Source organism: Nuphar pumila, chromosome 13 (genome assembly GCF_984573655.1).
Source record: "Nuphar pumila chromosome 13, dmNupPumi1.hap1.1, whole genome shotgun sequence".
In the NCBI taxonomy this organism is placed as follows: Eukaryota; Viridiplantae; Streptophyta; class Magnoliopsida; order Nymphaeales; family Nymphaeaceae; genus Nuphar; species Nuphar pumila.
The window spans coordinates 69,831,017-69,903,105 of record NC_143261.1 but is presented as its reverse complement, the minus strand read 5'-3'; the positions used below and the strand labels follow the sequence as shown (position 1 = coordinate 69,903,105).

The following is a 72,089-nucleotide window of genomic DNA, read 5'->3' as shown; positions in this document are numbered from 1 at the left end:
TTTACAGTACATAGAGCAACCAACGTGCTCATGAACATAATGGCCTAAGCCTGCCTAACTGTGAGACCAACTGGTTGAACAAAGACAACAATTGTCCATAATGATCTGGGAGTCCCATGTGGAAGGACCCTTACTCGGTCACTATCTTCATCTATCTCATGTTCATTAGTTTGTTTATTGTGTTGTGAATCAAGGGTTGAGAAACTATGCAGCATCTTGTTATTGGATGACACATGGCTAAGTCCTATGCTAAAGTAATTCTGCAACCAGAGTAGCAACAAGCTATGAGTGAAGAGGTAAGTGCACTAGAAAAAATGAAAGCTTGGGAATTAATCAAGTTGTCTCAAGACAAAAATGTAGTTGGTTGCAAGTGAGCATATAAGATCAAGGATAGAGCATAGGGGACTATAGAGAGATTCAAAGGATATAGTCAACAATTTGGGATAGATTCTGCAGAGACCATTGCACCATTGGCACACATGAGGACTATTAGGACATTGCTCGTAGTCGCAGCAATTAGATGATAGGATTTATGGCAGCTTGATATCAAAAATGCATTTTTGAATGAAGACTTGGAAGAAGAGGTATACATGGAGTTGTCTCAAGGACTCTCCAATAGTGAAGGAAGGTTGTGTAGATTAAATAGGGCATTGTATGGATTGAAGCAAGCTCCTCAAGTATGGTTCGAACAATTCAACTCCGCAGTTAACAATTGGGTTTAAGCAAAGCTTCAATGATCCTTAGGAATGAATTTGATTGGAAAAAAAATCAATTTTCTATCATTATCAGGTGAGTTGCTATGATTTTCTAAATACGAAAGTGAAAATAACTGAAATAGTGGATCCAAAGGTTAAAGGTAATTAATTACTAGATTTTTATGGAATTTTACAATGGGAGATATGTTTATTTAAACATAAAAAAATCTAATTAATTTAATTAATCTATTAATTATTAAATTAAATTAAACAGTTGATACAAGCTGATTACTCTACTCAATTATAATCAATTAGCAGTACCCTTAGAGTCTACTTCTTCCCCAAGGAGCATATATGATAACTAGGCCCTTGAATTTCGGTTGCGCTTATATCCATCACTGTAGGAATTGGGTTATAAACTTATAGTTTTCCCAAAACCCTTTTAATCAATGGACTTTGAACGTATACAAAGGAGTGCAATTTGTTCAACATTTTTCTAACTCTATATCTATCTTTTATCAGAGATGTTTACATTTTTAAAACTGCAAATTCTATAATTGAATGTTCCAATTCGCTTGCATCCAGCAAGGATTAAACCTACTAATTTGCCAATTATGAATTGGGTGTTTTAACTATTCAACCTTGCTTAATTTTATTATTACTTTTATAAACAACTCCTTCAAATACTCTGCATTTTTATATTGCCCAGATGCATCAACTGCTTTCAAAAATATTGGACTACTAAACAAAGAAGCAATGAAATTAATCAATGAACTTTGAATATTTGTTCACCCATCAGAAACAATGAAAACTCCATTTTGTTCTCATGAAAATTTTTTAATCTCTAGCAATCTCTCAACAATTTCTTTATCTTCTGCAAGAATTGTCGTTCGTAGTTTTTCTGAGCTTGGAGGTAAATAGTCACTCAAGTTACAATTTGTCAGTTAAATCCTTTCAATATGGATTTCTAGCTGCATTAAATAGAAGTGAACTAGAATAAAAATACCTTCTTATTTTTCTATCCATCTCCTTTCTTCTATATGTATTAAATGATGCTTGCATCGTTCCTCTTCTTCTGCCTCCTACATCCACTTTTCTTTTCTTTTTTAGCATCTTCTTGGTGGCTTGAAAAGGATACATTAATTGCATAAGAATCACTCATTGTCTTCCTCTTCTCATATTCATCTTGTATTTTTTTGTACGATCTCTACATTGCCTCATTAACTCTTTTGCATCCTAAAATGCCATATGTTGATATCTTCAACAAATGAGCATTAATTATTGTATAAGACCCAACATAATCTCTCTCGCAAAGCTTGCATCAAAATCTCTTGTTTTCACCACCTCCTTCAGCTTTTTCAAGCTTATCCACATGTGTTCATAGTGGTCCATCATCACATGATGCAGCTGACGAACGAGAACTAACACTACCACTATCACTACCACTACCACTACCAACAACACTAGCACTAGCAGCAGAACTTACATGTGGGGATGAAGATGATGCAATTTCTTTTCCTTTGTTTGCGAATCTTTTCTCTTTATCTGCCATTTTCATCCTTAAAACCCAAAAATTAAATTTTTATTAAAATAAAATCCATATGAGGTTTTGCAAAACCAAATAAAATAAAATTCATGAGGTCTTTATCTATCATTTTCGACCTGGGTTCGGTTCTGCCGAACCCAGCTGAGCCAAACCCAGAAGGGATGGGTTCGGCACTTGCGGCAATGAGGGGAGGAGGAAGGAGGAGAAGGAAGAATAAGAAGGAGAAGAGGAGGAAGAGTCCAAGGAGGAAGAAGTGGAGAGAAAGAGAGGAGGAGGAATAAGAAGAGAGAGAAAAGGAGGAGGACGAGGAGGAAGAATAGGAGAGAGAGCGAGGGGTACCTTGCAGTCGCTACCGTCGGAGGAGGAGATGTCGGGGGAGGAGGGAGATGTATCATGCCCTAAACCACTCCCACCCCCACCCCCTTACTTTTTTTTTGGGTCCAAAATGGACTCGTTCATAGTTGACTGAGTCCATTTTGGACACATAGACAAGCTAATGCACGATCGTTGCAGCTCCAAGTGGTAGTTATCATGAGTTTGTCCTTATCTTAATTAGGGTTGTTACAGTGGGAATCCAATCAATAGGTCTCAAAGTCTAGGGGTGTGGTTGACTGCACCCAGAGTTATGTCAACCGCACCGGGTGCCGCACCCTAACCCACACCCACGTCGTGTCGATGCAGGTGCGACATCCAGTTAGCTGAGTCCCTGTGACATAGCTTGGCAGCAATGCTTAAGATTATAAGGTATGTCAAGGACACTATGCATTATGCATTGTTTTCCTCTACTTCAATACTTTTGGAGTTGGGAACATATTGCGATGCTTATTTTAGAGGGGTATCGTAGGACAAACATTTGACCATGCTCACATATTAATATACAACTTATTGTTTGTCATTCATATAACAGATTGGCTATATATAGCTTACATATCATTAATTTATCAAAAAAAAATCTACAAAAAGAAATGAAGAAAAAAATCAATTCTAAGCACTAAATTAATGCATCCGCTACAATATTCAATTATTATAAAAAAAATCAAATGGCATAGATTAAACACAATTACATGTAACATGTGTAGGAAAATAATGAGAGAGAGAGAGAGATCAGTTGAATGCTTCAGTTTAAGATTTTGTGAAAATAAAAACAAAATTAAGCAAGGTGAAACCTTTGAAAGATTGGTAAACATCAAAAGAAAACAAGCATAAACACCCATATTATTACCTGTGATTTTGTTCATCTCTCTTCTCTCATGTAAAGAAAAGAAAGAAGACAAAGGATGAAGAAAAGAAAAAGCAAGAAATTATGGGGAAAAACCTGTTATAGAAATGGGTGAGAAAATGGAAATCTTAAGGGATTAAATTCTTTTACCTTTCTTAACTGAATCCTAAAAAATCAACTGATTTTGCTTTTCTGTCATTAAAAAGATAAATTTAAAAAAAAAATGGAAAAATATTGGTAAAAAACTCAATATTTAATATAATCTACACTGTGATATATTGTGATACATATACATATTTTTTTGGCTTATCTTTTTGAAATTTCTAGGATTTGGATTGATTGGTGATATATCATGATATATAGGTTATATATAGCCGATATTGTTATAATGCATTTGACCACAGGATTTTGTATATCATTAGGAGACTCCTTAATATCACAGAATCACAGAAGAGCAAGAAGTAGCAGAGTTGCCCTGTCGATTGTCGAAGCTAAGTATAGAACTATGGCCTAGGTCACTACCGAGTTTATATGGCTAAGATGGTTATTAGAAGAAATGGGTGTAATAAAGATAGATAAAGTTCCTCCTCCTCCTCCTCCTCAGGCAAGCCTCCCTCGACGTGTTTTTCATTTTTTTTTACAAAAATAACCCTGAGTGCAGTCACGCACCCAGGGTCGGGTTGACTACACTAGTTGCCGCACCCGCATTGCGTCGTGTCGGTGCGGGTGCGGCACCTGGTTAGCCGAATCCCTGTGACATAGCTGATAATCTAAAACATACATAACAAGCAACAATGTTGTAGGCCTTTATTGCCAAACAACTCTTTACACCATGTGTTTTAGCTGTACTTGGTAAGCAATATAGGTAAAGTACACAAGCTAAAGGGAGGAAGATTAAAGAAGTAAAATAAAATATAAAAACCTACAGGTAAGGTCATGGCCATTTTTGCGTACCTTCAGGCACTTATGGATACATGAGATTATTTTTATGGTTGAAAGTTCAGATCTACTTGGCAACTTGATTACTTTAGACATCAACATTACAAATCTATTCTTTATTTCCTTTTAGAAATAATACATCAGATCTTATTACTTGTTTGTCCCAAGATATACTCTATCCTAAGATAACAAACATGCACTTTTTCAGTCTGTAGTGATAGGATAAATGCAAGTAGTCAACTACTTGCACCTAGATATTTCACTTTTCTTTATCAGGTTCTTTCTTCAGTGGTTTTCAGACTAAAGGCATGTTCATTGTCATACTTCTTACTGATGTTCACTGCCTAGACTGCCATGTTACTTTGTACACACACTTGCCACAGCTGATCAATTGCCAAGTCATTGAGTAACCCATAGGAAATTAATCATTCATACACCAGACTTTTCACACTGTCAGGCACCTCTAACAGCAAACCTCAATATTTTTCTTCCATTATAATTTAAAATCCATTTTCTCCTCAATGTAGAACATTATCACCCTCACTTCACTGTTTTATGCACTGTATAGTCTTCGAGTAGATGTCTGTTAGAAAGTGAGTTGGAATACATTGGGTTCAATAATGAACCCATACTTATGCACGTGAAGTGCAAATATACCCATTAAAGGGAAACAACACAAGCACATAATGTGCTAACCCATAAAACCCATAAAAAGGGAAAAATATGACATAAAGTCATAAGTTGCATATTATTGAAGAAACAATGGACAAGGGGTAAAAACCCCATTACAATGGAGCATAAGCTCCCTCAAGAAGTGAGAAATACAAAGGGGAGAGCCCCTATTTATAACAACAAAAAGGAGCCTTGGAGGGGCTCCACGCATAGACGTTGGAGCCCCTCCAACTGTCACAAATGTGACCGTTGGAAGGGGCCTAACGTCTATTTGAGTGGGCCCCCCAAGGTACCTTTTGGTACTTGAAAAAAAAGAAATAAAAAATAAAAGAAAAAGAAAAATAAAATAAATTACAATCACATTCATAAAGTGAATGTGCGTAAAACAGAGGAAAAGACTAAAATACCCCTACGGCTAAACAAAAGGAAAATATATATTTTATATATATAAATAAGAGGATACATATACATATATACCATATATGTATATGTATCATCTTTTATATATATAAAATATGTCTAATTACAACAATTGATGGGTACATTTTAACACCCCCCCTCAAGCTTTGCAGGGAAACGAAAAGATTGAAAAAAGGGCAAAACTCCACGAGGCTTCGGCGACTCCAAGAGGCTTTGGCAAGGATGCAATGAAACTTGAAATAGCCTTCCTCCAATTGTCTTCAAATGATGAACCCATTTCCCGAACCATCCAGGGTACTTCCCTTTGTCCTATCTCCAAGATCATGAGAAAAGAAAACAACAAAGAACAAGTAAACAATATCTTTGCACTTTACTCAAAAAGGAACATTCCTAACAAGGTGCAAAATTTATGCATAATATGATAGTTACTTTATTATGAAACGAAAAATTTAGAAAACCAAAGTTTCTAAATCATACATTATGTTAAAACAAAATGAGCGGAAGCAAATTATGCAAAAATTGCAAGAATGCATAATGCATTCATAAGGTCCACCATTGGACAAATATAACCCCATAATGGGGAATAACAAAATGATCCACTAAGGGATACCACAAGAAGCCTACGAAGAGACATAACATACATATGCTTTATTGAATGAGAGCCCAAAAAAGGCCATAAAGAGCATATGCATATACGAATCATAATATGAATTGATACTCAAAGAACTAAAACATGCTTCAAACATGTAATGAAGTCCCAAACAAGAGAGACGAAGTCTCCAAGCATACTTTAGGCAAAATAAACCCAAGAGTTCACAAGGTTTTAAAATCATTTATGAAAGACATACTTAATACACATTTTGCATATAAGGGTCGCAAAAACCATAAGCACTTAATATATAGATTAAATGCTAAGAAATCAACTTGATATGCATATCAAAAATATGATTTGCTTGAAAAACACAAGTCATGAATGAAATTTTGCAAATTTCAATAATAGTTTATCCATTACAAACATCTTCCTCATTAGTCCTCCAAAACCCGTAAATCAAGTGTATAAGCTACTAGATCAAGAATATAAAGCCATTAAAGGCCAAAGACACACACAAAGGTGTGTAAAAGAACCTCTTGTCTACATATAATAATACTTGAAATAAGTGCATCTACGACAAGAACAAGAGAATACATGCCAACATGGACTAAAAAGTATCTCTTGTCTACGTAAAAAATACACTTAAAACCAAGTATGTTCAGCTACTAGAACAAGAGTAAGAAGCCAACCATGGGCTAAAACATAATACATCTCTTGTCTACATATGATAGCACTTGAAATGAGTGAAATAAGCCAACCATGGGCATACATCTTAAGCGACTAGAACAAGGACACAAACGCCAACATAGGCTAAAAATCACACACCATGGTGTGAATCAACGTGTCTTGTCTACATATAAGATCACTCAAGACAAGTGTGTTCAGCTACTAGACCAAGAGAGCAAAAGCCAACAAAGGGCTAAAAACACACGAAGGTGTAATAAAATTCTTGTCTACATATGATGACACTTAGATAATGGGCATAAAAGGAAAAGACTTTTGAGGCAATAAACTTGTAATGAAAATAAACCTCGAATAAAACAATACTCCTTTTAAAATGAATTCTCATAACAATAACATGCATGTAAAAAATATCTTCAACAAGATACTATAATCGATAAAATAAAATTCTTGAGAACAAATGTGTGAACATACACACACCAAGAACACTTAGAATACTTGTGCACAACGAGCACAACATACGGAATCACAAATGTGCAAATGCACTCATAAGATTCATAAACAAATAAAAGGTTGGGCTATAATCCGAAAACATCTTGATTTTAAATGTACCTTAAAACATTTAAGGTTTCAAATACCATATGTCCATCACATTTACTTAGAAGCATCCATAATATCAATGGCACAAGAACAAACTAGTGACACACTCATATATCAAATCATTCTAGAGTCCCAAGGTGCCCATAACTCACCTCAACCACCATCTATAATATGGTAAGTGGACAATCTAAAAAGACATAACAACGAGTGTCACACTCATAATTAGAGATCATATACCAAATCATTCTAGAGTCCCAAGGTGCCCATAACTCACCTCAACCACCATCTATAATATGGCAATTTGGACAATCTAAAATGATATAACACGAGGTGCCCATAACTCACCTCAACAAACATCTCTAATAAAACAATAATAAGGCCAAAACAATGATGCATTAAATAACATGTGATGGACAAACATAAATGCCACACATTTTTCAAAAAACTATATTTCACAAGCATTTTAATCTTAACATACCTTTCTTTAAAGACTAAACATTCATATAAAGGTATTTTCATAAACAAGGTTAGGTTTAAAATGTAAATTCAAAGTTCCAACGGTCATAAATTTTTACCGACCCATTAAAGCAAGTTTTGAGCAATCATATATCTAATTTTTCGCCAAACAAGTTATCATTTAAAGTTTTTCAAAGAAAAACATACGAAAACGATTCAATGGAGTAGCAAGAAACTCAAAAAAAAGACATAATGACAAAAATCACACATAAAGAAAAGAACATATTCCATTCTTCATACAATACTCAAAGAAATAGAATGCATACCGAATAACTATAAGACAATAGAGAGAAATGAATACTTCACCATTTTTCTTTAACAAATTCTTGAATACCACGCTTCCCGATGCACCAAAGAGCAACTCGATCTCAACCTTGCTCTGATACCATGTTAGAAAGTGAGTTGGAATACATTGGGTTCAATAATGAACCCATACTTATGCACGTGAAGTGCAAATATACCCATTAAAGGGAAACAACACAAGCACATAATGTGCTAACCCATAAAACCCATAAAAAGGGAAAAATATGACATAAAGTCATAAGTTGCATATTATTGAAGAAACAATGGACAAGGGGTAAAAACCCCATTACAATGGAGCATAAGCTCCCTCAAGAAGTGAGAAATACAAAGGGGAGAGCCCCTATTTATAACAACAAAAAGGAGCCTTGGAGGGGCTCCACGCATAGACGTTGGAGCCCCTCCAACGGTCACAAATGTGACCGTTGGAAGGGGCCTAACGTCTATTTGAGTGGGCCCCCCAAGGTACCTTTTGGTACTTGAAAAAAAAGAAATAAAAAATAAAAGAAAAAGAAAAATAAAATAAATTACAATCACATTCATAAAGTGAATGTGCGTAAAACAGAGGAAAAGACTAAAATACCCCTACGGCTAAACAAAAGGAAAATATATATTTTATATATATAAATAAGAGGATACATATACATATATACCATATATGTATATGTATCATCTTTTATATATATAAAATATGTCTAATTACAACAATTGATGGGTACATTTTAACAATGTCAACATGCCATGGTTAAGAAGTCTGTTGCACTGAAGAACATGACAGAGTTTAGTTCAACTACTTCAGCAAAGGATTATCAGCAATCATTAGTTCTACAGATTTAGAGCTAAAAGAAATTTCAAGCCTGTTTATCACCATTTAGACAGTATTCTAGGAACACAAATGTATGTCATGATTTATTTTGACTACTACAGGTGTGCACAATGTAGAAGAGATCGTGATGCTATTTACTGTTTCACTTATACACTGGATCATCATTAGCAAATGTACTAGAAACCATTAGAATTATTATGTGCAGCTAAAAATGCAGACAATCATAAAGATAGATCAAAATATCATACACATGATTACCAGGAAAATGGTTAATAGGGTATATGAAGGTACCTGTCGAAAAATTTGAAGAACTATAAGTGTAGAGAAGAACTCCTTTTTTGCTTTCATGATTTTGGCATTGTCAAACAAGGTTCCATCTAAATGAACTGGGAACAATAAGTATGATTCATGGTTCCATGTTCCTTGCTGGGATCCCTACAGAATCACAAGAATGTGAATCATAAACTAACTTAAAGGTTTACATGAAACATTTCCTACTGGTAACTTTTTAGTTTGTTCTACCTCTGGAAAAAATATGCAAACATTAGCATCAACAAGAACATTGTACAGATGAAGACATACATCAACATCACAAACTGCAGCTACAGAATTCCAATATTGATAAGCTCCATGACTAGGAATGAGGTAAAGCATCATATGTTTCAAGGATAAACCAATAATATACAGCAAAAAAGACATGTAGAACATGATTAATACCATGAATTCAGAAGATACATGGACAAATGTAGACGTAGTACCTGGTCATATAAAAAACAAAGATGCACGAAAGGTTTGACCCATATGAGAATACAATACATGTTCAAAGCAGGTTATCTCCACACCAACTAATACACATGCAGTGAAAGATAATGAAACATGTTATTGACAACTATATTATAACCAGAACTAGTGGCCTGGCTTTATAGATATATAGCTTTCTCTACAGTGACATCCTATTTGTTTTCCATTTTCGAGTAAATGTTTCCAACTCAAAGGCCCTACACAGTCAAATGACAGATGTGATCACTGAATTGATTTGCAGCATTTTATTGTGCATAGTTCTTTCAGACAACATACATACTATGAATCAACTCACTTTACAGCATGTGAAGGATTTGAATAATGGTATTATAAGATCAAATCAACTGAATAAGATATATAGCTGGAAAAAGAAAATGTTCTCAAGCAGGTACCTTGACTGCAATGGTCGCATGGTCAAGAAGAGGAAGCAAGTTGGGATGACTAAAAAGGGATGAAACTCGTATTTCTTGCTTCACCAACTGTAGTTGCTCTTCTGACTGGATTAGAACTTTCTTCATTGCATAAATACCATCATCTAAAGAGTGTAAATGCAAGGAATGAGTTTAATCTCCCCCATATGGTTGTAAACTATGCAAAATAGTAGCTAGTAATGTGAAAGTAAATGGAAGATCCGTCAAAGAAAAGTAAATTTATATCATATTTGTCACAGAATTACATGGAATAGAAAGTACCCTATTCTTGGAAAATAAAGCAGTTACTGAAATCCTCAAAGCTCCTATATGTTGCTTGTCATCATGTAAACAGCAATGGAAAAGCATTTATACAATTTGACCCATGATTTTTAGTAGAAAATTCCATATTAGAATATCAGTATGGCATAGTTCTCAAAATCATGACACCAAAAGAAAATTCAAACACGTTTTCAACCAACCTGTGTGGTGTACAAATGGAACTTACAAAACCAATAACAGGAAACTGGAAGAGGCTTCCTTTTAACAGATGCTCTATTCCAATCATAACTAACGTAAAGGAGAAGCAACTCTAATCTCTCTTTATTGAGAAAAGCAGTAAACTGAGGAAGAAGCTAGAGCAAAAACAGTTTGTTCACCACTGCCAGGGTTGCAATCCCAAATAAGAACTCATTATGTGCTCAACAATTCAAACAGGAAGATCATAAAAACACCAACACTCGTACAAAGTTGAAGCGAATGTCAATAGCAAATACAAAAAGGATGCATACTCTTAGCAATTATATAAATCAAAAAATCATCAACTAATATATCAATACTACTAAACACAGCAAGAAACAATAATAACCACTAAAAAAATTAGGTAGACTGGATTCGCCATATATACACCATTAAGCAAATAGAGAATTCTTTTTTAAGACGTACTCATATGTGATTTACCAATTAGTAACAATCTAACATATGGAAGCGCATTAAAATGTCATTAGTCAAGCGTCCCATCTACAGAATCCAAATGCCCACAATTCCCACCAAAAGAACAATTACAAACATATCAAGTACTCCAACAAGTGACAGAAAATGTAAAAATAACTTGATTATAATACACCGTCCCCACTTGCAACAGGAAACTCTTTAGTTTCCAAGAAATGAAACACAAAACATTTTAACACACAAACATTCACTGTCACCATCTTACAAGTGGAAAGTATGCTAAAAGAGAATACAATGCAAAACATTCCAGGCAAAAAAAATGTGCACCAAGATCAGAACTCTCACTACATCTCTACCATTTCAAAAAATTGAAAACAAAAGAAATCAAATCAAATCACAAGAGAAACATATAGCAGAACCCAATTCCTCCTATCAGTTCTCCAAACCCACATCCAAAATTCACAATAAAAAACAAATAAGACCCACAGAAAACATTTATGGGTATCAAGAAAAACCCAAATTTACGCTCAGAAAAAACATAATTCCTAAGATTCAGATCATGGATACCTCAGAAAATCATGAATCTTATCAAACTAACCAGAAACATGAGATGGGTCTTTGAATTTCCCCCCAGATCCCTCAGCACTGACGTCCTTCACCAGATATACATAAGCAAAGCCACCTTCTCCGAGCTGCCTGACGATTCTGAACCTGTTCTCATTGATCCAAACGTCCCCACCTCCATTAACGGCGTCATAAAGAGCATTCAATCCGGAAAACGAGCAACCCATCTTCTCCCTAGAGAGTCCAAGAACCTAAATCATCTCAAACCAGTCCAAGATCTAGCCTTGCGATCAACGTAGACCTACCAAATCTCGATGAACGTTCCCCTCGGATCATGAACTCGTTCCTTCATATGCAGTCTCCAATGGCTTTCTTCATAGAGAAATTTTCAAATACACTCCCAACTTTTGGCTCTAATTCATATGTTCACCGAACTTTTAGAGGTTTTCAATTAACTGCAAATGATTTCTCACTATTAATCAAATGCCTCCATTGTTAAACTGCCCGTTAACTTGCCCTTGAGTTTCACTAACTAACTAGTGTTTTAAAGTTACTATTTAGCCCTTAAGCAATTGAACTGCATGTTTGGGCTTTTTTTTCATGATTATGCTAACTCAATCCAACTTAAAAAAAAAAAAGGATTTGGTTACTGAATCAGGTCAAATGTCAGGTTACATCCGACCCATTGGCATGCTTAATACTAAGCATTTTCTTGGCCATTGGATTTGGTTTATAGTTTAGGTAGTTATATTTTATTATGTATTTTTTTTCAAACAAGCGTCTTAAACTGAATTTTAAGTCTTCGTTGATTTTATTTTTGTCATAATCCAGGCAGTTTGAATATAAATTAGGTTTGGGTTGGTAAGAAAAGCCCGAACGTGCAGTTCAATTACTGTAAGGGCAAAATAGTAATTTCAACACAATAGTTAGCCCTAACTCAAGGGCATGCTAAGGGCAGTTTAAGAATGGGGGCATTTGATTAACAGTGTGAAACCTTTGATGTCTAATTGAAAATATTCTAAGTTTGGTGGACATATGAATTAGATCATTGGTGCATATTTAAAAATTTCTCTTTTCTTATTTCGCCAGGTGGGGAGATCTCGATAAAAACGTGATATGTTAAAAAAAAACTAGTTTTTTATCGTGATGCTCGGAGGAATATCTTTAAAAACACTTTTTTTTTGGAAAACTATATGGAACATATTTGCATATATAAAAGTATAGAAAACTAGGGTAATAAATATGTGTAATCAATAAAAAAATGTCGCTAAAGCTATTTTATCGCATTAATGCATTGATAAGAATACGATAGTTTCAAATTAGTAGATATTTTTAAAATATCGAAACTATCACAACAGATATTTGTGACAATAGAGGCGGTCTTTCTTTTTTTCGGGAAAAAAGTCTTTAAAATAATGGTCATTGTAGATCTCTATTTTATTACAATAACAGGCCGATTGAGAGCTTTGACTTTCTAAGTCAAAGGAGTTACTTTTCATGAGGAAAAAAGAATTGCACCGGGTCTTTTGATACAATGATTAGGGAACAGGAGAGCAAATAGATCGACTTTGGTTGGATATTTGATCCGAATCTGCTGGATATGGATCTTTCAAACAAGGTCCTGCAATCAGACTCGGATTTGATTAATCAGCTTATTTTTGGATCAAGTTCAGTATTTTATGTCATATCTATGGTTGGATCCGGAACAAATATGCTCCATTTGTAATTTTTTTCATTTGAAAACTTGTTTTCAAATTTCTTTTAATGGACCCCTGCACACTTTGCACTCAATGGATCTCATTCAAATCCGCACTTGGAATACAATTGCCTACCCCCTACCCGGATTATTAATGCTCTGGCCCATTTGCAAGCTTTTTGTTTTCCTACCATAGTTGCATAGAAACCATATTTTGCCCTATGTATCCCGTTTCAAGCATACCAATACCTGGTACTGATACAAAACTAGTTTTAAAAACATTGAAAATAGTTTCGAAAACACCAAGATACTCGTTTTTAAATGTATATGAAACTCGTCCCTAAGAATATAGAAAATAAGTTTCTTATATAAGTGAAACCAGTACTAAACTTAGTTTTATTTATAAATGCATATGAAACTCGTCCATAAAAATATAGAAAACTTGTTTATTATATAAGTGAAACTAATATAGAACTTTGTTTCATTTATGATGGTGACAATAATTGTATCTATCTCAAACAAGGTAAAGCATGGGATAATAAGACCTTGGCCACCCCCTCTTACATCTTTCTTATATATGTGGATCTAGCTAAATTTCATTGAATACTTTTATATCAATTTCATTATTGGGATTTGAGAAAACATGCCATCTATCATTCTCATTCTTGCATATACTTTTTCATAAATTCCTTCAAGAGGTAACCCTTGCATCATTAGCTTGAGATTGTTCTATACTTTTTCTTTATTTGGTTATTGTCTTAAAATACATTGCTTTCAATCTTTTATTTTTACATGTTTCTTGAAATATTACCCCATTGGTAGCTATACATACTAAAATTAGGTGATATTTTGATTTTTTAGTGCTTTTGTTTTTCTTAGCATTTCTTTTCTCATACATGACGGTACTATTCTTGTAACATATAAATGATAAGATGTAATTTATAAAAACTCGTACCATCGTTAATGAAACCATGTACCAAAATCTCATATCAATTGCTATTAGAAACTTTACCAAAATCTTTATACACGTTTCAATAAAAACATACCTGAAACTTTTGAGGGCCTTGCATGCATACCTGTACCCATATCTCCTGCACCCGTCTCCCTACTACTGCTACAACTAGAGAATCTAAGGCCCCATTTGTTTCATTCTCATGGAAGAGAAGGGAAAGTGCACAGATTTGTAAAAAAAAAAACTCCTGCCAATTCACTCAGCTTTCCCATAAAGGTCCTGCTCTAAGAGAAGTCTTGATCACCGAAGATTGATTTTTTGCTCTTGAAGGTTAAGAGTTTGATTTTGTCAATATGGTTAGTTGATTGCTTCATTCCATATGGTTTTAAGCACATGTAATAACACAATCTGGCCTAACCAAATAACATCAATGGCTTGTGATATGGACTAATTAGAGAAGAGACTAATAAGGGCAATAAGCAATTTGAGTTGCAATTATCCATTATAATCATGGCACAAACATTTTTTTGTTGGGGAACAACCAGAGCTTGTTTTTTCTTTCTTTTCATTGTAAACAAGAACATGTTCTATTATTCAATACATCAAACAATTTTTATTAATGAAATAAAAGAGGTTCATTAGAAAAAAGTGTATCTATGAGATTGTTGTTGCTATCTATATAGTCCAATAATGAATCATTATAGATCATTCTTTTGTCTTAGGTCAACGGATCATTTCAATTGGATTCCCTCAGAGATAATACACGCTCGAGCTGCCAGGCTAGAGCCTTTTAAGGGAAAAAAAGCGTTTTACTGGCGCGTTTTTATTACTGCGTCAGTAAAACAAGAGATACACTGGCACGCCAGTAAAAACACTCATTTACGGGCGCATTTCATGCTTGCGCCAGAGAAAAGTAAGTTTTCCTGAGCAGCAGTGCAAACTGCGCTTAATTTCGGCGCTAACTCCCCCCTTTCTCCCTCCATCACCCAATCTCTCTTGTCTCCTCCTTTCCTACTCCCTCTCTTCCCCACGGTGCAGGACGGACTGCTCCCCTTTCGGATTTTCGAATTGTTGGAAAATCCTGAACATAGGTTGGATGCCAGCGATTGAAACGCGCGATTTTCAGTTGGTCGACCATGCAAATCACACACCTACGAAGTGGGATTTGATCAAAACAGCTTTTGATGTTGAGGCAAACTTCTGATATTGAGCTTTCTGTGTGTGCTGCTTGTGGCGTCGCTCAGGGTAAATAATTGCTGATCGTCTTCTTTTCCGATGAGTTTTTCTGTATTTTCTGGTTTTTGCGGGGCACAGAATTCCTATTTTCATTAATAAACCGTGGTTTTTTGGCGATTTGGATGAGGTTGAGCTTATTTCCTTCAATATCCATGGTTTTCTTCACTTTTTTCTGATACCTAGCTTGTTTCTAAACGACTTTCATTGATTCTCGTTTGGATTCCTTGAAGTCTAGCTGAAGTTCTTGTAATTCTTAGTTTGTTTTTGCTTTTTCAGCAAATTTTTCGTGATTTCTTGAGATATTTCTGCGTCTTGGCGCCTTTTATGAGGTTACAGAATGGTTTTTGGTGACTCTTCTCCTTTTCGTGCGATGATCCTTTCTCTTTTTGGAGTTTTGATTTTTGAACATTTTTCTCCCGATTAGTGCTCGGCCTCAGGGCCTTCGTTGTGGTTTCCAATGTTTTTTTTTTTTTTTTAATTATCTTCTGTGTTTATCGCGATCGTGCAGAGTTCTGTTTGGAATTTAAAATTTTCGAGATTTTCTCTAAAATTTTGGGGGTTTTCATCATTTTCCAAGTTTTCCCAAGGGCACTTGTGTGTTTACATTTCCTTTACCGATTACTTGCTTTCGTTCGGAGAGCTTTCATCGTCCGACCTATTAATATGTGCTCTATGTTTGCTTTTCATGTATTTTGTGCTTGTTCGTGTGATTGTTTTATGTAGTTTGTGTATTTAAGCTATCGTTTTCGATTGATTTATGTAGTACTTTTGAGGCTTTATAAGATGAGCCTATCAGAACCGATAGCCTCAAACGATAATCCTCCAAGTTGATACCTGGAGTTATCACAATTGTTAATTCCTCTAATGAAGTTGGTAATCCCTTGAATATAGCAACCGTCCCCTCCAATGTAGTTGTACGCTATCTTGTAAAGTGATATTTTAGTTATCCTTGTTATTGTGTAATCCTTTGATATTTTCTTTATCCTTGTTATCGTGTAACCCTTTATCAAACCCATGTACATTGGATAACAGAAGATATAATATAAATCATAAAACCCTGCACTCACTTAAGTGTGAGTTTAAGTAGGTTTTCTCTCTTGTCATTATTTTTTCATTGTATCATCGCAACCCAGTGGAATATCGTATCAATCAAGTTGAACAAAGAAAACTACCTTATTTGGAGATCTCAACTAGAGTTAGTCATGATGAGTCAAGATCTTCTTAAATTTGTAGATGGCTCTTCTTCTGAACCCCCGAGTTTGTCCTCTCAGAAAGCGGAAAACAAGAGACAAATCTTGATTTTTACATTTGGTGTAAGTCCAATCAACTTGCCTTAAGCTAGATCAAAGTCATAGTTTTCAAGTCGGTACCTAGCCAAATCATAAGAACCAAAATTTCACGAGAAGCCTGGGTCGTGCTAGAGAAGTATCATGGCTCTCAATCGTCGCTGAGAATTATGCTCCTAAAGAAGGATCTTACCTTCATTAAGAAAGAAAGTATGGACATGGACACCTACCTAAACAAAATCAAATTTTTTTGTTGATTTTCTTGCTATTGCAAATAGTCCAGTAGGCGATATTGATCTCATGCAAATCACTCTCAATGGTCTCCCCATCAAATATAAGAACTTTGTCACCTCAATCACCACTGGAGCCACTTGTCACTCGTTTGCTGACATATATGATCTTCTGATCAATCAGAAAAGGAGGGTTATCATGCTTCATCCTAAGCAAGCAGAAAATCAAGAATCCTCTTAAACTGCTTTTACGGACTCTCGGGGAAGAGGTCGTGGTCATGGCCCTTATAGGGGTCGTTGGAATCAAGGTCGTGGTTAGGGCAGGGGTCCCTCAAGAAATTTTAATCAACCTTCCAACAATCCTCAAAATCAACGAGGCCTTGTCATCTGTCAGTACTGTGGCAAGCGTAGTTACATTACAAAAAACTGTTGGGATATTCCCAAAGCCTTTTTCGCCATGTCATTACACCAATCAACTGATGATCATTGGTATCCTAACACGGGTGCCACCAATCACCTGACTATGGATGACCAACAGTTTGCAAACAAATTCTCCTATCAGGGCAACGATTCCATTATGATCGGGATTGGTAAGATGTTACTCATATCTCATATTGGTGATTTGGTTTTATCTTCTCAAGGCTCTAAGTTTGATTTAAAGAATGTTCTTCGCATGCCTGACATTGCCAAAAAGTTATTGTTTGTAGGCAAATTCATGAAGGATAATGATTGTGTTTTTAAATTCACTTCCTTTGAATTTTTTGTTAATCGGTAGCCAGACAAGATTCTTTTTCAGGGACTAAAAACCAACATGGGACTCTACCCAATTAAGGCAAGTGAAACATCAATGATGGTATCCTATGCAGGACTTTCAGCTATGGTTGATCTTTGGCACCAGCGCCTTGGGCACGCAAATAAGAAGATCGTCTCTTTCCTTAAATCTAATAATGTTATTTCCTTTAATAACAAGAGTACTTCAGTTTATGAACATTGCCCTGTTGGAAAAGCTAGAAAACTTCTATTTGGATGTTCCATGTCATATAGCTCACAACCTCTTGAACTTTTGCATGTTTATGTCTGGGGGCCCACTCTGGTTAGCTCGCGGTAAGGGTTTTGTTTCTCTCTGTTAATCGTGGATGGTTTTAGTCATTTTTCATGGCTCTTTTCATTAACAATCAAATCTTAAGTATTTGACTGTTTCAAAGGTTTCAAATCTATTGTCGAAAGTCAAGTTGGGTTTCACATTAAATCCTTTTGATCCGATAATGGTGGTGAGTTCACAAGTAGGGAGTTTGAAACTTATCTACAAAGCAATGGTATTTTTCATCACTTTTTTTGCCCTCACATGCCTGAACAAAATGGGTTGGTTGAGCGGAAGCACATGCATGTTGTAGAAAGGGGCCTTAGTCTCTTAAGCCTCGCATGTCTACCCTATGACTTTTGGGTTTATGCCTTTCGCATTGCGGTCTACCTTGTCAATTGTTTACCTACTCTAGTACTCAATCGCAAAACTCCCTTCGAACTTCTTCTTAATCGGTCCCCTAAATATCATCATCGTGTTTTTTGATGTGTCTGCTATCCTCTTGTTGCCCCCTACAACTCCACCAAGTTTCAACAGAAAACCAAATCTTGCATCTTTCTTGATTATCCTTCTTGTCATAAGGGTTACATTTGCTTTCATCCTCCTACCTCTTGCACTTACGTATCTCATCATGTGCTCTTTGATGAGTCTCTCTTTGCTTCGCCCAGTCTTTCCCCTCCTGTCTCTACGTCCACCCTCGCACAATGGGGTGTTTCTCCCATGGTAGTGTTAGTCAATCCCTTACCCTGCTCTGATACTCTCCCACTATCATCCGCTTTCGCCTTTGTGCCTGACCTGCCTTATCTTCCTTCCTCCCCAGCGTCTTGTGTGTCAGATTCTTCTGTGTTTGGTTCACTTGATCCTCACTTGACTGATTCCATCTCTTATGTCCCTTTGACCACTTATCCTGCGCCCATCCCTATCTAGCCTATCACCCGTTCTACTTATCACATTCATTCGATGGTAACCCAATCCATGACGGGTTCGCTTAAACCCAAATCTTTCTTTGCGTCTTTGTACCCTATTGCTTACACTGCTTTCACTGCACATCTTCTCAAGCCCGAGCCCACCACCTACAAGCAAGCTCTCAAGCACCAACATTGGTGCTCTGCCATGGAGGATGAATACGCTGCTCTCTTACAAAATCAAACTTGTCATCTCATTCTACCACAACCGCAGTTGAATGTTGTAAGCTCTAAGTGGGTATATCACATCAAATGGCATGTTGATGGTTCTATTACTCGTTATAAGGCCCGTCTTGTCGCAAAAGGTTTTCATCAGGAAGAAGGTGTTGATTTCTTCGAGACCTACAGTCTTGTTGTTAAGCCAACCACCATTCGTGTGGTTTTGTCTATTGCAGTCTCTTTTAAGTGTCAAATTCATCAACTGGATTTCAATAATGTCTTTCTTAATGGTTTTCTGGATGAAAACGTCTATATGAGCCAACCGCCTGGCTTTGAGCATCCCCAGTTTCTTCATCATGTTTGTAAGCTTGATCATGCTATTTATGGTCTCAAGCAGGCTCAGCGGGCCTGGTACCAATGCCTCAACTCCTACTTAGTTTCTCATAGCTTTGTTATTTCTAAATCAGATGCCTCACTTTTTATTTTTCAGCATGGTAGTCTTATTATCTATATCTTAGTTTATATAGACGGCATCATCATCATAGGCAACTCCTCTACAGAGATCTCTCATTTTATTTCGCGTCTTGGTGTGGCCTTCTCTAATAAGGATCTTGGGTGACTAAGTTACTTTCTTGGTATCGAGGTGTTCTATTCCTCTACGGCTACCACTCTTTCTCAGCGGCTCTACACTCTCACTTTACTTCAGCGAGTCTGCATGGCTGATGCCAAATCCGTCTCTACCCCTATGAGCTCCTCCTTCAAGGTATCAAAAATTGACTCATCACTGATCCAGGATCCTACACTCTATCACAATATTGTTGGTGGCCTGCAATATATCTCTCTTACTCATCCCTACATCGCCTTTGTTGTCAACAAGGTCTGCTAGTATATGCATCAATCGAATGATGCTCATTGGACTGTTGTCAAAAGAATCTTACACTACTTAAAGGAGACTTTGCATGGGCTACTTCTTCAATCCTCCTCTTCTCTTCAGCTCAGTGCCTACTAAGATGCGGACTGGGCAGGCTATCCTGATGATCGCAAGTCTACTATATACCGGATTTGTTGTTTTTCTTGGTCCAAATGTAATCTCTTGGTCATCCCAAAAGCAAAAGATCGTGGCTCGTTCCAGTATCGAGGCTGAATATAAATCACTGGCCTACTCCTTTGGTTACACTCTCTCCTATGTGAACTCGAGTTTCCTCCTCACGCACTTCTTGTGCTATGGTGCGATAATATTGGAGCTCTCTACCTAACTTCCAACCCTGTATTTCATGATCGGACCAAGCACGTTGAAATTGACTTTCATTTTGTCTGTGATCACGTTCGCAAGGGCCATCTTTAAGTCCAGTTTATTTCCTCTCATGACCAGCTTGCAGATGGCCTCACTGAACCGGCCCCGCTTGCGCACTTTGTCAATCTTCATCACAAGCTCAACGTGCCCCCCCGTTGAGCTTATAGGGGTGTGATAAGATGAGCCTATCAGAACTGATAGCCTCAAACGATAATCCTCCAAGTTGATACCGGGAGTTATCACAATTGTTAATTCCTCTAATGAAGTTGGTAATCCCTTGAATATAGCAATTGTTCCCTCTACTATAGTGGTATGAAGATTGACTCATCAAGTCCAGCCGATGACTCCTCGAATATAGCAATTGTCCCCTCTAATGTAGTTGTATGCTATCTTGTAAAGTGATATTTTAGTTATCCATGTTATCGTGTAATCCTTTGATATTTTCTTTATCCTTGTTATCATGTTACCCTTCAGAAGATATAATATAAATCATAAAATCCTTCACTCACATATGATACGATCTCGATTAATGATCCTTACCCATAAGCTATGTCGAATGATCAAAATTCATTCCAACGAACATTTAGTGTGTGGTATGAGCTTGTTACAGTTATTCGAGTTCATTTGCAGAGTTTTGCAGAAGAAGATTTTACTAATCGAACTGGATCTATATTGATGATGGTTGGAACTACTCTGTGTTTAATCCTTCTCTCACTCGGCTGATAGTATATACAACTGACGGACATAACTACACCTATTAATGCATTGATCCTCGTTCCAGAAAGTACAGCAGACAATCTTCTTATAGACTGAAGTTGTTTTGGATCTAAGCCTGATTTCTATGCCTCATTTGAAGTGATAGTCCTTTACAGCAACCTGGAGTTATTAACTAGCTAGCATATTCGAAGGTTCTGAGTTACAAAGAGCTATTTGTACAATCGAGCATTTTTACTATACAGGAGCTGACAAAAACATCTATTCCCTAACTCATCATCTTCATTTGCCATAGACTCTTATGAGAATGGTCTGGAATGAAGATCTGGCATCTTCATATCTATAGCTTGTCCTCAGCAAAGCGTAATGTTTCTTGAATTGTTACTGAAGCTTGAACAATTCAATCGATGCTCCTTAGTTCAGCCACTAGATACTACGCAATGTCAATTTGAATTGAAGTGGTGAAGATGATCATTCAGTTCTTCACTTCCATTCCAGAATTTTGCTTATATACAAATTAGGATAAGAGGAAGATAGAAAAAGAAACTGATGAAGAGAGGGGAATAATGGTCATACGTGAATCCTAAAGAGATGGGCTAGCATCTTGCACAACAACCACCGCACGCTTTGGCGCCTTGCGCAGCGCCCGTCGCCCAACCGTCTCACCCTTCGGTGCCTTGCGCAACGCCCGTCTGCACTACACTCGCCACACACTTGTGCTCTTGCGCTCCCGCATGGCTGTCACACTACCATGCACCATGCGCGCCTACACATTGCGCCTCGCGTGTTGTGCGCTTGCGCGCTGCATCGTGTGCCCGCCTATGCTCCACACGCCCATGTGCCTTAATTATGCTCTATACACATCTGAGTAATGCTTTTGCCCACGCTTATGACCCTCTGCCTACACCAGCTCGTCTCACCTGGCTTGTGCACCTCACAGTTTGCCTTTCGCATACAATGCACTCTAAATTGCTGGCAGTTTTAGTGAGTCTTGTATCAATCCACCATGCTCTGCATGATCTTGACCTCAAGACTTTGACACGCTTGTGGGTTATGGCCTTTATCTCCATGCTTTATTTTTGGTTGTCCACTGAGCCAATTTATTTCATGCTACTACTACTTAGCTATTAGTAGTCCAAACTCATTTTTTTCACACCTTCAACCTCCCGGATCAAAGATAAAATTTTGTTTCTTGTCATGTATTGGCATTCCTTTCTGCCAATAGTAGACCTTGCTGTAGAAACGAGGATGGCGTTTATGCCATTCGACCCTTATAGGAAAATGAATTTTTTTCTCATTCAGCCGTATCACCCACCATTGTTGTCCCACACAATGAAGTGTCTTGGTTTGCAGTGGCTTGACCTGTATTTGTAGAAAATGCATTTCTTTTGAACCCTCTTTACCATTAAGTAGCACCTTCTTATCTGTTTGCCCTTTGATGATACTCGACCGTCTTTTATGCTCGGCTGTATTTCGGACAATATCTCTACCATTCTCAATAATTTCTGATTTCCCCTAGCACTTCACCTTGTTAATTGCATAGACATCCAACTTGCTTTCTATGTGTGTAGGCAATACTTTGTCATGCTTATACTGCACTGGTTGTCTTTCCAACTGATTATCGCATATCTGGTGCACCGTTAATTTGCATCCTTCTTGCCCGACAAGAGTCGTTCTGTTTTGGCAAGTTGAGGTACTAACAAGGTTTATACATTCAGGCCTCGCATATGCATTGCATATGGCCCTGCATAGATCACTTGCATCTTGCTTTAGCCGATTTTGTTTAGCAGACTTGTTTTGGTTGACCTTGGTCATTTCATACTCATCTTGCATATTTCCTCCACATTGTACCTGTGCAACTATGGCACGAACTACTGCAGAATGCTCCAAGGGTTCCTAATAAAGTGAGGGCACGGTGCTCTCACGATAACGGTGCCGACGCTGCTGCTTCTCGATGCAACGACAAAAAATGATAACCAAGTAATCGGCCGGACATTGACGCTAATGGATTCGTGCGATGCACAGTCGTACTGCGTAAATAACGTAGAAATATGTGAAAGCAATGAAAAGAGAAGCTTGGAACAAGGAATCGAACTCAATGTATTTAAACAAAGAATCAACTAATAATGCCCACAGATTGATTCTACTAACAGGGAATAAAAAAAAACAATGACTGACAGAACAATAATAAAAGTATTCAGATTGATAGAAGAAATCAAACACAAAATGACAAAGAAAACAGTAAAGGACGTGCGGCTAAAAAAGTAACAGAGAGAGCTTTGTGAATTTCCAATAGTTTTTTTTTTTGCATGCAACCCTAGGTTGGGCTATTTAAAAGGCTTCAGCTGGATCCGGGTCTCGGGTCCAATCCTGAACTCGAGACGAACTCTGCTTGTTGTTGGATTTGGGGCAACCCGGTTGTGCCCTCTATTCTCGCCTGGAGTAGGTACGAAGGGACCTCTTCTTCGCACCTCGGTACAGTGATCTGGATCAGATCCACCACTTGGATCCGATCATCCATCCCATAGTGTAAATCCGGTCCAATGCCTGGGTCAGGCTGTATAGGTATGGGTCCATCCTGCTCTGCATCATTCTCCCCTGGTTGGGAAGAGGTCGTCTTTGATGACTTGTTGTCTCCACAGTAAGCATTTAAATCAGATGTATTGAATATAGGTGAAAGGTGCCAGTTTTCGGGCAGTTCAAGGAGGTAGGCACTCAGAGCCAATCGCCTAAGAATCTTAAAAGGACCATACTCCTTAGGACTCGACTTGCCATAGGTGCCCACTGGAAAACGTTTGGGATGCAAATAAACCCACACTAACTGACTGACTTGAAACTGGACATCATGACGACCTTGGTCTACGAAAGCTTTATAGGCTACATGCATGATTTTCAATAACTTTGGCGTGAGCTTGTCTATGTATTTCGCGCACGTACTCGACAACATCAAACGAGGAAGATCATAAAATAGGCCTGCGAGCCGGGGATACCCAGTCTCCTTGGTGGGAAGAAGAATTATCTTATGACCCTTAAAGATAAATGAGTACGTGTTTCTACGGCCATCATGGATGGTCTTACGGTCAAACTGCTAGGAACGTCCCAAAAGGATGTGACACGCACTCATAGGGACCTCATCACACCACACTTCATCGTGGTAATGCTCTCCCATGAAAAACCGAACTAGACAACGCAGGGTGATAGGGACCTCGTTTCCTTTCTTGAACCATGCCATCTTAAAAAGTTGGGACAATTTTTCCATTTTTAGGTTCAAGGGGGACACGACACTCTCGAACACCATATTCTCGCACACCCCGGTATCAATGATAACATCACACGTGTGCCCCTCACAGTTGCACCAGGTTCTAAAAATATTATTCTGCAACCATTTTGTTGGGGTCGACTCTTAGGATGCGAGCAAAACATGATGGATGGTTAACAAATTTTCAATGATGTCGTCGAACTCTACAACTTTCATCTTTTTATCTCTCTCAACAAGCGACTCACCCTCACTCTCACTATCGGACGCTGACTCAATAATGCCCTCTGTGAGATGGGTGTTCTTACTCACCGTGGGGCACTTGGACGCAACATGACCTAGCTCTTGACACCTAAAACAATGAAGGGTAGACTCACTGGGCTTAGCTTTGGATCTGGTGTGATACACGGGTCCAGACTGGTCGGGTTTGCTAGGGTTGACTCCAGAGGTGGACTTTGAGTTTTCTTTCCAACAAGAGCTTGCTCCTCTGGTTGGAAAACTTGACTTAGGTTGACTGGACTAATCACTACGGGATGTCCTATGTTCCTTCCTCCTTTTCAATTTTTCCTCCACATTCATGGCATAACTACTTGCCTAATCTAATGACTTGACTGTGACACAACTGACACTACAAGAAAATACGTTGTTAGCGATGGACGTTAGCGACAGAATCTTTCTGTCGCTAGTTAGCGACGGATTAGCGAGCGACAAACATCCGTCGCTATAATTAATGAATCTTATGAAAATAGCGACGGAATATAGTCTGTCGCCTAGTTCGTCGCTAATTAGCAATGGATGTTGCGACGTACTGTTTTGTCGTTACGGTCGCACCATTTACCGACGACGTTCGTGACAGAATCTAGTCTGTCGCTAAGTAGCGACGGATGTGGCGACAGAATATCATTCGTCGCTATTTTCGTAAATTTGATTTTACGTTGGCTTAGCGACGGAATTAATCCATCGCTAACTTTCGAATAACCCTAATCCCAGGCAGCTTTTCCTTTTCTTCTTTCGCTGCTCCCGCCGTTCGTCGCTCCCGCCGTTCGCCATTCGTCGCTCCCGCCGTTCGCCGGTCCCACTCCCGTCGTTCGCCGGTCCCACCGTCCGCCGCCCAAAGAAAGGTAAAGGACTCCCCCATGTTGTTTCCGGCAGGGGGTTAACCCCCTCCTGGTTCACGCAAGGGGTTAACCCCCTGCCGAAAAACGCAGGGGATTAACCCCCTCCCGGTTCACGCAGGGGGTTAACCCCCTGCCGGAAAACGCAGGGGATTAACCCTCTGCGTCCCCTGCCGTTTCCGGCAGGGGGTTAACCCCCGCGTTTTCCGACAGGGGGTTAACCCCCGCGTTTTCCGGCAGAGGGTTAACCCCCTGCGTTTCTGGCAGAGGGCTAACCCCCTGCGTTTTCCGGCAGGGGACCCTTGCCCCCTGCCTTTTCGGCAAGGGGTCGACCCGGGCAGGGGGTCGACCCCGGCAAAGGGTTAACCACCAGCCGTAACATGCTGGGGGTCGACCCGCTGCCCGAACAGGGGGTCAGTTAACTCCCTACGTTCCGTAAGTGGGTTAACCCCCTATGTTCCGTAAGGGGGTCGACCCCCTGCCGGAACAGCAGGGGAGTCGACCCCTTGCCAGAACAGTTTTTTTTTCGTGGTGACTTCATTTTAAAACAGTGTTTTTTTGTGCAGATTTTTCAACGGAATCAGCTCGTGCTCAGCCACCTGTGGTAAGTAAGTGTCAAAAACAATGCAAATCGGGTAAATATCCGTGGTGAGTAAGTGATGCAAGCGTATCACATGTTATTTAATTTATTAGATGTAACACTTTATTGTTCACACACTCACTTAGTTATTGATATTTAGGGTTGCTTCGTTGGAGTTCGAAGATCATGCTGAGCATGATTTTAATGTATGAATATTGAAGTGTTCTTATTTTTGGAGTACGGAGTCCATGCTAGGCATGGTAGTAGTTAGTAAGATATTGAAGTGTGTTTGCTGCAGGTACATGTTTGCCATTTGTTTGATCTGAATGATTACGATGTATTGTAATGTTTGATGTAATTATATCCATGCTTGCATGTAACTTTCAATTTGATTATGACTTCCATGTGAAATTGTATAATGAAAGCATGTTTCAAATGATTGTATCGTGTCATGAATAGTTTGCACATGAAAATATTAAGTTATCAATGCATACATCAAAATTCTTGTTATTGTATGACATCATATATTGCATGATAAATTTGATATGTTCTTCATCGTAGCATTCTGATTGTTCTCTTTTAATTCGTTAGGCTATTATTCATAACATCATAAGAAAATGACTGCAAACCGTGAATGGATGTACCGTAGGATAGTGGACAATGAGTTATCGCATGAATATATGGATGGTGTTGACAGTTTTATTAAATTTGCAACGGCAAGTGTCAGTACAGTGGATCCCACAGGTCAGATTAAGTGTCCCTGCAAGATTTGTAAGAATAATCGATTTTTAGAAGCTCATGGCGTTAGACATCACCTATACAGGAAGGGTTTTGTGAGTGATTATCAGAACTAGACGTTTCATGGAGAAGAATTTAGAAACGATTTTGATGCACGGGTGAATGTGGTGCACGATAATCCATATACGAATTTGATATTTGATGCCGCAGGAACAGAACTGGGTTCTGCTATGAGTTCTAGTGATGTAAGAACTGTCGTAGATGAAGAATCACCAAACGATGCAGCTAGTAGATTTTATGATTTACTTAGAGATGTTGATGAGCCACTTTGGAACGGTTGTGAGAGTCACACTATCTTGTCTGCAGTTCTTCAACTAATGAATTTGAAGTCCTAGTATAATTTGAGTCAATCATGTTTTGACCGTTTGTGCATGATTGTGAAGAGTATGTTGCCCAAAGATGAGAAATTGCCACAAAATTTCTATCGTGCGAAAGTTATGGTCAACGCTCTAGGTATGGGTTACAAAAAGATTGATGCTTATCCAAATCACTGCATGTTGTATTTCAAGGAGCAGGAAAACAACATATCATGCCCGTCATGTGGGCATCCTCGGTTCAAGCCAAAGACAAGAGACAATGGTAGCACGAGATCAAAGGAAGTTTCATACAAGTCGCTCTGCTACTTTCCTATCACTCTTAGATTGCAGCGATTGTATATGTCTTCAAGGACAGCTAAACACATGAGATGGCATGCAAATAAAGTTCGACACGATGAAAACAAGATCACGCATCCTGTTGACGTTGAAGCTTGAAAGCACTTTGATCGTACTCATCAGAACTTCGCAATGGAAGTGCGAAATGTTAGACTCGGTCTATGTACAGATAGATTTAATCCATTTGGGGGTAGATCAACTCCATACTCATGCTGGTCAGTATTTGTAACTCCATACAACCTTCCACCAAGCTTGTGTATGAAACGTCTAAATCTTTTCTTGTCTCTGTTGATCCCTGGTCCGACCTCACCTGGCCAAAATCTTGATGTATATCTAAGGTCATTGATTGATGAACTAAAAGTACTGTGGGATGACGGTGTTACCACATATGATGCCCACAAAAAACAAAATTTCAACATGAAGGCCTCTGTTCTATGGACAATCAGTGATTTCCCTGCATATGGTATGCTATCTGGTTGGAGCACACATGGGAGGTTGGCTTGTCTGTACTGCATGGAGGATTCCAAAGCTTTTAGATTGAGGCATGGAAGGAAGCCTTGTTGGTTTGAGTGCCATCGTCGATTTCTACCCAGCGATCATCCATTCCGACGACAAAAAAATGCGTTTAAAGCAGGCACAACTGAAACAGAAGGTCCATCCTCAAGATTGTCTGGCATAGAGATTCTAAGAAGATTGCGATACTTTCCAGATGTATTAACAGATGCCCGCAGTCCTACACCCTTCCGTGGATTTGGGAAGGATCACAATTGGACGAAGAAATCTATTTTTTGGGAACTACCGTATTGGCCGACCCTATTCATACGACATAATTTGGATGTGATGCATGTAGAGAAAAATGTGTTTGATAATGTGTTCAATACAGTAATGAATATTAAAGAAAAAATGAAGGATAATCCGAAGGCCCGTATGGATTTAAAATTAATATGTAAAAGACCAGAATTGGAACTCAAAGAGTATAATGGCAAAGTACGTGCTCGGACCTGATCAAATAAAACATGTATGTCAATGGTTGAGACAGCTGAGATTTTCAGATGGATATGTCTCTAACATTGCTCAGGCTGTGAAGATTGACGATGGACAGTTATATGGGTTGAAGAGCCATGATTGTCATATCTTTATGCAACGATTGATACCCCTAGCATTCCATGATATGTTAGACAAACCTATATGGGGGGTATTGTCTGAGTTGAGCGGATTTTTCAGAACATTGTGCGCATCGGAGGTCGTAGTATCAGATGTAAAGAATCTCGAGGACTCTGTCATCACCACTGTTTGTCTGCTAGAAAAGATATTTCCGCCAGCATTTTTCGATATTATGGAACATTTGATCATACATTTGTCATATGAACTAAGGGTTGGTGGCCCTGTGCAATATCGATGGATGTACCCATTTGAAAGGTATATGTTTTTTTATATTTGTCTCTTTAATGACAAATATTTAAAATTTGAAATGTATATTCTTGTCAGATGCATGTTCGACCTAAAAAAAATGTTCGTAATAAAGCAAGAGTAGAAGGCTCTATTTGTGAGGCGTACACTTTAGAAGAGATTTCAAATTTCTCATCTATGTACTTCGAACCTTATATTCCAACACGTTACACATGCCCACCCCGTAACGATGATGGAGAACAAGTAACTGTAGCTGACAAGTTGTCGATATTTCAACCACTTGGGCATGCATTTGGTAGTTGCCGATCAAGGCTATTGACAGATCAAGAGCAAGATGCAGCACACATCTATATTCTTTTTAATTGCTCAGCGATCGACCCATACATTGAGTAAGTATATGTATATGAAACTCAATTATAAATCCTTTTATGTTCTATATGTGGATACATAGCTCGGTAATATAAGTATTTGTGGTTTGCAGACGATTTGATCTGGAGTTGCAAAGCGAAGTTTCACATCTCACTGATGCAGAAGTACAAAAAGAACGTGAAACTAAGTTTGTGGAGTGGTTGAAACAGTTGGTAAAGAAGCTAACATAAATTTTGTACTTATAAACAACACTAAGTTACTTAATTGATCGTGATCACAATCATTGTTTATGTCTGTGCGTAAGTTCGCCATGGTGATGTTAAAGAGCAAGGAATATGTGATTTAGAAAATGGTCTGACCAAAGTTGTGCAATGCTATAACGGGTATATCATAAATGGTTATCGATTCCATACAAAAGATTACGGTATAAACAAATCAACGATAAATAGTGGCGTGTGTCAAGGGTAGCAGCTACGGTGAAAATGAACATGATTACTACGGTGTTATAGAGGAAATAATGGAGTTGACTTACTTAGGCATGAATAACAGGGTTACTTTATTCAAGTGTCATTGGTTTGATCCAACTGCAACAAGACTCGACAAAGCTTCAGGCATTGTGGAGGTGAATCATAAATCCAGGTTTGGAACATATGAACCATTCATATTAGCCTCGCAAGCTCAACAAGTTTATTATACTTCATATCCGAGTATAAAAAAGTCACATAGAAATGAATGGTGGGCAGTTTGCAAGGTGAAGTCCAAACTATACCCCGAGTATGATTAGTTACAAGAAGATGAGTTAGCTGAAGGCAGCGATTACTATCAATCAGATGATGTCTATGACTTCGCTTATGGTCACGATGTTGCGCATGATATCCATGTCATATCTCCATTGGCCGATGAAACATTCATAGAGGAATGTGATCCAAATGATGTACCAAGTGGATGGACAAACAATGAAGAAGAAGAAGAAAGTCAAACTAGTGATGAGGAAGAATTCTCAAGCTAGTGAGCAAAATCTTATACTACAAACGTCTATTTAAATGCATTATAGTACTTGATGTGAGTTGTATTGCAATACTTGGTGTGAATGATTTCAATTATTTGAATGTATTGTAATACTTGATGCGAATGCATGAGTTGTATTGCAACACTTGATGTGAATGATTAAAAATTTTATTTGAATGTATTGTGATACTTGATACGAATTATTTGAATGCATTGTAATACTTGATGTGAATGATTTGAATTATTTGAATGTATTGTAATACTTGATACGAATTATTCGAATGCATTGCAATACTTGATGTGATCGAATGATTTCAATTATTTGAATGTATTATAATTTATGCAACGAATGATTTGAATTATTGCAATACTTGATGTGAATGATTTGAATTATTTGAATGCATTGTAATAATTGATGCGAATGATTTGAATGCATTGCAATGCTTGATGTGAATGACTTGAATGCATTGCAGTACCTGATATGAATGATTTGAATTATTGTAATACTTGATGCGAATGACTTGAATGTATTGTAATACTTGATGTGAATTATTTGAATGTATTGTATGACATATGTTATTTGTTAGAATATGGTTCATGGAGGTTATAGTGGTCGCTCATCCAGTAGTAGTCAGGCTCAGCTTTCATCTTCACGGGCTCCTGTGATAGGTATATCATATAACTAATTGGATGCTTGATTAGTTCAAATGCGCATTCTGAGAATTTCTAACGTATTTTTTTACAGATGATGTTGCGCCTGTACACGACCCACCTACACCAGTTGATCACACAAGTCAGGAGCCAACACAGGAAACAGGGTCTTCTCAGGCTGGCACAAGAAGACTCATTCGAATAGTGTATATCGATAATCGACCGTAAGTATTTTGTTTTCAATTATTGCATATCTTATAAATATTTTATATTGATATTTACTGTGTAACAATTCATGTGCAGCACGAGGTTTGAACCACAAGAAGTAGTACGGGAGATTAGGAATTCACTTCTTCAACATCTACCAGGACCGGTTGCTCAATGGAAAGAGTACCCAAAGGAGGTGTTAGACAGATTGTGGTCCTCATTCATGGTATACAGTTGTTTCTCATAGTTAATGTGTTTCATATTTAATTTATCTAAGTAATGTCTACTAACTTTCTGAAAATATTTGTAGGCTTTGAATCGCTTCGCAACTACGGTGGAAAAAAATGATGCAAGGAAGGTGTGGCAGAAGGTGGCTGCCAATCGATTTGCAAACATGTTGCACACTATGAAGACTGCAGCAAAAAAAGCATCTGGCGTAGTAGATGATCCATTACTGTGGAAGGGCCATGGCCCTATTACTATCAGGAGAGATTACTGGGATGAAATGTGTGATAAGTGGGCAGGAGATGCATTTAAAAATCGCTCTGTGAAGGCTGCACAAAATAGATCGAAGATGCCCGAAGCCCATCTACACACAGGTGGATCTAAAACATTTGGGAGCCACATGAAGAAAATGGTAACTCATTAATATATAATATTAATTTTATAAGTATTGTTGCAAACTTGTGTACTAAATCTTTTGTCATTTAACTTCGCAGAAAGCAGAAAAAGGAGGCAGTGTTAACATATAAGGATGTGTTTGTTGAAACACATAAACGGAAGACCACGGGAGTCTTCGTATCAGAGAAGGCGAGAACGACAATGGTATGTATTTATTCAATTAATAATCATTGCAATATATATGCAAGTTATCATAATGTTATCATTAATTATTAATGAATACTTTAAACATTATTTTGTAGGAGGCATATGAGCAACAGATGGTAGAGCGATATGGCGATGACGCTACTCAGCATCCATCATTTGATCCTACAGCATGGGTGACTGCAGCAGGTGAACCCAAAAAAGGTCGCGTGTTCGGGTTTGAGAGTAATATGAACACTTCACCAGTTATTGCTTCTTTCAGTTACGGCTCACCGACTTCTTGCACTGATATAAGCTCCAAGCAGCAGACTATTCTTTTCGGTGATGATGTACGCCAGATCGTTACGAAATCACTGAATAACTACTTCCAATACACTGTCGCCCCCTTTCTCCGAAATGAGATCAACAATCTTATTCTGAACAGAGGATCTTCGATTCTAGGTCCCTCTCAGGTATAATCACATATTCAGTTTTTTGTCTGCCTTAGAACACATATGAGCATAATCGAATCACATATATAACTTTTTGCCAGCCTTAGAGCACATATGAGCATGATAGAATCACATATAGAGTTTTTTGCCTGCCTTAGAGCACATATGAGCATGCTATAATAACATATAGAGTTTTTTAATTGCCTTAGAGCACATATGAGAATGCTATAATCACATATAAAAATTTTTGCCTGCCTTAGAGCACATATGAGCATGCTATAATCACATATTCAGTTTTTTGACTGCCTAAGAACACATATGAGCATGATAGAATCACATATAAAGTTTTTTTGTCTGCCTTAGAACACATATGAGCATGCTATAATCACATATTCAATTTTTTGACTGCCTAAGAACACATATGAGCATGCTATAATCACATATTCAGTTTTTTTGACTGCCTAAGAACACATATGAGCATGTTATAATCACATATTCAGTTTTTTGACTGCCTTAGCACATATACGAGCATGATAGAATCACATATACAGTTTTTTTATTGCCTTAGAGCACATATGAGCATGCTATAATCACATATAAAGTTTTTTTGCCTGCCTTAGAGCACATATGAGCATGCTATAATAACATATAGAGTTTTTTTATTGCCTTAGAGCACATATGAGCATGCTATAATCACATATAAAATTTTGTGCCTGCCTTAGAGCACATATGAGCATGCTATAATCACATATTCAATTTTTTGACTGCCTCAGCACACATATGAGCATGATCGAATCACATATATAGTTTTTTGCCTGCCTTAAAGCACATCTGAGCATGGTAGAATCACATATAGAGTTTTTCTGTCTGCCTTAGAACACATATGAACATGCTATAATCACATATTCAATTTTTTGACTGCCTTAGCACACATATGAGCATGATAGAATCACATATAGAGTTTTTTTATTGCCTTAGATCACACATGAGCACATGATAGAATCACATATAGTGTGTAATTTATTTCATTATATTTTGTTTATCAATACTAACTGTTCTTTTCTTGTGTAGGCTGCTAGCGATAATCAGCGTAGCGGAGCTGAAGGGACAGATAAAGACAATGAACAAGAAGACGCACAAAATCTTGGCGATGATTAGAGAACTGTATTGAAGAAGTTCTAGTTTTTTATGTTTCTTGATTGTAATTGTAAATAATTAAACTTGTTAATTTTAAGGTGGAACGATTAATTGTTGTAGAATCTTGTTATATGGATTTTTTTGTGTGGTTTGTTTTTTATTTACAGTAAATATAAATTGTACAGGAAATATAAATTGTACCGTTCTCGGTATTTAATTTTCAAATAATTTTTTTTTATTTTTTTTCGTTTTTGCGACGGAACCATCCATCGCTAATCATATAAATCTAGCGACGGCATAGCGACGGACGTACATCCGTCGCCAAGCCGTGGTCGCCGTTTAGTACCGGCGGATTGGCGACGGAATACAGCGCTCGTTAGTTCGTCGCACTTAGCGACGGACCTGGCGACGGAATACATTCGACGACAGTTAGCGTCGAAAAATTTACGACGTAAGCATACCGTCGCGTCATCGTCGCTAACAGTCGTAGCGATGGATTAGCGACGGAATGTGGTCGTCGCTAATACCCTGCTTTGTTGTGGTGTGAAGTCATCAGAAATAGTAGGATGGAGACCAGAAATATACCTTGTGACCTGCTGGCGAGCAGTCTCCTCGATTTGCACTCGTAGGGAAAGCCGATGGAACTCAACAGTGTACTCTGCCACAGTACTGGTGCCTTGACGCAGGGTCAGGTACTCCTTGTAGGCTCTCTCAGCGTGATATGACTGCACAAACTTAGACTGCATCAACCGTTGTATCTCCTCCAAAGTCTGTAAGCGTTCTAGTCTTTGCCGCTCCCTCGACCTCTGCAGCTCAACCCACCATGTATGTGCTAGGCTTCTCAACTGAGTAGAGGCTATGGAGACACAATGGTGCTCAACGACATCGTGGTAGTCGAAGAACTGGATGGCATAAGACCAGTCGAAGAACTGCTCTGCATCGAACCGATCTGCGAACTCTGGAAGCTCCAGCTTCACCTCGTATGTGGAGGGGTGCCTTGGTGCTCTCTGCTGACGGACCTCCACCATGCTTGTGGGGTACTAATTCTAGAAGGCATCATCATCCATCACGACCTCATCTCCTTCACCACGATACTGCTCTCCTGGTAACTAATATTGATGAACTTCAACGACCTGTGGTCGGCGCTCTGGTCGCGCCAATCCCTGCTAAATTTGCATAGGAATCTGTCTCTGTCTGGCTCGCCCATGAGTGGGAACCATCTGTGGTTGGCATTGTGGCACCAGTATGACAGGTGGTCCTACTAATGGTGGAAGTCCTGGTCGGGTCTCAGGCTCTAGGTGGGTAGGAATGGGATAATATGGTTTTGGGTTATGGGTCAGGCTAGGATAGGGGTGTTGGGTCGGATATGGTATTGGGTTTTGGATCGGGGACGGGTTAATGGGTTGGTTCTGGTACAGGTATTGGGTCTGGTTGGTATAGTATTGGGATGATTCACCCGATTGGATATGGATTGGGTCCAGTCCTATGCTACTCATCGAACCTAGAATGGGGTAGGTAGGATCATGGATCGAGTTGGGGTGTGAGAAGGCCTGGATTGAACTCGATCCTTGATCCATAACAGAACGGGTCTGGTGTTGACTTGACTCAAGTTCAAACTGGAGCTCCATTCGGGTTTGATATGGGCTTGGGTCGGGTGGAGATCTGAATTAGGGATCAAAATTAATAGGTTGTATCTGGTTCGGGGCGACCCGTGAACCAGACCCAACTAGGTAGGTCGGGTAAATGAGTTCAAGGTTCGGACCCGCTCCCTGGGAGCCAAAGGATGGTTCCTAGGACCCGGGTCGGGGGCCCGATATCACAAGCTCGGGTATGGACCCTCTCGGGTCCGGACCCACCAACTGGGTACCGCCACTCCCTGCACGTGGATGGCTTGCAACAGCGCCCCCACGCACAGACCCGGGACAGTGGACCAGGTCGGTCCCTACTTGGGCTGACGTGGTTGGGCCAACAGCCAGGCCGAGCGTCACGCTGGGACCTGGCGAGCCAAACCCAGACTGCGGCACTGGTATTGGGGCACGAGGTTAGGCCTGCGCACCCCAGCTAACGTTGGGAGGCACGACTAGAGCTCCGTGCTTGATCTGGTAGGCACCGAGAGGCTGGTTAGCAGCTGTGATCGAGTCCGTCGTTAGGGAAAGTACTAAGTTCAGAGCGGTGGTGCAACCATGAGGAATCGGCTGGCCAACTTCGACTGCGGCGACAACTGCTTGATTTTCCGCACTGTCACCCACTCTCGCTCCCATTTTTAGCATGGAGGCCACACGCACTTCTCCAGACAACTCAATGGCCCTAAGCCATTCTTCGATTTTGTCCATGCATCTCGATAAATCGGCAACCTCTTTGATGATGTGTTGTAGATTCTCTTGAATCGTAGTCACCACGTCAAGCACCCACAACACCAGATCTTCAACGTCGGGTTCCTCACGCTCCTTGCCACGTGCCGGATCGGTCCTCGCTTCATGAGACATCACGTTGTCAAAGGAGGAGCCCTATGCTCTGATACCACTTTGATGCAGTGAGGGCATGGTGTTGTCATGATAACGGTGCCGACACCGCTGCTTCTCGATGCGACAACAGAAAATCACAACCACGTAACCGGTCGGACGCTGACACTAATGGTTTTGTGCGATGCACAATCATGCAGCGTAAATAACGTAGAAATATGTGAAGGCAATGAAAAGAGAAGCTTGGAAAAACGAATCGAACTCAATGTATTTAAACGAAGAATCAACTAATGATGCCCACAAATTGTTTCTACTGACAGGGAATAAAAAAAACAATAATTGACATAATAATAATAAAAGTATTCAGATTGATAGAAGAAATCAAACACAAAATGATAAAGAAAACAGTAAAGGACGTGCGGCTAAAAAGTAACAAAGAGAGCTTTGTGATTTTCCAATAGTTTTTTTTTTTTGCATACAACCCTAGGTTGGGCTATTTAAAAGGCTTCAGGTGGATCCGGGTCTCGGGTCCGGACCCGAGACGAACTCTGCTTGTTGTTGGATCTGGGGTGTCTCGACTGTGCCCTCTGTTCTCGCCTGGAGTAGGTATGAAGGGACCTCTTCTCCGCACCTCGGTACAGTGATCTGGATCGGATCCACCACTTGGATCCGATCATCCATCTCATGGTGCAAATCCTATCGAATTCCTGGGTCAGGCTGTATAGGTTTGGGTCCATCCTACTCTGCATCAGTTATGCTATTCCCTTTTCTTCTCCATGAAGAATCGCTCTCAATTCAGCAACTTATTTTGTCCAAGGCTGTTGCCAACGTAATATTTTTGCTTCCAGGTTGTTCTCATGGCCAACAATCTCATTTTCATTGTTATTATGCGACAAGGTCTTCTCTACGAATGTGGAGCGCACATCGCATGCATAATCAATTGCACCCTGTGTTGGTGTGCGCAGCGCAACAACATTTTCTATGCTTGCATCAAACTTTTTCTGAGCTTGAGCACTATACCCTTGCTTGCCCTATTGATAACTATCTTAGTCAATTTGATCCTCTTCATAATTCCTGGCTGCATATTCATATGAATCCTCTTTATAATCCAATTCATGTCTATCACGCGCATAAGGTTCAAATTGTGCCCTTTTGGCCAAGCAAGGTGAGTATTTGCCTTCATAAGCTCGTTCACCCGTAACTCGCACTCCTGTGTTGCTCATGCAGCGTTGTTGCACAGTCTTTGCACGCTCGCCCAATTTATTCTGACTGCTCACGTGGCAACCACTGCACATGTTGTGTCGTTGTTCGCCTGTACAGTACTACTCTCTATATGCATCTCGTGATCGCCCGCTCGCATAATTTTCCTCTCGCACGTTGTACGATAACTTGTTGTGTACCATGAGATGTGGTGCATCTATGCCCTCTCGCATATGCATATTGTGCGCGATGAAATGCGGTGCACTTGTGTTAGCGTGCATGCGTGCATAGGTCAACATTCGGTGCGACGCATTTATGCTATTACTGATCTGTTCATGTGCTTCAAACGTACGTCAAGATGACTCTTCCTTGTAACAACCATGATTGTACGCTGCGGCATTATGATGTTGCAGTGGAGTTCCCCAGGCTGCAAACTGTATATGTGAGTCATGCGTATGATGTTGACTCACATATGGTTGTTGAAGATCTGAGCGTATGCTGCAGTAGGGATCCATACTCAAAAATCTTTGATTGTAGGCAACAATTGCTGAAATTCAGTGTGCAATGATATCTCTAGTTCAACACTGAAAAGCTTGACAAGTTGTGGAATTTTGCAGGATGCCGCAGTGAACAAGTCGTCCATGGCTAATCGCTGCACAGGAAAGCTGGTACGCTATGATGTTGTGCACTATAATGGGTTACAGCTGAAGTGTTGCAGCAAACGCAGCGTTGTTGTAGCAGATGTTAAGGAGTAATGCGCAACTCCACTGTGCGATGATGAACGTTTTTCACAGATTAGCTCGTTGTTCAATCGAATTTCACAATGCATTTGCAAATAGTGTGCACACTGTTCTTGGCAGATGATGTGCACACAAATTTGCAGCAAGTAGGTTTATAGTCTTAGCACGCCAGTTGCAAGCGACAAAGTGCTTTTGCGCTTGCGTTCTGCTGTTAAGAAGCTCACAGATGTTAACTCGCCTTTGTTGTCAGACATGGTCCGCAATCCAGCACGCAGACGTATATATCACGTTCACTCCAGCTCTTAAGCTTGCACGTTCAACAAACAGTTGATAAGCTGCTCTTTATGGATCTCCATCGTCGGTTGCCTCAACTAATTGGATTACAAATTTGCAGTCCTTTAGCTCGATTAACACTCGTAGGTCTTACATTGATCATTGCGCTCACACGTGCTTTTCTACTCGCACACAGACATTGAGGTGCTCACTTCAGGTGCACGCTGTAGGCAGCACACACTCAGGTGCACATGTAAGGTCTAGAGCAGTTTTCTGCAGTGTTTGAAACACAGAAATGAATGGAAATGCCTTCAAATTAGGAAATTGGTAACAAGCCTGATGCACTTAGGTGATCGGTTTGGAACAATGAAATGAGTGGATGCTCTTGTTCACTAGAGATGTTCAGAAGTCAAGTAGCATCAGATGCTCCAGATCCTGCTCGTAACTTCCTGCTAATAGCTAGATGCACAGATCCTGCAAGGAATGAGCAAGTATCTGCAGTACATGCTAAATTTCAGATCTGAAATGAAAAGTAAATGCACTTAGCTTTCTGCAAAGGATTGACGATCTAGAGCTCGTGGAACTCTAGGGCTCATCATAGATTTTTCTTCAACTCGTAGTTGAATTCAGTTGTTACGATAATGACTAGTTCTTACACTGCATGCAGATCATCCGAACAGTCGATTGTAAGAATTAAATCAGTGAAGTGTGCTTGTGCTCGGATTCACTGGAGGTTATTATAGCTTCATTCGCATCTATTGCTCAGATCTTTTCACGTTGTTCTGAAGTACCAGTTGCGCCCTCTCGAATTTATCATTGTATTGTCTTCAGTCAGCTCACATTGTAGTTCTACAGTGTGCTGCGAAAGAAGTGGCCTTGTAACTCATGGTGTTGATGGCAACACAGTAGTGCACGATGTTGAGCCTGTTGTGCAGATGACTCGCAAAGGCAGCTTCCTTTACGATCAACATTTAGCAGAACAAATCTCAATAGAACCAACTTTAAATCTTTGATTTGAGTGGCAAACGGCTCTAATGTATGCAGTTTAAGCTAGAACGCAGAACTTGAAAAGTTTGTCCGACGATATGCACGCATCAAGATAGAGCTTAACTTTAAATTCACTTTTGGAAGTCAATTCAACTCCGATTTTGATGTGTGAATACTCTATTTGATAGTGCTCGAGCTAAGAAACCAGAATATGCAACTAGAATTGTCTTACGAGCTAACCACTAGCCGAAATAAATTTCGGAACAGAAAAGACGATGTTCAGAATTCTGGTGAAACTTGTTGCAGCTAGATCAATGATCGGACAAAGTATTTCAGCTCAATTCATGCCAGAACTTTATTCTGATCGGCATTGGGCTTTGATACCAATTAATACAATCTCGATTAGAGATCCTTACCCAGGTGCTATGCCGAACGATCAAAATTCATTCTAGCAAACATTTAGTGTGCGGTATGAGCTTGTTACAGCTATTCGAGTTCGTTTGCAGAAGAAGATTTTACTAACCGAGCTGGATCAATGTTGATGGTTGAAAGTACTCTGTGTTTAATCCTTCTCTCACTCAGCTCATAGTATATACAACTGACGAACAGAACTACACCTATTAATGCGTTGATCCTTGTTTCAGAAAGTAGATCAGTCGATCTTCTTATAGACTGAAGATGTTATGGATCTAAGCTTAATTTATATGCCTCATTTGAAGTGATAGTCCTTTACAGCAACCTGAAGTTATTAACTAGCTAGCATATTCGAAGGTTCTAAGTTACGCATTCCTACTAGACTGGAGCTGAAAGAAACATTCGTTCCCTAACTCATCATCTTCATTTGCCATAGACTCTTATGAGAATGGTTTGGAATGAAGATCTGGCATCTTCATATCTATAGCTTGTCCTCAGCAAAACGTAATGTTTCTTGAATTGTTACTGGAGCTTGAACAATTCAATCGCTGCTTCTTAGTTCAGCCACTAGATACTACACAGTGTCAATTTGAATTGAAGTGGTGAAGATGATCATTCAGTTCTTCGCTTCCATTCCAGAATTTTAATCACATCATATGCTTGTATACAAATTAGGCTAAGAGGAAGATAGAAAAAAAAAAACTGATGAAGAGAGGAAAAGAATGGTCATACGTGAATCCTAAAGAGATGGGCTAGCTCACCTCCGAGGTCAACTCCTCATGTAGTGAGGCCTGCTCTCAGGAAGAGAGCCCAATGAAGCCCTTCAGGCCTTTACCGAATTTTTCAAATGGCAAAAGATTTCAAAGTTCAAGATCCCTTTTTCAATGAGCCAGGATCCTATTTATAGGGCCAGCCTTGCTTAAGCCTGGTCAATAGCCGCAACCATCGCGGCTAATGACTTCCATAATGTGCCACCTCCTCACTGCCAGCATGCTCGCTGACTCCCCATCCACGTCCGTCTTTGCAGTCATGCGCACCGCATGCTCGCATACCGTGCCTGAGAGCTCCGTCACCCAACCGCCGCACGCTCTGGTGCCTTGCGCAATGCCCATCCGTGCTACACTCGCCACGCGCTTGCGCTCTTGCGCTCCCGCATGGCCATCGCACTACCGCGCGCCATGAACGCCTGCACGTTGCCCCTCGCATTTTGTGCGCTTGCGCACTGCATCGCGCGCCCGCCTGTGCTCCGCACGCCCACGCGCTATACGCGTCCGAGTAATGCTTCTGCCCGCACTTCTGACCCTCTGCCTACACCAGCTCGTCTCACCTGGCCTGTGCACCTCACAGCTTGCCTCTCGCATACGATGCACTCTAAATTGCTGGCAGTTTTAGTGAGGCTCGTATCACGTAAGTCTGTGAGTTTAAGCAGGTTTTCTCTCTTGTCGTTATCTTTTCAATTGATAATTTGTTTTTTCCTTCACGGGTTGTGATTGTAGTTTTTGCGTGTCCACATGATCTTTTGAGCTTATTTTGGCGTTTTATGATATATTGTTATTTATTTTTCAATTTATATGATGTTTTTACTCCTGTTGTTTTGATTTTGTGAGATAGTTTTATACTTTTCCTGTTGTTTTCTTTTCGTGGGATGATTTTCTGTTGCCCTATTGTTTTGTCTTTGTGAGATGATTTGCTGTTTCCCTGTTGTTTTGTCTTTGTGAGATGATTTTCTATTTTCCTGTTGTTTTGATTTTGTGAGATAATATAAAGGTTTAGTTTTAAGGTGAGACAGTTCATCATCCTTGACTCTAGTCCTTCGTCCAGATCTTGGGGTGGCTGCTTGTGCTTATATTCAAATGTTTCTCACTGAATTTTTCGACTTTTTAGATTCAATTTTGGCCATTTATCTTTTGTTGAAATTTAAGCACATCTAGCTATGATGTAGTTCTTTATATTATTAAGTCAAGTTGTTGTAATTGAGTTGAATAAGAGAAATAATTGTTTGGAATATGTGATTAAGATGTAACATATCTACATCTACCTGCAAGCTCAAGTGCGTTATTACATGATCTTCGCACCATGGAGCTGCAGCACTTTGGAACTGACTGTTTAGGACCACAGTGACTTATTTTACCTTTCTGAATTTACTTCTAACAGGTTCTTGATTTTTTTTGTTTGACAGAGGTCTTGTTTTGAGAAGCTCAAGCTGCAGCAGGGGAGGCTCCAAGATAACTTCTTGGGCTACTCTCATCATTTTGGAAATGTTTCTTTGATACAGTAAGTGCTTCTTGTCATCTGTGTGTATCAGCAAGATGAAGTGGCTCTTTCTGAAGATGTTCATGGTCATTAGCTTAATCTACTAAAAATATTTTATTTCTTACGCTGATTTGCACCCTTAGCTTGTGTTTGGGAATATACCATTTTTTCATTTTTTGAACATTCAAATCTTGCACATGCGTCCATATGCTCAATGTAGTTTCATTGGAGGCAGAGCTTATAATAGTCTGACTTAAGTATCATGATGATGAAAGCATACTTATTGACTATTGGACTATGCACCTTGTGTTGTGTAGGGTCCAGCATTCTAAGAGTTTGCAATCTATAAGAGCTACAGCCATTGAGATGCCTCCAAAAGTTCACAGTAAGCAAGACAACAAGTTCTTTTGTCTGTCACACTTGTTAACAGAAGCTAGGGTGGATTAAACTGTTATTTTGTTCATTTATTTGTAGGGTCTGCAAAAGGTGGAAATGTAAGGATTGGAATTAATGGTAAGCAACATTAATTCCAATTTTTGCAGGTGTGTAGATGAGCTTGAATCCCAACTGTCTGAGCATGGGAGCCTTCACAAGATATATTTCTATCATCACCACCTTACAACTGTAAGCACTATTTTTGTCCATATCCCTATGTAAAAATATATTGTTCATACATTCTATATTATTGTTTCCAATATATTACCCCTTCTTTTGTGGCATTTTGCGTCCATATATATTTAACACCTTAGAGATTTAATTGTTCCATTGGCTGATCGATTCAAGTTGTCTACATATCCTTGGAAACTGAAATGAAAAAATCAATGAATCATGGCTGCATTATTCAATTTTTACAATCCTTATTTACCAAACTCATAATAGTTTTGCCTTACACAGTAGTTGCCAAATTACTGTAGTACAGTGTGCTTGTCTTAGTTATATTCAAGTCATTGTTTTTGTGGTATCTTAAGGACACACTTAAAAATCTGTTGCTACTATATGCTTGTTACCAGCATGGTTCCCCATCTCACAAACTGACAGTTGTTTTCTGCCATGCTCACATGCACTACACAAGGAACTAGGAACTTGGGAATTTCAGAGTAAACGCAGACAAAATATCAAGATTGAAATCCAAAGGATCCCCAAAAAGAAGTCCTTGATTGCATCAATGGAGACTGTAGGTATAAAGTTAAATGTTGTTGTGATGCTCCATATTATAACCATGCCCTTGTCTCAATGTAATTGGACATTGGATTAGTGCAGCTTGGGTCTATTTAATGTTTTAATTCCTTCCTCAGCGATGGGTGGGGCCTGTCACCCTATCTGCAAGTTGGATTTGATTTTTATGTGATATTAAATCATCCTTTCTTATTTTGTTGTGTCTTATAATACAATGCATATTGATTTCAGATCAGAAAAACAAGTGGGAGAACAACTCATGGGGTAGGAAGCTAATTGCGCAGAAAAGGAGAGCTTCACTCAATGATTTTGACTGGTTCAAGGTTATGTTGGCAAAGATCAAGGTTTGTTGATCCACGTTTCTCATTATCTGACTCATTTTAGATATCTGATTTTGTTGTGACTTCAGAGCTATTGCTGCCATGCACTCTGCCTTTGCTTATATGGGCTTGTATTTTTTCTATTTTTTCGGGGTCTTTTGTGTGCAAAGGGCTTTATCCGGTAGGAACTATCAAAGTTGCAAAAGGAGAGTTGGGCGTGAAAAGTGGTGTATTTCAATTTTGGATTTCTTATTCTTTTTTAGTTCATAAGGAATGATTATGGAGAGCTGGACTTGTTATTTGTTGTGTTTTGGCTTCAAATTTAGTATTAGGGTGCTTAGCATTGCCCGTCACATACATTTAATCTTTCAATAGATGTAACAATTTTGTTGTTGTTTGAGGGATGCTTTCTATTTTTTTTTTATAGCTAACGGTGAGGAATGCATTTGAACGCTGGAGAAGTTCTTGAGCGTTGAAGCACTGGAGAAGCATTTGCATTTGCCCTAAGGAGTACGCCTCGTACGCTATGAGGCATATGCCTCAGGGCGAGGCATGCGCTATTTTTATAATTTTGTTTTTCTGCTTATCACTTTTACTGTCATACTAAATAAGTGCGCCAGTAAAAGATTCACTGGCGCCACTTAAAATTTTGTTTCACTGTCGCATGCAAATAGCTCCAGTAAAATTTTTACCAGCGAGGGCTTTACTCGAACTTGTTTTGCGCCAGTGTGTGTGTGCCAGTAAAGGCTTTTTCTAGGTCAAAAGTTGCGCCAGTAAAACCCTGAATTCTTGTAGTCGCCAATGGTTATAAAACCAGCTTCATTTAATCATAGTAATTTATTTATTTATTTACTCCCCAGTGTTTGCCTTGATGAATGTATTTGAAATCTAGGTGTTGAGATATGATCTACATAATCTTTTTCATATAAAACATGCATACGTTTAAGATGCTTTGATATATAGGCAGGGTTTAGAAGTAATTTAAAGTTAATTTCCCATAGGCCATAGTGCACTAAAATATTGTAAAAAAATATTTCAAAACTTTTCATAAAATAATTCGATGTCAAATATTTTATTAATAAACAAACCATGGCAAACACATATACAAACACTAATTAATTAAAGCACACTTATAATCAATGACGGAGTTTCATGCTATCACCCTTATCATGAACAACTTTAATCAACCCCTCAAGAGCCTCTTAGCAACTCAAAAGTGTGAGACTTTCATGGATTTGATCGGTGTTACCACTTAGATGGAGTTGAACCTCAAAAAAGATATGCATAATGAGATTTTGGTCAATACTAAGTCTGAAAATGATAGATACAAAAGGGGTGAGTCACCCAAAAGTCAGGTTAGTGTGACTACTTCTCAAAGAGAAAAGAAAAAATTTGTCTCCTAAACAAAACTACAGGCAAGCCCAAAATCATAAATAACCTAATGACAAAGAGTTCACTGAGATCAAGTAGACTCATTCTCAAGTCCTGGATATTTCACAGCAAAACAAAGAATTTGAATTGCCTGAAGTGTCAAACCATCTCCAGATGAAAGGAAGGGACCCAACAAAGTTCCGCAGATATCATCAGACCATCGGTCATGACACTGAAGAGTGTATTCCTTTTAAGCACATAATCCAGGACCACATCGACAAAGGTGAACTGCTCTTAGAAAATGAAGAAGCGTCAGAATAACCAAATTGCATCCAAAATAAGGAAGTCCACTTCGCAAAGTTGAACTAGTTTTGAAAAACTTTGTCATAATACATAGAGTTTACATTGACTTTATTGATCAGAAAAAAGCCTTAAAGTTGTTAGAACCACCACAATCTGCTTGCATTCATATTCACGAATGTGAGACTCAATTCCAAAATGCTTTTGGTCTAGTTTCAGAAAAAACAATTATGCTTGAGTCATTCACTAAGGTCGCCATTATAGGAGAAAATGTGGAAGGTCTCGCTAAAGTCTCAAAAGATGAAAGTCTTGTCACAACTTTAGAAGAGGAAGGCCTTGCGAAAGCTCCAAAAGAGGAAGGTCCTCCCATGGTTCTAGAAGAAGAAGCTCATACTATGCTTGAGTCAACCCCTGGCACTCCCCTTTTGAAAGAAGAAAATGTGTTTGAAAATCCTATTGAAGAAGAAGATCCTGAATATACTGATGCGATGGAAGATTTCAACTCATCCAACTCAGTAGACATAGATGATCATGCAGAAATGAACTGTCTAGATTATGTTGTGGAGATTTCTCAGAAAGTTGAAATTTTACGTCTCCATTGAAGAAAAATAAAATTCTACTGATGAGATTTCTCAAGACAACTCAAAATTTGTCAAGAAAAGATATAGCATTATCATGTCTATGCTCATGTTATTCCTTAGTCTTGTGATCTTGACCTGGACCTTGAGCAATATCCATGGAGTAACCAAGATTCTCACACATTTATCTTGAACCTCTACTTCTGATGTTGAAAATAGTGAAGGGGTCACATGCAATTTTTACTACACAAAACAAGTCTACGTTGGATCAAGAGAGCCAAAAGAACAAATGTGATGCAAACAAGGTTTCACACAAAATGTAATCCTAACTTGTTGGAAGTTAGCAAATTTTCATAGAAAAGTCAATGTGCCAAGATATTTTTCAATAAGTGCTTTTAGTTATATTCCCTAAGCTAAGGCAAGTAAATAAAATACCATACCTAGGGTATCTACTTATAATGCAAGAAATAAACATCCAAAAACACTATTTTTTTAACATAGATTTTCAAAAAAAAGATAAAAGTAGTTTTCATGGGAAACTAACTTCCTAATTGGATCAAAAATATGATCCAAAAGAAACTTTTACCAAAGGATTTTCTTAGACCCACACACAGCACACAAGCAACCAAGAACAAAATAGGAGCTAAGGGTAATGGGATCACATGATCCTGGGACCAAAAAAACAAATCCGATCCAAAAACTAGAGTTTTGTCAGATTTTTCTAAAATCCATTATTTGCACCAGATTTTGACACTGTTTTTGAACTAAGAAAAAGAAAGATTCTGAAAAAACTCCAAAAAGAACAAAGTATACTCATATATTTCCAATGGTATCTTACACATTAAAAAATAACAAACATGCATTGAGATACAATCCTGACAATGTTTCTAAGATAGGAGAAAAATAAATGTTGGGGCACTTGTTTCAAATGTTCTAAGCTATTTTCTGGCCAATAGCTCTAAAAATCTGAAAAATTACAGAAAAAGAATTAAAAGTCATCTTTCCAAGGCCATCAAGATCGCTCATATCTGATGAGTGGTTAGAGATGAATGACTTTCGGAAGCCATACTATCGGTCTATAGGACAAATTTCTATTCCAATTTTTTTTATTCAGAAACGAAGACCTTACTAAAAAAAATTGTCAGACTTATAGGAAAATTTGATAACTTCCAACAAGTTAAGCTTACATTTTGTGTGAAACCTTGTTTAAATCATATTTGTTCTTTCTTTATTTATTCTTAGAAGAAAATTCATATATTTGAAAGAAAATTCACATAATTAAGAGAAAATTCACATATTTAGGAAAAAAATTGCATATTTAAGAATATCACATATTTAGACAAAAATTCACATATTTAAGAAAAATATAGATATTTAGGAGAAAGTTCACATATTTGTGAGAAAAATCACATATTTAAGAAGAAATTCGCATATTTGTGTGGCATATTTTCAGAGAGCATAGCGACATATGGTGCGAACCTCAGGAGGTTCACCGGTATGAAGAGTAAAATGGTCCTAAAGAAGTCAGACACTTGCGAATTTGGACATGGAGAGAATTTTGAAAATTGTACAGCATTTCATGAAACATGTTATTTTTGTTGTAGGGTTATTTTTCGAATAAAAAAGGGTCTACTAAAGACCCGACCAGATGTATACATGAACCCGCTAACCCATATGGGTTTATAGTTTCTAATTGTACCCTAACTTAAATTAGATTGGATAGGGTTTGGGTGTTACTTTTAGACCTAATTCATAATCGGGTCTGGTAAGACCCGAATTGAACCCGACCTGTTTACGCCCGCAGGGGGGGCACAACATCGGGATTTTTGGGTCAGATGGGTGTGTTTTTACCAAAATCTTTGTAAATTTTTCAGTCTACAAATACCCTTTTTTTCATCGATGACACATGGTCCAGGCATAATTCCCTTGTAAATCGACAATGTGGAACACATCTGTGGGGTCAGAATCACAAAATAGGCAGCGGGAAAGCCGAAAGAACCAATTTAGCATGTTTTCCTCACTATATATATAGACGGCAGTAACAGTGGACGACACTTTCATTCACTGTTTCTTGGACGTGCACCCACCACTGATCGTGTGCACGATCAGCGGTAGGCACACGTTTTAAAGGGAAAACACTCTAGCAGCAGTTTGAGACCGCCGCTAAAAGGTGTTTTCCCATGCAGAACATAAGTGGTGGTCAAAGATTGCCACTAATTCATGCAGATCTATGTTGGGCACGGGTTCGACGCGTTCGACGTTACAGGTTTTAGTGTGTGTGTGTGTGTGTGTGTGTGTGTGTGTGTGTGTGTGTGTGTATTCCAAGAAAAGCTCGATTTTTTCTATATGATATTTTCCTAAGAATGAGATTTGTGAGGTTTTGCATCCAGTACACCCTTCACCTAGTCGTCAAGATTCTAGTAGTGGTATTTGGCTGAGCCAAGCTACGTCCTACATTCCATAGATTGGTGTAGACTTGGAAGAAAGGGCTTGCCTCAGTTCCCCAACTAACCAAGTCTTGAGAGTTTCAGGCCAAGACTAATTATTAAAACAAGATTAAAAAAAAGCTAGCAAAAATTATTTGTACTAGACGGTTGGGATGATAGCCTACAATACATAGCCCGTTCAAGGTGACCCATGCCCAACAATTGAACGTTAGACAACTACACCGATAGGCCCATATCCAGAGGAGCTGGTCCGATCAGGTTTTGGCTTTTCAACCGTTTCCGAACATTTCTTTTTAGAGGAACACATTATGTATTTGGATCTTGAATTGGTTTAAGCTTAGACCAGTTATGGACAAGACCATCACCTAAACATTACCAAACCAGATTATCCAAATGGAAGCTGGGCCTGAATATAGAGGGCCTAGATCAGATGTAAGAAGGAATGTAAATGGATCGGATTTTATCTGATATCCGACTGAATCCAATTCTGATAAGTCAAATTTGGTAAGATAAATCAAATCCTATTAATAAGCGGATTCAGGATTATTTTGAGTTTTTCTACCAGATTTGATGGGCATCCAATCTGATTACATGTAAAAAATCAGATTGTGTGATTTTTTCTCCATCTCAACCGACTTGATTAGCCAATATCCAATTAGTCAGATGTGGTATTTGGCCACATCTGACATGAATCCAAACCATTAAGATCCATAGATGTAAGTAGATCTGGTTTGGAAAATAACAAACCCAACTAAAGAAGAAACTGACCTAACAAAACTTAATTTGGATCTTGAATTGGCTATGAAGTCTTTATTCTTCATGCCTTTGGTTAAACAAGCCCAACAACCCCAAAAATGATATCCTTTACGCTATCTCAAGAGACATTTTGGAAAATCAAAAGTAGTTTGCAACAAATCCACCAACCTGACCTACATATATTGTCACTCATGACATAGTCTATCCTAATTCAAATATCATAAAACAAGATCCCAAGAAAAAAACAGAATAGGAAAACAAAGGTCAAACCATATAAACCTACCATGATCCTCATGATTATGGAAAATTAAAACTCTTAAGCCTATGTGGTGTTTGGATTTTCTAAAGACCAGATTATCCTCCCATCAACCAGCCAATTGTACATGTGCTGTATTGCTCAACAATCACATAAAAAAAAAAGCAAGGGTCAACTTCTCAATTTCGTCACAAATCTTTTTAATTTCTTGTATCCAAAAAAAAAGAAAAAAAAACAGCATCTATATTATTATTATGGGTGCTTTATAAGTGCAATCCAAGTCTTGAGATTTCATCTTAGCATCTTGGACAGTGGCCATATATCCCAGTTACTATTCCATCTTCAAATCCACAAACAGCCATGGCCATCTTAACTTTCTTCCTCATAACCATGTTAACTGCCATGAATGCACATGCCCAAGTGCCTTCCCTGTCACTAGATTACTACTCAAAGACTTGTCCCTCAGTGCTTGAAATCGTAAGGAGGGAGATGGAATGTGCAGTGCTGGCAGATCGCAGGACGGCCGCATCGATGCTTCGCTTGCACTTCCATGATTGTTTTGTTCAGGTTAGTATTAACACATACTGTGTATAGGCATGCAGACATGAACACATAGCTTGACCTGTTTTCCTTCCATGTTCATTCACAGGGTTGTGATGGATCAGTACTGCTAGATGACACAGCCACACTAACAGGGGAAAAGACAGCAACTGCAAACAAGAATTCCTTGAGAGGCTTCAAGTTTGTAGACAGAATTAAAACCATGGTGGAAGCCAAGTGCCCTGGAGTAGTGTCATGTGCTGATATACTTGCAATTGCAGCTAGAGATGCTGTGGTTCTAGTAAGAACTTTACATGGAAAATTAACACTTGCATGCATGCATTACCACAAAATAGCAGAGCAAATTAGACTAAAAAAGTATTGAGATATTGACATTCAAGATACCCAACTATGGTGTGTTAACAATTGCATCATTGATCATTCCAGTGGTATTGGACAATGTATATATATGTGTGTGTGTGTGTGTGTGTGTGTGTGTGTGAGAGAGAGAGAGAGAGAGAGAGATAAATGAAACATGCTATTAGATATTCTGGGGGGTTTCTAAATTCTGACCTACATATGTGATCTATACGTTTGTTTTTATAGCAATGAGTTCGCAGAGCATTTGATTCTGACTGGATAGTTTTTTATAAGGTTTCAAAAATCAACGGCCTACAATTTTTATAAATTTTTGTAGCTCCGAATACAATTTTTTTCATCAAAAATGCATGATCCAAGTGTCAATTTCTAGTAAATAAATCATGCTAAACACATCTATGGGGTTGGAATCACGCAAAAAAATACCAAAAATCTGATAACATATTTCATTTAGCACTGTGCCCATTTAGCATGCATTTATTACCCTATATATACAGCAGATTGAACCTACAATCCAGTTGGAATCTCATGATCCAACTTGTTTTGATTCAATCTAACACTGTAGATATGTTCAGAATGGTCAATTTAGGGGGAATAGACCCTTGGATCATGTTTTTCGATGAAAAATATGTCTTTCTCAAGAAGAAAAACTCATTGCTTTTATTGCTGTTGATTTTTACAACGTTGAAAAACTTATATACTGGTCAAATTCCGGCGATCCAAAAGTTGTTTCCTTACTAAAAAGAGGATGTATATCACATTCATTTGGTCAGTTCTATAAAAACAACAAAAAAATAAAAGAAATTGAAGTCTTCTAAGTCATATGAAAATACAATCAATTGTAACAAACTCTAACCCTATATATATATATATATATATATATATATATATATATATATATATATATATATATATATATATATATATATATATTATATTTGTAGGCATGTGTGTGTGTGTGTGAATATTGGCTAGCGTCCTGGATTTCAAACCCTCTAATTGAAGCTCATATGTGAAGGCCGCTTTCACCAAATCTGAAACCATAGCCGTGTTCAGCATAGCCAAAATGGTAGGAATTGACATGAATTATATTTTAGTGATGTAAAAGTATGATTTTTTGAGGATTACAAATTTAGCACATTGTTGGTCATTGATTTGTCAACCCACGGAAACTCCAACATACACATAAAAAAGCTTGATCTAAGGTCAGGTTTCTACTAAACTAAGCATGTAGATCGCATGTGTAAAAAAAATGCATCTTTTCATCTATTTTTCATGAAAAATATCACAAAAATCAGGATATTTTACATTTTAACAAAAATATTGATATTTTGGAAATACTGTATATTTTGTTGTTTGAAATGGCAACCTAAAACAGTGCATTTTTTGCAATATTTTCAGAATTTCTAACATGTTTGTCACATAAATTGTGCATCTCATATTGCGCATATAATTACAAATGATATTGTTTTTTATGATAAAACAGACTGGAGGGCCATGTTGGGATGTTACACTAGGCAGGAAAGATTCAAGGATAGCAAGCTTAGCCAGGGCAAACACTGACATCCCATTGCCTGATCAAGAGCTTGTGACCCTCCTCTCCAAGTTCCAAAATCAAGGGCTCTCTTTGGCAGACATGGTAGCTCTAATTGGTAATCACTTTCTTCCCTTGTCCCCAATAAATTAATAAGACTAAATTAACTCGGTTAATCTTTGGAGTTGGACCAACTCAAATACCAACACAACCAAATGGTTGGTTCAAAAAACATTAGTGTATTTGTGTTTCATGAGCTTGAGCAATGATATATATTATTTAAATTGATATCAAACAATTGAAGGCTGGTCTGGGCATTACATTGATGGCCAAGTTAATGAATTTACTTGCTTCTAGTGGGCTAGAGCTGGGAAACTAGATGAGCAGCTCGCCCTTTGGCTCGGCTCGGCTCAGAAATTGAGCTCGGCGAGCCGAGCTGCGAGACAGCTAGTTTAGGTAAATTAGCTGAGCATGAACATGATGAGCTCGGCTGGGCTTGTATAGGCTTTTTTATGTATTATATATTTTATACATATAATATATTATACATTTATATGTGTTATATATTGTTATATTAGTAAGTTTTAAAATTACTTAAAATAATTTTTTAAAGAAAGCAAGCCAGCTCATGATCGACTCACCAAGCTCGGCTTGTAATGAGCTCAGGCTCAGCTCTGTTCGTGATGAGCTCACATGCCGAGCCCGAATAGTGCAAGCTCGTTTCATTTGGCTCGTTTACAAGCCCTCTCTTACAGCAAGCCAGTGCTCAGCTTGGCTCATGTGAGCCGAGCCGAGCTGTGCTTCAGCTCATAGCTTGAGTCACGAGCTGGCTCGTTAAATAAAAAGTCTATTTTTAATAGGGTCTATGCTGAAAATTAGGGGTGGCAAAAGGTGGGATTTGGTTCGGACCCAGGTGAAACCAGACCTGGCCTCGATTTTTAGGCATGGTATCGGGTCCGGACCTGGGTCTAATCAGACCCACCATAAGAGAAACCATATACCTGGACCCGATAAAAACTACATGAACCAGACCCAGGCCATACCTGGTAAAATACTATTTTTTATCATTTTTACATTTAAAAATTGCGGGTCTTAATCAGAACTCGGGTCCGGCCTGTGTCTGGTATAAAATTTCACAAACTGTACCTGGATCCATATATTAATCAGACCTTGAGATCCGGAGCCAGGTCTTAATCAGGTCTTCTTATTTATCACCATACTTGGACCCTATAGGGTTTGGTATGGGTCGGGCCTGGCTAAACCCTCATTGACACCCTTAGTGAAAATAGAAACCTGACCTTGCCTACATGCCCAACTAAACCAACTGAGCTTCCATCTGTTTTTTAAAATGTATCACACATAAATCCTATATAAGCTCATCCAAACGAGCTGAGCCGAGACAAACACCCATTGTTTGTGCTCGGTTTGGTTATACCATACATATGAGATCAAGCTTGTGGCCCATCTCGCCAATCCAACTTGACGATTCTGAAGAAATTTTAGGCGAGCCGGACCAAGCCGAGCCACGAGCTGCTTGGTTCATTTACCAGCCCTAGCTACCAGCAGAACTGGAACTTCAGAAACTTGGGCAGGTTTCATGTGGTGATGTAACCATGAAAATTGACCGAGTTCATGAACTCCAATGTCTCTAGTATTAGTGGACCACGTAGAATAAGACCAACCAACATCTCTCCCTTCTTTCTATGAACTTACTCAATTCTATGGACCTGTATCACAGGCCATCACATGGTTAACTAGGCTGTCGACCGAGCGGGTATCGGGTCCAACCCATCTAGGTTCATAAGAACCAGCCCAAATAACAAGTAGCCGGAATGGGATTCAAGTTATGTCAGGTTAGGAAAATGAAATCCCAAATAGGGATGCAAACATGTCAGGCCCGGAACAGCTAAATACATGGGGAGTCGGATCCAGAACATCCAAAAATTGCAAAACCTACATCTTAGATCCGACCCATTTGCATCCCTATCCCCAAACTTAACTAGTATAACTAAAAACTAATAAAATACTTAGGCCAAGTGTGCCATTTAAGTCTGGTTCAGGTTAGCAATTTATATGCCTACAGGTTTTCAGGTTTGAGTCAGGTGAGCATCCCATGCAAACCCGATCCATTGACAGCCTTATAGTTAACCATGTGACACGTTAAGGATGCGTGTCAAAAGGATATCTTAGTTTTTTTAAAATAAAAAAAGTAAGTTTTTGAGAGAGAATTTTAAAAATTAGCATCATTTCCCTTTCTTTTATCGTTTCATTATTTCAGTTGTTAATATCATTTTTTTTTATATTTGCTATTTTTGACACATGACAAACTTTAATTGATTATGAAGGTGTCCGCACAGAACAAATCCTGCATTGATACAAGAACATAATAAAACTATCTTTATGAGGGCAAAACCATAATTAGGAATAAAATCTATAGATATAATAGATTATTTTCTATCATGATTATTTCAACCATGCAATTAAACTTTTAAATTAGATATGTTATAAAAATACCATCCTATCCAATGTTTACTCTCAAGTTTTTAAATTTACATATATTATAACAAAAACATCACTTCTATTTTTATATAAAAATTTAATATGTGCGTGTCCTTGTGTCTCAAATTTTGCAAAATCAAGAAAGTCTATTCCTGTTTGTATCCATGTGACATAGCTATAGATGGTTCAACCAAGAAATGATCATTACTCATTAGGGGTGCATTTGAATCCCGAATGCACCCTAATGGGGAAAGACTCGCCCCTGCCTGGGTGCTGTCCTGCGTTTGAAACATGGGGACAGAGTAGTCCAAGCAGGGACGGCTTTGTTTCAGACGCCTTTAAAAGGGTGCAATGGGACCTGTGCAGGTCCTGGGTGGCGTTTGTCCAGTGAATCAAATGCATCCTAGGGGTTGTTTGATTGGTAGGACACAACAGTCGGCCCCAACTGTTCTGTCCTAGAATGTGTCGAGCCCATGGCTGCCGTCAAACACCCGATAAAAACAATCCTGCCAATGGCTTGTAGTGTCCTATTTTTGAGGAGACTAATTCATCCAGGACAAGTTGTTCTAGACAAATTGTCCAGGGCATCAAACGCCTCCCTAGGGGATCTTTTCAATCTAGTCCTATTTCAAACTAATTAATGACCAGAAAAAACTATCAGGTGCACATACAATTGGAGTGTCAAGATGTACCAGCTTCAGGCAAAGGATCCATGGTGACTTCAAGGACACAATTGGATCGAACCCACTGAGCCAGGCTTACCTCTACAACCTGAAAGCTGCATGTCCTCTGGTTGGGAACGACGACAACGTAACCTCAATGGATTATCTCACTCCCTCTCTCTTTGACAACTCATTCTACCAGATCCTAATGAGAGGGGAGGGCCTCCTGAACTCAGACCAAGAGATGCATTCAAGCCTCATGGCCATGGAGACGAAACCGCTGGTCACTAAGTATGCTTTCGACCCGATCGCGTTCTTCAAGCAGTTCTCTGAATCAATGGTGAAGGTGGGCAACATCACAGACCCTGTAAGCTATGCCACTGGTGAAGTGAGGAAGAAGTGCAGGTTTGTCAACCTCTGAGAGCTGGTGTTTGTTCATGAGACTAGCGGGTGTCTTTGTTACCAGACTATTTAATTGAGTAAGGTTTATCAAACTTAGAAGATAATTGGTTCTCTCAATAAAAGGTTAAGAGAAAACCAAGCATAAATTAGTCATTGACTTGATGCATTACTCTCTCTGTCTCTCATGTATATATTTATATATATACACAAAAGAGTATCTTAGATACTCGGACACTGGGCAGCTCACCGCGAGTCTTTTTTTTTAAATGACCTTTAGCAGCGGTTCCTGACGGACGCTAAATACTAAATACCGTGAACGCACAAAAAATTTGTGTTGCTGATCTCGTGCATAATCAGTGGTGCAAATTAATCAGATTAGAGTAAGATTTTTTAGGTGTACGATGATACACCCTGCTGCTGCTGCTGCTGCTGCTCTCTCTCTCTCTCTCTCTCTCTCTCTCTCTCTCTCTCTCTCTCTCTCTCTATATATATATATATATATATATATATATATATATATATATATATATATATTCAAGAACCGAGAAACGCGTCCATACAGGCTAGAGAAATCAAGTTGGAACAACATTAAAGGGGGGACTGTCCAACCAAAAGATCCGATGGCTCTCCTTCTCTAATGCTTGAGCATCTCATTAATCGAACCTCATATATTTGTTCTTTATAATTTATTTAGTAAGAAATATGCTTTGTACAGAGACTTTATGACATAATAGACATGTTTTTCAAAACATGTGGATGAATCACAATGCATTTAAAACATTACAATATAAAGTATTTTGAGTCAATGATTTTTAGCTATTTTAAAAATACATGTAAACATTAAAAATTCATAATTCAAAATATGTCGCTCACTAAATGAATGATAAAAATCCAATCCATGAACTCAATCGTTAGAGAAGAAAAAGCATCAATTATCATAGGTTGTCCTATATATATATATGGGCATTTCTAACATTTTTTTTGCAAATCCAGCCATGTGAATGTGCTTAGCATGGTGAATTTGCTAGGAATCAACCATTGGATCATGTATTTTTGATGAAAAAATATGATCTTTGAGTGCTTGGATATTTATAAAGATTATGAGTCATTGATTTTAAAACCTTAAAAAATTAAGTTAATGCATCAAAATGGGATGATTCAAGAGCAGGTTTTTATAAATCCAAGCATGTAGATCACATCCCTATGGTTAAATTCAAGAGAAAAGGACAAAATTCCATAAAATTAATGGTTAGCAAATAGTTCTCATATTTTCAGATCTCATGTTCTAGTGATTATATATATAGGGAAGGTGCACGTCCAACCAAAGAAATGTCCAAAATTTACAATGATATGGTGGCTCTCCTTCTTTGTTAAATAAGCTTTACACATGTTTTTAGAAACCTGAAAGTTTGACAGCTTACAATGCATCTAAAACTTTATAATACAAAAGTATTATGAGCCGTTGATAGTGCTTTAAAAAATGTATCAAAATATCAAAATTCATAATCTAAAATATACCACTTATTAAAATTACAGGAATAACCCCCCTACCCATCAGGGATAATTTCCCGTACCTTGTGGCAAAAAGATATGTGCTTCAGATATCTAACTCATGACATTCAACTTAATGTCTTGAGCAAACCAATCTAGTCACGTATCCAGAGCCCTTCTGAGCATTTTCTTTCTTCCATGAAGAACAAAAAACCACCCTCAGAATCAGAGACCTAGTCACACTGGCTAAGCCAGATGTACAAGCACGGTCTTGACGGTGTAACATGGTGCACCCGGCTGAGGCTCATGGGAATGGAATCCTGACCACCTAACCCTCGGACTGCCTTTGTGGGCATTTACTTTATTGATTTTAGATGGTAATAGGCGACCTTATAAAAGTTGGTGCAAAATTTTTGTAAAACCACTACGGACGAAATCATCGGGGGGAGGAGAAGGAATTTTAAAAAAAAAAAAGATAAGGGAAACGGTTCCCCATTTGGGAGAACCGCCTCCCCTATAACCGCTGGAGTGATGGGGGGTGAGGTTTATCCTCACCCACCGGAGGGTTATAAAAACCCTCACGATGTGTCTCTCCCACCACTGATCAAGAAAGAGAGCAAAAAAAATTTGAGAAGAGCACCAGAAGAGAGAAGCTTTTTGAAACTCCGGCGATGACATCATGTACAATTTCTCCTCTTTCTTTCTTTTTTCGACCGAACTGCCGGCGGGTTACAGGTGAAAAAAAAAGAGAGAACCGCAGATGTCAAGAGAGAGAGAGGGCAACACCCTTGTTTTTTTTATGAGACCAAACCAAGTAAGAAATAAATATATATATATATATATATATATATATATATATATATATATATATATATATATATATATATATATATATATATATATATATATATCAGGTCAAACCGGTTTAGACCCAACTGGTTCAGACCGAATCGATCTGAACTGAACAGATTCAAATTGAGTCAGTTTAGACCGAACTGGTTCAGATTGAGTCAGTTCAGATCAAACCGGTTTGAACAGACCAAACTGGTTTGGGTGTGAACCAGATCGACTCGGGTCTGACAGGGTTTCGATTCTCAGTTTGAATTCAGTCTAGACCGATCCAAATAGATCTAGGTCTGGATCTTGTTTAACTGATCTGAAAATAGTTCAGATCAATACTGAATCTATATTAAAATTGGATCTAGACCAATTGACTAAATCAGTTTTAGATCCATATCAAAACTATGTCTAGATCCAGTCTGACTGTTTTGGATTCATATCAAAGATCGATCTGGATCCAACTCATAATTGGATGGACCAGTTCTAGATCTAAATCAGAAATGAGTCTGGATCCAGTCTGACATGAATTTGAATCCAATTTGTGATTAATTTTCAAATTTTGAGAATAATTGTTAAAAGGTCCAAAGTACCCTTGTATGTACCCAAGACCTATTTAGGTAAAATAGGTATAACTTTACACTCCGAACTCGAAATTGAGTGAGATTTGAAAAGTTAGACTTGTAGCGTAGAAACGAATCTCCTTGTCCTCTGGTTCTGGTCAAATTAGTGGCACAAAAAATGAAATTTTATGAGTCAAGTTGAGAGAGATTTTTGATAATTTTGTCAAAATATAAAAAATTATGTATATTAATACGAATATGCTCTTGTGATGAACAAATCCTACTGTTAAAGCCTTTTGAGACTCGATTGCGATCAGAGTACAACATTCGTATTCGAGATAAGAAATATTATAAGTAATTTTAGTTATTAATAAATCATACTATGTTGCATGTTATTGTTGATATTGTGTATTAACGTAATTAAAAATATAGATCTTGAGTGAGAGCATAATATGCATAAAATAATCATGCATTGCAATGAGATGTTTATATGCACACATTAGTCGTGATATGTCATACATGTTAAAAAGATATTATTTTGTGATAGCATATCTATATTATAATTTGCAAATAGTATGCATCATGTTGATATTGTAATTAGACTTGAGTCCCTTTATTCTAGTCATGTGACTTTTATATTGAGATTAGCATGCATAACTTCTTAAATTCTGAAAGTGACGACTTGTAAAAATGGCTACCTGGTTCGCGGTCAAAGTGCAGCTACCATAAAGAGTGGGTCACCGATGATTTAACGATGTATAAACTCTAAATCGTTGTGTACTTAGTATAAGATAAGTGTGAACCCTAATACCATTTTGAGATTGAGAGTGAGATCTGTCGTGATCATTTCACGATAACACTCGTGAAAGAACGAGTTAAACACAAGCTTGAAAATATGATTCAAGGTAATAAACTTAAAATATGACTTTGGGTTATAAGCCCACAATGTTTGAAACTCTAGACAACCATGCATGGTTGAAAGCTATCATGGTTAAGATATAACAGGAACCATGCTAAGATTGAGTTTGAACCTAACCTTCCAGCTAGCTACCGATGAAGTCTCTTTTTTGTTTCACTGCAGTGCTTGGTGATCAAGAGATCATTAAGAGTGTATGATTCATAGTCTGACCAACATGTACAATTGAAGTATTCTACGTGGGTTGCTACGCCCATAGACGACTATTACTAATATAATCAACCTAGTGTTTTAGTTTGGTGTGAGTAATCATTCAAAAAAATTAAGATAAATAATTAAAACATATGAACCTTGCGTGGTGTGTCAAAAACTAAACTCAAACTAAAGCTTATAATCGAATACGGTTATAAGTTAAACTTTTTATTTACTTATAATTATTCTTTACTAAATCATAGACTCACCCTTTATATAATTAGTAATCAACAACTTTTACTTCTTTTACTTCAAATGAGTACTTAGTAGTTTTATTTTCTTGTCATTTAACATTCATGTAATTGTTATTTTCTTATCTTATGAATGATAAAAGATAATAAATTATTGGAAAAAAAATAGCCTCTTTGTGAACACTCCATGCTTTCCCTATAAAAAGTAATACCAATTGAACTCAAACTCTCAAGTCCATTACAATTTCCCTCCGAAAAGTAATACCAATTAAACTCAAACTCAAGTCCATTACAATTTGCAATTCATGACAAGTTTGATAGCCTTTGGGGCATCTCAAAATGCTTGAACATTCCACCCATCTATCTTATGAAACCAATCAAAGTCTCTAAGTCTCCCGGAAGGGACAACAAGAATCTTATACTTGGAAAATTCAGAACCCACGCTATAGAATCTTTAAGGGTGGCCCTAACAATATACAACAACAACTACGCCTTCATCCCTAACAATATAAAAAATATATATGAACTGTACATATTCAGGAGCACAATACAGAATTCCCTTAGCCCTTTACCTCTCACGTATACAGATTGCAAGCATGCTGAAACTAGGTCTCGAGGAGTGCTTGCAGAATCAGAAAATATTTGAACGACTTTGACCAACTTGATCAGGATCATGGGTTTCATATATTTCAGATGAAATTCACCTTGGACCAGAAAGCTCCATCGCTTGGACAAGCAAAGATGAATCGTCAGTGAGGTCCGAATACCGTTCCGAGGAAAATTCATATGATTTGCCTTTCGGTGTCTCATCTTTCTGCAAGGCTTCCCATTTTTCTGCTAGACCATCTCCTTCTAGCATTCTTACCACTTCTGACATCTTAGGTCTGTGGCCTGGAAGATACTGAGTGCACAAAAGAGCCACCTGAACCATTTCCTCGAGCTCGATCCGGTCATAGTTCTTCTCTAGGTCTTTGTCAACAAGGAGTTCAATCTCTTTATCTTGGTGTAATTTCTTCACCTGTAACCAAAACCCATTACAGATGTCATTGAAGGTGTGACTAATTGCAGCAGCAGACTGTCAGGTGATTGCTCATACATAGCTACTGTTTCATGATGAACCAACCAGATTACCGAAGAGACCAATGCTGGTTTTATCACTCAATATGTTACATTTAAAGCATCACATCTGCAGCACATAACTAAGATGATACCTCAAGCTTGGTTCTTGTTGTGGCAAGCGAGCTAAGCTGAGCTCGATCTTGTGGCGAGCCTGAGCTAATCGAGCTAGAGTTGGCTCATTTACAATAAAAGTGCATTATTCCAAATCTGGAAGTAATCGGATTAGAACTCCAGACCTATTGAGCAGAACTGAAGCTGGCCCATTTACCACAGACAAAAAACCACTGAATTAAAGCTAGAAGCAATAGAGTTTGAATTCTGAACCTATGGATTAAGAAACAACCTAAACCATGTGCTCTACACTAATGTCTAAACTATGTGATGTATGATATATACAAAATATATTTATTGCTATTTAAACCTATTTTACAAGTTCGAATGAGCTAAGCATCAGCCTAACCACAAGCAGCTAGTCTCATTTCCCAGCCCTATTAATAGGTGGAGATCTGATTGGGCTGCGCCACAAAAGTTGCAGCTTGCGTTTGATCCCCCAAGGCATAGTTCTGCCTGATGGGAAACTTATGCCTGGATGTGACCTTTTAATATGGCCAGAGGACACTATGGGCCAACTGCACAGAGCACCCCAATCAGACTCGGCCTAAGCATGGCCCCTCAGGTGCAATTGAGACCTGAACTTTCCCAAGGCCATGGCTCTGATCTGAACCTCGGGCCCTGCTTGAGTCCACTGTGCACACAGGATACCCACTTAGTTGAATGTGTCCGCCCATGCATGTGCATGAGCATGCAGATGTAAGCATCTTCTATAGACTTTGATCTTCTGATGAACACAAACATCCTTGATTCAACTTTCATTAGAATCTTCTAACAAAGAACATAACTATCTGTTGCATTTTGTAATTTTATTGATGCTTACCCAGTCCAGCAAAGCACCCTTCTGGTTGGCCGCCTTTCCGAATTCTAAAGCCTTCTGGCCACTTATTAGTTCAAGAAGAAGGATACCAAACCCAAAAACATCTGTCTTCTCCGATGATTGGCCGGTTGAGAGGTACTCAGGAGCTATATGCCCAACCGTACCACGGACAGCAGTTGTTATGTGTGAATCCCTGTGATCCAAAAGCTTTGCCAGACCAAAATCTCCAACAACAGCTTCACAATAATCATCCAATAATATATTGGCAGCCTTCACATCTCTGTGAATTATCTTTGGATCACACTGCTCATGCAAGTATAACAATCCTCTAGCGGCACCCAAAGATATTCTTTTTCTGGTGCTCCAAGCCAGTGGTGGTTTTGCTGTTAAAAAGGGGCATATTATGTTTGGTTACTAAAAGAGAATCGCAATGAGAGGGAACAAAAGAAGGTGAAGATAGAAGAATGAAAAAAGACGAATAATAACTATATATCAGTAATAATGGAAGAACAAACAGAAAATAGTCTAAATAGTTCATGCATGAGCCACCCATGAAGAGCACACAAGAGCTTGCTGGGTGATCCATGAACATCACAAGCTGAAGGGATGTCACAAGTTTGAAACCCACCAATGAGCTTGTGAGTGAATAAAGTGGTTTTCCCCAGTTATCCCAAAAAGATAAACCCATGAAGACAGAAGATTGATGGCAACTTAAGTTCCTAAGAACTAGGAGAACTACCACATTGAACCTGCAGCTTAACAGTTAGATGTTGCTGAGGTAGAAGACCCCAATCATCTGTATTGATTTATCTAAAAAAACAGGGGTCACACAAGAAGCAACATGGCAAATAATTAAACATTTTTTTCAAAATCAAAATGAACTTGGCATTTGGGCAGCTAAGCCTGGCTCTATTTTTGTGGACTCATTTACCAATCTATGAAGACAACCAACTTCAGAATTGTGAAGAAAACTTGGTGAATTCTCCAATAAAACCAGGATTTGGAGGTTTGGTGCTTCACAATAGCTATTTTAAACCAAACTAGGAATCAGAGACACTAGTCTAAACCTTAACTGGACCAAGATATCAACTGCGCAAACAACAAAAAATCGCAAGGCCAGATAGGAATGTTCACCTTTCAGGCGAGAGGCAACACTTCCATTTGACATATATGGGTAGACCAGAAGTCTCTCTGTTGCTGTCATGCAAAACCCACAAAGTCTAAGGAGGTTTCTGTGAACAGCTAAGCTTATCATCTCCACTTCAGTCTGGAATTGGATTTCTCCGCCCGCAGCATTTCCATCTTTAAGCCTTTTCACAGCTACAATAGATCCATCTTGCAGATGACCTTTGTAAACAATTCCAAAACCACCTTTTCCAAGTATGTTCTTGCTGCTGAAGTTACCAGTAGCGACCTGGAGATCTCTGAAATGGAACCTCTTCAAGTTACCCAGGCGAACTTCTTCATCATGTTGACCTGAGCAATTTCACAATCAAAATGCAAAATCAGCATTTGCAACATCTTAACATCACATTATTGGATTTTAGTCTATTTGCTTGACTGCGTGTTTCCTACTAACAGGTAATGTCCGTCTGCTGATTGTATTTGTGCTTCCACCAGAGCAGGATACCAAAGCCAAGAATGAGCAAACAAGTAGAACCAAGACTAGACCCCAGTGCTAGGGCCATTCGATGATTCTTCTTCAGTCTACCATTTGGTGGGATGCCTGAAAATTTTGCAAAATTAGTACAAAATCAGAGATCATAAGTTGCTTATGGAATTTGAACAGTGACAGGACTCTAGAATCAGAAAATATAACACTACAGAACAAGATTCACGAAGTTAAACTCGATTATGTTAAATCATTCATGGGGTGGACAAAAAGACAAGATAGTGGTATCTGCCAGGCCACTGAAAACGAAAACTCTTTAAAGCAGAATGTGAAGAACACAAACGATTGATTTTCATATAGACCTATACGCAATCCCATGACCAGAAGAGCAGGAGGAAAAAGATCAATAATTTGCACTGAAACAAAATAAATTATCAAGGCCGTACTCTGTGATGTGTTGAAAGAAAGTGGGTATGGAGTTGCAGTGCCAGAGCAACCCTGCTCAAGTCCATTCCCACATATCAAAGGATTCCCAACGATACTGCGACAAAAAGAATGTGGTGGACCAGTACATGTTATCAGAAAACCCAAAAAATTGAAAACGATATATGAACAAGATTGCAGAAGACATACTTGAACGTTCTAGCAGGAAACCTTGGAACAGGACCACTCAAATTATTGAAGGACACGTCTCTGAAATGTGAAAAAAAAAAGAGGATTTCAGATCAAACCAACATGGTAAATACTCATTTCGTAAAGTGCAGGATGAAGAAAATTACAGGAAAGCAAGTTGCTCGATATTGGCTAGCGCCACTGGGAATGGCCCCGAAAGACTATTATTGTTAAGCCGCCTGGTCCAAATTCAAAGACATGAGAAAATTGAGAACCAGGATCACAGCTTAAAATTTTCAAAACTTAAAGAGAAAGAAATATGAGAAACCAATGCGTCAATCTTTGCTTTCATACTTACAGATACTCCAGGCTTTTCAGCTGGCCTAAACAATCAGGAACTGGTCCATTGAAAAGATTATTGGAAAGATCAAGCGTGTGAAGACTGGAGAGTTTTCCAAGCTCAGGTGGGACTGGTCCTGAGACGTTGTTATTCTGTAACAGACTGCAAAATTTCATCTCAGTAGACTAATTATAGATGATAAAAACAATCACCAATTACACTGATACTCACACAATCTGAAGATTTGTGAGGTTTCCAATAGTTGGAGAGAGAGTACCAGAAAGATTCTGGCTTGGAGCTCCTCTGCAGTGTGCAAAAATGGGGAGAAGAATTCAAACTTCAAGCCAACTATTGCATTAAATATCAATATAAACAACACAAACTATGTTCAGGAAAACTAAATATCAGAAGGAAGTTGGAACACTTGTGACTTGGTATTCTGACTTACAGTCCAACAACTAGATTTTCAGCAGAGCAGGTGATCATGGTCCAACTGCAAGGATCAACAGAGTCTCCATCCCAATTATCAAGCACATTATGAGGATCCCTCAGAGCATTTTTTATGCCCATTAACGCTTGCACTAAATCAAAATTCAATTCACAAGTCAGTGCTCAGATAGAACAAATAACAAACTAGCAATCCCGAATTACACAACCTAATCGAAGAGAAAGTTAAGGCCTATAAACTTGTCCAAAAATAATAAATGAAAATAAAGAATAAAAGCCTTTTTCATGGTGGATTGTCCTAAAAAAACAGTGAAACAAAAATTTTAATAAGTTCACATCACCATTAGCAAATTTCTCTAAAAGGGTCAAGAAGACAACTTTAATTCATAATCAATGAAAACATTCCAGAATATACAAACAATGAGAAAAGAAGATCCGCATATCAAAAACTGAGGAAATTTAAGTAAATAAATAGAAATCTTTGTTGATACTGATAAAAACTAAAACCAATTTCTGAAAATGAAACAAAAAATTTAAGATGCATGCTCATCAATAGCCAAAAATCAAAGCAAAACACATTCTTTTGTTCAAAAGGAGAAAAGAAGGGAACACCCAATTTGAAAAATGATGCAAAATTTTTTATGCCCACTAAACCTGGCACCAATAAATGCATATGAGGAAAGAGAAGAACCCAACTAATCAAAAAAAGAAATACCTTCAAAATTGACACCTTTGGGAGAGAGCAATCCACTTGCACTTGTCCAAAACCAGAAGAAAACCACCACCAGAAAGAGACCTTTTCTCTCTAATCCCATTGCAGTCACAGCATTAAAGCCCAGGCAGAAACCAATTAAACCTCAGGTTGGGAGGAAAGAAAACCCACTTTTGGTGATCAAGAGAGCTTCTTATGAGCACCCAAATGGAACACTTGTGGTAGAAATTCATATTCTTTTCTGGCAAGGAAAACCCAAAAGCCAAAGCCTTGCTTCCATCATAGAAAGCCACTCCCTCACACCTTTTGTCGGACCCACAAAGAGAAAATAAAAGCAAAAAACTTGTTGAAGGAACAGAATTAGTGCTTTGCAGTAGCAGTGCAGAGAGAGCTAACACAATGCATTGGGCTAAAAGAAAACACTAAAATAATGAGGAGAGAATGGAGATTTCTTGTCGGTTTAATCATCCATGCATGGAAAAGGGTGAACGTGCGCTGTAATATGAAAATAAAAGTGGGAAAGATAAAAAGAAAAAGGAAAAGAGAAAGGTGGTGGTTTGGTTTTCCCCACAAGGAATCAAACATTCCCTGCGTTTGGCCATTCATTAAAGTCCCAAATTCATGCTTGCGTTTCTTTTTCTCTCTCTGCACATTTGGAAAGAGAAGAGAGAATCCCAAGACGTCATGGAGATAAGTGTTTCCTGCACGATGAGATCTTTTTTGTGAGTCTTTTCTTTCTTTAAATATGCAATTTTTTAATGAGAATTTTTGTTGGGTGATGGATGGGGGGAAGTGCTTTATTGGTTCCACCACCTCAACAGAGCACGGATGAGGGCTGGTCACCTCACCCAGGCTCACACAGTCACACTCTTTTTGTCCGCCTGCTGTTAGGGGGTGGGTTGGGACGGGGGGAATAAGTGTGAGAGAGGAAGGGAGGGTTAGGAACTTAAGAGAGGGAGGAGGGCCTTTACAAGTTTCCACATTAATAATTTAAAGGCGAGGGAGGACACTGACAAGAAAAAGCAAAAGCATACCCAGTCTGTTGTAGGGTTGCAAAGCAAACTGGCTGATCGGACAATGTTATTGAATCGTTAGAGGTTAAAAGAGAAGTTGAAGTGAAAGCAGCGTGTTCGGGTGAAATAGTTGGCGGCAAGAGATGAAAATACTTATTTTTTTCATTCATTTACTTCTGATCGGTTTAGACGAAGTATCTTTTAATCGATCACAATTGATGGGGTGTTGTGGAAAGGGCAGAATCTTGTGCCAGCAATTTTCAACTATTTCAAGAAGCTTTATTCTATTCTGCTAAATACAGGAAGTAATATTGGGTATGAGTTATTTCTTTCTATTTAACTGGATTAGGTCTTAACCTTGCAACGTAGGTTTTCGGAAGCAGAAATCATGAATGCAATTAAGGATTTATCGGGTTGGAAGGCACCGGGAGTAGATGGTTTTCCTGTAGATTTTTTCAAAGTATTTTGGAGAGTAGTGAAGAGTGATTTGTGTACAGTGCTTGATGAGTTTCATCGTAACTCTAGACTACCTAGGCAGTGTCATGTCGGATTAATCTCTCTTATTCCAAAAGAAAGCATCGCCATAGATATTATGCGCTTCTGTCTCATTTCCATAATAGAAGTCTTGTATCGTATAGTCGCAAATGTCTTAGCCTCAAGACTCAAATTGGTGGTGTCTAATCTTTTTTCTGCTTTTTAGTTTGCTTTTATTCCTAATAGAAGAGTTCAACAAGCATATATTTCGGCTTCAGAGGTCATTCACTTCATGCACATGAGTCGTACTCCTTACTTCGTGTTGAAGCTTGATTTTAATAAAGCATATGATTTTGTGTACTGGCCTTTTCTGTCGCAAGTGGTGAATCACATGGGATTCGGTAGCCGTTTTTTCAGATAGGTGTCAGAGCTTATTACCAATGCACAAGCCATGGTGTCCATTAACGGGGTAAAGGGTGAGCAGTTTTCTTTGCGGCACAGCCTACGGCAGGGATGTCCGCTATCTTCACTTTTGTTTAATACAGTGGCAGAAGGACTTGCGGTAATTCTTAGATGCATGCAGACAAGGGGCTTCCTACAGTCATTGGATATCCAAGGTTTTTCTGGTCATATTATACAATATGCAGACGATATGCTAGTTTTTGGAAGGGCTTCACTACAGAAGATGCTTCACGTTAGGCTTATTCTTATGTTTTTTGTAGCTTTGTCTGGGCTGAAGCTAAATAAAAATAAGTGTTCGATCACGCTTCTGAATGGAGATCCGACCAGTCAAAACACGGTGGGAAAATTTTTCAACTGCGCTTAGAGCCATTGCCGATCAAGTACTTGGGCCTCCCCCTACAAGTCAAGCCAACCTCTAAAACATCATGGGCACCGGTTGTTGACAAGGTGTGTCTTAAGCTCCAGTCTTGGCGTGCAAAATATTTATCTCTTGCTGGCAGAATTACTTTGATCAGGCATGTTTTGTCAGCAATTCCTGAATTTTTCATGTTGGTCTGTGTTATGCATGTCAATGTTGAGCACCAGCTTAAGCGCGTCCTGTCAAGGTTTTTGTGGAGTGGTGTAAATGGACCTTATAAGAGGCACTTGGTGGGATGGGACTCTATCGTTATGCCAAGGACTATGGTTGGCTTAAGAATTTTTGCTTTGCGTAAAAGGAGTGTGGGATTGGCTGTGAAGCAGTGTCGGTTGGCTCATACGTCACAGAATGCATGCGCAAACTTCCTCCGGCTAAAATATGGTCTAATTGATTTGCTTGCTGTTCGTCGGGAGGCTCATGGATCATACACATCGCATTTGAGGAAAATGTGGTTTAGGGCATTGTGTTTGTTTCTTGACAGGGATTTGGACGTGGGGGTAGACAAATCTTGGCTTCAATGGGCAGTCTCGAATGCGGGAGTTTTCCAAGTCCACAAGGTCTACCATTCTCATTTACCTCGAGGTCAGGGTTGGATCCCCAATAATGCTTTATGGGCGAAGGGACCATCTCCGAGGACCAAGGTATTGGCTTGGTTGATTCTTCATGACCGGATACAGACCCATAACAATATCAAGAGGATGGGTTTTCAGTTTCCCAGTTGGTGTGTGCTTTATCAACAGGCTGAAAAAACTACACATCTTTTTTTGTCGTGTAAAGTGTTTCAAGAATTGTAATCTAAAACTTGGAGGGCTCCATCAGTTGTTGTGTGGGAGGGTTGCTTTCCATTAGATCTTATCCTCGACCCTGCTATAATTAGACGCGAAAAGAAGTGGAGGACTATTCGGAGAGTTTGGTTATTTACAGTGTGGTGGTTCATATGGATGGCCAGAAATGATGTCACTTTTTGGGATGTCCCGTTCAACCTTAACCGTTTGACCCATAGGGTCTTGGCTGATGTGTATGTTATCTTACGCATATATCTCAAAGACCTGCCTCTGCCACCAATTGATCCTCATATAGATGTTTGTGGTCCTAGATGAGTTTTGTGTTTGGGTTTTTTCTGGGTTTTTTTTTTTGTTATTGGTATTCTCATGTTATGTTGTTGTGTTTGTGCTTGTGGGTCTCAACGCTTTATTGAGTTTCACTTTTAAGTAACGTTGATCACTTTTCAGCTCTCTCTCTCTCTCTCTCTCTCTCTCTCTCTCTCTCTCTCTCTCTCTCTCTCTTTACAAAGAGAAGATCTCTCATATGGGAGAAGCAACTTGAGTTATGGGGCCCACTAAAATGATGGGCAGCCTAGCAGCAGTCCTCACTCTCACAGAGGAAGCAGGTTATATGCCCCCCCCCCCCCCCCGCCCAACACGCAAGTGCGTGTTCTCGAGTCTGAATGAGCTCCACGTATGTAAGCACGTGGGGCTCATTTCTCTGTGTGTGTCTGCATCACTTAGCATTGAAGTTCAATGCATTTGCAATGACTTAAGTATCTTTTCTGCCCATTAACGTCATGAAACAATGTTTCGAGTAATGTACGAACATATCCTCCAACCAAAAAATAAAGGATAACCGTTTGTTTTTGCCCTAAGCAGTAAACATCTCTGCTTGAAGAGTCTCAACCTCGAAATATGTCACCCTCTCCATTCCGGATCACCCTTACATCTTCGGAGGAGCACCATTTGCCGTCGTCTGCTGTCGCGGGAGCACCCTTTGCCATCGTTTGTTGCCGAAGCACCTTTTATCGTCGTCTGCTGTCGGACCACCTTTTATCGTCATTTGTTGTCGTACCACTCTTTATCGTGCAGCTGAAGATCTATCAGATATTAAATCAACAAGAGCATATTCAAAAGTATACTCTGCAGCTGATAGCTCCATGTTCCTCTGCGGAAGTTCTGACAACTCTGTATCAAGGGTCAGATCCCACATATCCTTTGCAAGCAAACGAGCTCATTTGTAATGGTTGTACATACTCATCGAAAAGAAATGATTGAAGATCTTTACAAAGAATGGGTTGACCCTGCCAAAGGAAAGGTGGTTGGAAGCAAGACAAAGCATGATAAGGTGGTTGGAAGCATGATAAGGTATCACTCGTGAGGAGTGTAATAAATTGGAGTTTATTAACTTAGTATACAAACTTTGTAAACTTTGTTCAACATTCAATGTCATTCAGTTATTTGTAATGATCTTCGAGTTATTATCTACCATGCCAATAAAACTAACTATTTATAGTATTAGCATTTTAAATATGATTCATACAACAAATATCATAATAATTGACATTAGCAAACACATAATATCTATTTACAACAATTCATACTTCAAATAATGTGCAGCGATTTTAATAGAAATTGCTAAATGAGCAACGATTTGAACACACAAATCGATGTACATATCACATAATATACTACAAATCGATACGACAATTCAACATAATCGCTTATTCATATTACAAATTGATACGATAAACGTAAGCATAATAACTTGCAAATCGATATTAACAAACAAAACAATATCTCTCAATCGATAGTATATTACTACAAACGCGATTTGTGTTATACTATTCCAATATTTTCTATACAAAAGCAAATCATTGTGGCTGACATAGACGTCATTGCGTAAATCTCATAAATCATCAACTGAAATACAGGTCTCACAAGGCATATCAATTTTTGATAACAAGCGGGATGTGAAACGATGTTTCTTTTATAAATGAATGACACATATTTTGGTAACAAAGCCAAATAAACATGATTTATGATTTATACATTTAAAGCAGCAACGATTTATATATTTAACACAATAGCGATTTTTTATATATAAAGTTACCAAGATTTGTAAGTTTGCTAAATCGTAGAACAAGGTTTACTGTTGAAGCCCAAATGTTACAACAATATGTACTTATGAAGGGTGTGATTTCTAAATCGATTTGTAAGTTTGAAGCAGTGATTTGTATGTTTAAAGTAGGAACGATTTATACACTTGATGCAATAGTGATTTATATTAACCCTAAATGAGCAACGATTTGAACACGCAAATGGCTACCTCATGTCGCTACAATTGTTATTCCTCACTCAGAGGTTTCAATTACATACTACAAATATCTAACCCTAAACCTAAACCCTATACCCTCACTGTAAACTCTAAACCTAAACCCTAAACCCTAAACCCTAAAATCTAAACCCTAAACCCTAATCCCTAAATTTTAAATATCTTACTAAACCCTAACGGCAAACACTAAACCCTTAATATATTACTAAACCCTAAGCCTTAAACCCTAAACCCTAAACCCTAACCCTAAACCCTAAAACCTAAATCCTAAAACCTAAACCCTAAACCCTAAAACCTAAACCCTAAACCCCAATCCCTACAACATAAACCCGAAACCTGAAACCCGAAACCTTAAACCCTAGATCCTAAACCCCAAACCCTAAACATCGTGTCGATTTATTCTTTAGTAAGTCTAAACATCGTGTTGATTTGTTTATTCATTTTCCTTTACGCCTTTTATGAATCGGTATCAAGTAAATCGCTATACGACATATAGTTCACGTAGAAAATGCTCGTAAAAGCAAATCGTGATAGTTATAAAGTTGTAAATCGATTTATACTTTACTAAGTTTAAACGTCGTGTCGATTTGTTACTATACCTTAACATAAATCGTAAACCTAAATCTTAAACCCTAAACCCTAAACCAAAATCCTAAACCCTTAATATCTTACTAAAGCCTAACGCTATAACATAAACCCTTAATAAATTACTAAACCCTTAACCTTAAACCCTAAACCTTAAAACCTAGACCATAACTCCGAACCCCGAAACCCTAAACCCTAAATCCTAAACCCTAAATCCTAAACCCTAAACATTGTGTCGATTTGTTCTTTAGTAAGTCTAAACATTGTGTTGATTTGTTTACAGCTATTTCCTTTCTGCCTTTTATGAATCAGTCATTAGGTACATCGTGATACGATATATCGTTCACGTAGAAAATGCTCATAAAATCAAATCGCTATAGGATATCGTTCACATAGACAAAGCTCGTAAACATAAATCACGACAGGAAAAATCGTTTCCAATTTAGGTTCGTTGTTGTATAGATCTTGATAGAACACTTCTTCTATAAAACAGTGATAATGATTTGCAAATTTAACTTAATGTTTGTTGTTGTATAGATCTTGATAAAACACTTCTTCCATAAAATAGTGATAATGATTTTCAACTTTAACTTAATGTTTGTTGCTGTACAGATCGTGATAGAACACTTCTATATAACAGTGATAGTGATTTGTAACTTTTTAATAGTTATCAAGTTGT

The 72,089-nt window shown here is 38.5% G+C and overlaps 3 protein-coding genes across 4 annotated transcripts in view; 1 reads left to right on the top strand and 2 right to left on the bottom strand.

Moving 5' to 3' along the window:
• Positions 1–12,097, bottom strand: part of LOC149818636 (uncharacterized) — a 21,865-nt gene extending 9,768 nt beyond the window's left edge. Inside the window, exons 1-3 of one of the 2 annotated variants that reach the window (XM_089984211.1) lie at positions 11,767–12,097; positions 10,200–10,342; positions 9,298–9,441 (exon numbers count right to left, since the gene is read on the bottom strand). In XM_089984211.1, the coding sequence (XP_089840337.1) occupies positions 9,298–9,441; positions 10,200–10,342; positions 11,767–11,959 (480 nt within the window). In that variant the 5' untranslated portion in view covers positions 11,960–12,097. The remainder of the gene's footprint in view (positions 1–9,297; positions 9,442–10,199; positions 10,343–11,766) is intronic. The other variant, XM_089984212.1, reaches the window with a different exon arrangement.
• A 37,581-nt stretch (positions 12,098–49,678) lies between these two features.
• LOC149818635 (peroxidase 11-like) lies at positions 49,679–55,352 on the top strand. The gene is made up of 4 exons (XM_089986263.1): positions 49,679–49,885; positions 49,968–50,159; positions 51,723–51,888; positions 54,931–55,352. The coding sequence occupies exons 1-4, from the start codon at positions 49,679–49,681 to the stop codon at positions 55,350–55,352; spliced, it is 987 nt and encodes a 328-aa protein (XP_089842389.1).
• A 4,446-nt stretch (positions 55,353–59,798) lies between these two features.
• LOC149818634 (protein CLAVATA3 INSENSITIVE RECEPTOR KINASE 5-like) lies at positions 59,799–66,017 on the bottom strand. The gene is made up of 11 exons (XM_089984536.1): positions 65,360–66,017; positions 64,646–64,778; positions 64,429–64,500; positions 64,216–64,359; positions 64,025–64,096; positions 63,879–63,938; positions 63,692–63,786; positions 63,213–63,359; positions 62,768–63,109; positions 61,637–62,016; positions 59,799–60,601 (listed from the first exon to the last, which is right to left on the bottom strand). Exons 1-11 carry the CDS (start codon positions 65,457–65,459, stop codon positions 60,284–60,286), a joined length of 1,863 nt encoding a protein of 620 aa, XP_089840662.1. The 5' UTR covers positions 65,460–66,017; the 3' UTR covers positions 59,799–60,283.
• Between the last annotated feature and the right edge of the window lie 6,072 nt (positions 66,018–72,089).

Coding starts and splice junctions, on each gene's coding strand:
- LOC149818635 (XM_089986263.1), top strand. CDS start 49,679: ATGGCCATCTTAACTTTCTTCCTCATAACCATGTTAACTGCCATGAAT. Junction 49,886..49,967: donor TCCATGATTGTTTTGTTCAG/GTTAGTATTAAC, acceptor GTTCATTCACAG/GGTTGTGATGGATCAGTACT. Junction 51,889..54,930: donor AGACATGGTAGCTCTAATTG/GTAATCACTTTC, acceptor AAAAACTATCAG/GTGCACATACAATTGGAGTG.
- LOC149818634 (XM_089984536.1), bottom strand. CDS start 65,459: ATGGGATTAGAGAGAAAAGGTCTCTTTCTGGTGGTGGTTTTCTTCTGG. Junction 64,501..64,645: donor GAAAATCTAGTTGTTGGACT/GTAAGTCAGAAT, acceptor TGCACACTGCAG/AGGAGCTCCAAGCCAGAATC. Junction 60,602..61,636: donor AGGGTGCTTTGCTGGACTGG/GTAAGCATCAAT, acceptor TTTTGGTTACAG/GTGAAGAAATTACACCAAGA.